The sequence below is a fragment of the Akebia trifoliata genome, chromosome 16 (assembly GCF_017979445.1).
Source record: "Akebia trifoliata isolate Shusen 1 chromosome 16, ASM1797944v1, whole genome shotgun sequence".
NCBI classification, from domain to species: domain Eukaryota; kingdom Viridiplantae; phylum Streptophyta; class Magnoliopsida; order Ranunculales; family Lardizabalaceae; genus Akebia; species Akebia trifoliata.
This window is the reverse complement of record NC_141390.1, coordinates 19,563,389-19,635,477: the sequence shown is the minus strand read 5'-3', so window position 1 is coordinate 19,635,477 and position 72,089 is coordinate 19,563,389. Positions and strand designations below refer to the sequence as shown.

General features: G+C 36.6%; 1 protein-coding gene, 1 long non-coding RNA gene and 2 pseudogenes across 5 annotated transcripts; all 4 read left to right on the top strand.

Annotated features, from left to right (window-relative positions):
• Positions 1-22,178: 22,178 nt before the first annotated feature.
• Positions 22,179-23,766, top strand: LOC147382745 (protein EMSY-LIKE 3-like). Its single transcript, XM_086428877.1, has 4 exons — positions 22,179-22,376; positions 22,467-22,576; positions 22,697-22,943; positions 23,435-23,766. Exons 1-4 carry the CDS (start codon positions 22,212-22,214, stop codon positions 23,531-23,533), a joined length of 621 nt encoding a protein of 206 aa, XP_086285003.1. The 5' UTR covers positions 22,179-22,211; the 3' UTR covers positions 23,534-23,766.
• Positions 23,767-25,337: 1,571 nt separating this feature from the next.
• LOC147382744 (dynamin-related protein 4C pseudogene) lies at positions 25,338-27,673 on the top strand (annotated as a pseudogene).
• A 6,608-nt stretch (positions 27,674-34,281) lies between these two features.
• LOC147382743 (uncharacterized) lies at positions 34,282-48,085 on the top strand. Of its 4 annotated transcripts, XR_015173643.1 has the most exons (8): positions 34,282-34,680; positions 34,855-35,539; positions 44,229-44,548; positions 44,635-44,910; positions 45,122-45,229; positions 45,311-45,496; positions 46,647-46,814; positions 47,053-48,085. It is a non-coding gene; the product is annotated as an uncharacterized LOC147382743 (long non-coding RNA). The 4 variants fall into 4 exon arrangements; XR_015173645.1 differs by lacking the exon at positions 34,855-35,539 and having other exon boundaries at positions 34,306-34,680; XR_015173642.1 differs by lacking the exon at positions 34,282-34,680 and having other exon boundaries at positions 34,776-35,539; positions 47,053-47,515.
• A 9,826-nt stretch (positions 48,086-57,911) lies between these two features.
• On the top strand, positions 57,912-60,328 carry LOC147382742 (dynamin-related protein 4C pseudogene; annotated as a pseudogene).
• The last annotated feature ends 11,761 nt before the right edge of the window (positions 60,329-72,089 follow it).

Below are 72,089 nucleotides of genomic sequence, written 5' to 3'. Positions count from 1 at the left end.
CAATTTTCTTTGAAGTCTGATAGTTAAATCCTTGACTTGTAAATGATGAGCTTTGACCTTTTTGTCAAATGCACGGGTGACTCTTCTTAGATAAGCTTGCACATGATACAGGGCTTTAACTCGTTTTCTTCGATTAAGTTTAATTCTTCATACTGCTGTCGAACCCAATCTGTTTCTAACAAATGATTTTCCAACAAGACCCTGAGAGACGAAATTTTCATTTCAACTGGCAAGACTACTTCCATGCCATGCACTAAGGAGTAGGGAGTAGCTCCAGTAAAGGATCGAATTGAAGTTCGATATGTCCATAGCGTAAATGATAATTTTTCTGACCAATCTCGATGTGATTGACATATTTTCCTGATGATAGTCTTGAGACTCTTACTAACTGCTTCAACCGTTCCATTGATCTGAGGACGGTAGGGGGATGATTTGTGCTTCCGGATCTTCAACTTTAAAAATGATTTATGCTTTGAAGTACGACCCATTATCAGAGATCAGTTCAAAAGGTACCCCCATATCGACTGATAATATGTGATTTGAAACTCAAGATGTAGTAAGGATAGTGCTGATATATTTTATAACATCTTCTTTGATTCCATCGATATAGACAAGTATCTATTCCGTGTTGAACAATACCCAAGCTTGTACCTAACAAACCCTCATATGATCACACGAACAAGTCTTTTGAAATTTCTGAGTAAATTCATTATCCCCTGGTGTTCCTTTAAGGATAAGATGGTTTCTATTTGAATCTCTTTAAGAATTATTTTTTGTTTCAAGGTCAAAGACCTTTGCTTTCTCAATTAAAGGTTGACCCGACTCTTATCTTCTTGTTCAGAAACGAAATCTATCAAATTATTAGTTAATTCGTTAATGCGCTCGAGGTATTCAAAAATTTCCTTTATCCAATCAATTTTAGATGGGACAACAGACACTTCTATAGACTCGATGAACTAACTTGACTCAATAGGAAAGAGTAGACTCAATCTAAGGAAGACATGACCTTGCTGGAAAAAGGGACTCGAGCTAACCCAAATGACTCATGAAAACTCAAGATAAGTACTCACACGAGTTTGATTAGGACTGAGGACTGAGATATTGCTTATAATCGATAGGATTGAAGCACTATGATCTTTAAAGAACAACTGGACGATGTTGAGAAATTTTGAGGTCATTTCTAACTGTTGACTTGATATTGACGTTTACTCTAACTGACCGGATTTACAGCCCTAGCTAGACGATGGACGATTGAGCTTACATACAATGATAACCCTTAAAACCTCTTTGAAGGTGAAATTAACCAATTTCAGTGTCACCCCCTTGATAACATTTTAAATGAATCCTGAGATTTTATAGAATTTTGTACACCAATCCGTTAAACAATTCATCCATTCAATGATTATTCAGAAGAAAAATAATTTTATTGCACTCTTGAAAATAATGTTTTTATTGAATAACAATTTTCACAATACTGATTATTTTTTGCAATCATTTTCTTTTTAGAAAAACATATTTTGATAATTTTATAAGGTCCATGCAAAAACATATTTCAAAAAAATTTCATGCAAACATAGATCTTTTGTAAATCATTTTCTTTTCTTCTGGAAAATATTTTCTTCTGAAAAATAGTTTTTTATTTGGAAATCATTTTCTCTTGGAAAATCTTGTTCTTATGAAAAATATTTTTTGGAAAACGTTTTTTCTTAAAAATATTTTTTCTAGAGAATAACACTTTTTCTGGAAAACACTTCTTTTGGAAAATATTTTTTTTTCTGGAAAATATTTTGCCTTTGTAAACTATTTTTCTTCTTTGAAAATTTGATTTCTATTTCGATTTAAATGGCCCGGTCCATCGGGACTGTTGGATCGAGATGGATTGGGTCATTATTATAAAAGAATGGATTCTTTATTAGGTCGGTGCAACCATTTTGATTTTCAAAAATAATATTTTTGATCCTTGAGGACAATCATACACTCTGATCTCACCATTCACATCACTCACATACATTCATCAATTAACGGACTCCATTCAATAAACAACCCGGGAACACCCACGATAAGTTCGAGTCGTGACCTACTGGGAAGGTTTCTAGACTCTAAGCTTACTACGTGCAATGCATTTTTATCTAGCCACCCTTGCCCAAGCACACCTATATACCTTTCGATACGTGGTGACTTGGTTTGATATACCTTATAGGTGATAATCTAAAACCTCAATTCACTTCTCTGAAGCAAAAAACAGCCAGTTTGATCTCCAATTGAGAGGTGGCGCACAATGCTAAGCAAGGGCCCACTTAAATACCTCTCGTCTAGAATAGACGTAGTCTATCCCCCTCGTACAGTAGGGTACAGCGGGGCAAGATCTGCTTAGGCACCGGTTTTGACCAAGAAGTGCAATTGATACACTTAGATTATCTTTTATACCTACGGGTACGAGTCAAGGGTTGTAGCTTTCATAAATAGTTTGGCATCCCACGAGGGGACCGACCACGTACTAGTACTACGTTGGCAATCAGGACATGTGACTGTGTGGCTCACAATAGGTCAAAGGCTCAGGTCGCTCCAGCCTGGGTGCATCAATATACCTCTCAGAATCACCTGATCAGACGGTATTGATGCCCCCAGTTTGATATACCCTAAGGTACGTGACTGGAGTTGTGGTTTTCATGAATGACGTCGCATCTCCGAAGAGACCGGGCCACGCACTAGTGCCACGTTGGCTATATGGGACGTGTAAGTGGGTAAAACAGTAAACGTGCTTGTGGTGTGTGCAAAACAGGGTGGGGTGTGCCCGGGGCCTTTTTCAAACACATGGGCCCATGAGCCAGATTATGTCATCACATATGGATATCAAATGAATATTGATCAAGAAAATAATACAAAACCCATTACATCGAAATTAAGATGAAAGCAAACACATCACAAATATATCTGTAGAGATCATGGCAAATCAATTAATGAGCATGGCATATGATAATTGATCAAACAAACATTGCAATAGGCATAATTTTTATAATTTTTAAGGTCCAATCAATGATCACTTTTGGGTGATCCAAAATAAATCGAGATTCCAATAGGTGTTACATTGATGATAGAATGACAATGGTTGAGATGAGCTCACTCTCAAGAACATTAATTGTGCCAACATTAGATAAATTCAGATTTTCTGTAAATTAGGAAAATACAATCTGAACTTGCATCGATGATATCTAAGGCTCCCGATAACGAAATCGAGTGACCTAAAGTTCTAAATTAATCTACTTGATGAGATCTACATTTTCTTAATAGGTACCCAGACTTAGTTCTCACCAGAATGTTCTGTAAAAACGTTTTAACGTTGCTGTCCCAACTTTCATTCAGAAATAATTCCAGATTTACAGATTGAACTTGCATCGATGATATCTAAGGCTTCCGATAACGAAAGTGAGTGAACTCAAGTTCTAAATTAATTTAATCGATGAGATCTACGTTTTATTAAGAGGTTCCCAGACTTAATTCTCACTAGAATGTTCTGTAAAAAAGTTTTAACATTGCTGTCCCAACTTTCATTCAGAAATAATTCCAGATTTACAGATTGAACTTGCATCGATGATATCTAAGGCTTCCGATAACGAAATTGAGTGAACTCAGATTCTAAATTAATCTACTCGACGAGATCTATGTTTTATTAAGAGGCTCCCAGACTTAATTCTCACTAGAATATTCTCTAAAAACGTTTTAATATTTCTGTCCAACCTTCATCATTCCATCATTTTCATAGGTCAATTTGAATCTTTCATTATTTAGGGGTCATCAAAAAGTGATCCTTAATTAGAAAAAAAAATGCAATACCCAAAATCATCTACAATCAAGACAAAAAATAAATAAACAGAAAAAATAAATAAAATAAATTTAACTAAATAATAAAAAAAAACTAGGTCATCTTGGCAATACTCCCATACTTGGGGTTTTTCAAGTTTGATCCTCAATAATCCCCAGCGGAGTCGCCACTGAAAGCTCCCTCGATCCACGGGGTGCGCGGATCCACTTTTGACCCTTGAGGTTTGGGAGTCGCCACCTAGTTATTGTGGTTTAGGAACCAAACTGACTCTAAAATGGATAAAAACTAATCTACTATAGAAATCTGAATCTGGGGATCATGTTACGGGGTTAGAAGGTGTTAGGCACCAATCCCGCTCGGCCAATGCCGGTCTCTACTTATCCCAAATAAATCTACATCGCTAATGACAAACCTAGATTAAAAAGTAATAAAAAAAAGCTTACCTTTGATCTGCAAAAGTGTTATTCCCTCAGATTTGGTGAAAATGACTCCTTGTATCGTATTCCTTACTTCGTACTATCTCCGGATCTGATTTCTGATCTCCGAGGTAAGGTCTCTCCTTCTTGGATCTGGGTGCTTCAAATTTATTGTGGATTTTTGGGATGTTTTTGAGAGGTTTTTGGGTGTTTTTTAGGCTAAAATCGGAGTAGGGGTGTTAGGAAAGGAGTTGGGACTCCAAAATTAGGGTTTTGGGGAGGTTATGGAGGCTTCTTCACCTACTTTTTCTAGGGTTTTTTCTTTGATACGAAAATAGGGTGTGGAGGCTCCTATTTATAAAGTTTTTAAAAGCATTAGGGTTTGATTAGGGTTTCTTTTAGGGTTTCAATTAGGGTTTTGACTTAGTCTTTAAGGTTTTAGGGTTTTGACTTTAGTCTTATGAGATTGACTTGATTAGTTTATATTAGGGTTTTGATTTAGGGTTTTGACCTTAGTCTTATGAGATTGACTTGATTAGTTTAGATTAGGGTTTTGATTTAGGATTTTGATTTAGGATTTTGACTTTAGTCTTATGAGATTGACTTTAATAATTGACTCTAGTCTTACTTAATTGACTTTAATTTTGACTTTAGTCTTATTTGATTGACTTTAATATCTTGACTTTAGTCTTGTTTGATTGACTTTAAATTTTTGGAGAACCCCCATCTATTATATCTTTGATTCTTTGGACCCCCAAATGGAGGGGTCATTAAAGAAATATCTTCCGAACCATCAACAATTTTTCTTGAAAACCTGATTGATCAATTTTTTGGTTTAAATTTTATAATTAATTTTATTAATGTTTCACTTTACATTATTTAATGATTTATTTATTAATTTCAAAATTTTTAATTATTAAGATTGTGAAATTACCATTTTGCCCTCGGAGAGGATTTTTTACGTTTTAAGTCGTTTTTCCATGTTCCAGGATGTTTTGGAATCAGTTTTTCGTAAGGAATTCAATGGGAATGTTGGTTTTTGTCATTTATGAAGTTTTTTTATATGAAATGGTCGTGAACTTTATGAGGGGTATTTTCGTAATTTTGTCGAATTCTGTTAAAATTGGTGAAATGATTTATTTGGTTCCGATTTGTTGTTTTATGTGTTTGAATGGATTTTCCTAAGCGTAATGTAGGCTCTAGGGTTGTTTTGATGTTAGGGGTATTTTGGTAATTTGGTCAATTTTTAGTGATTTTTATCGTGAAGCTTCTTTTTGATTTGCAAGATGATGATTTCTATGTTTCTAGAGTCGTATTTTCCTAGCGTAGCGTGATTTCTAAGATTTTGTCAGTTCGAGATACCTCATTCGGATTTCTAAAACACATCTAGTAACAAAATAAAGCAATGGAATACACATCCATCATTGGGAATCATTGCGATCGGGTTGACGAGTTGATTAATCAGGCGAGTGAAAAAATGGGGTGTCTACACCCCCTCTAAAATATCTTTAATTCTTTGGACCCCCAAATGGAGGGGTCCTTAAAGAAATATCCCACGAACCCTCAACAATTTTACCCGAAAGTCCGATTGATCGATTTTTTAGGTTTAAAATTTTAAATTAATTTCATTAATGTTTTACTTTAATTATTTAATGTTTTATTTATTAATTTCGAATTTTTTAATTATGAAAATTGTGAAATTACCGTTTTGCCCCCGGAGAGGACTTTTCACGTTTCAAATCGATTTTTAATGTTCTAGGATGTTTTAGAATCGATTTTTCGTAAGGAATTCAATGAGAATGTTGGTTTGTGTCATTTATGAAAATTTTTATGTGAAATGATTGTGAATTTATGAGGGGTATTTTCGTAATTTTGTCAAATTCTATTAAAATTGCTGAAATGATTTATTTGGTTCTGATTTGTTATTTTATGTGTTCGAGAGAGTTTTCCTAAGCGTAACGTAGGCTCTAGGGTTTTTTTGAGGTTAGGGGTATTTTGGTAATTTGGTAATTTTTTAGTGATTTTTATCGTGAAGCTTCTTTTTGGTCTGCAAGATGATGATTTCTATGTTTCTGGGGTCGTATTTTCCTAGTGTAGCGTGGTTTCTAAGGTTTTGTCAGTTCGAGATACCTCATCCGGATTTCTGAAACATATCTGGTAACAAAATAAAGCAATAGAATACACATCCATCATTGGGAATCATTGCAATCGGATTGACGAGTTGATTAATCAGGCGAGTGCAAAAATGGGGTGTCTACATTAGTAGATATCTTTCAGAAATTCAGGTGAAGTATCTCAAACTAACAAAACTGTAAAAATCACAATATACTTAGGAAAACTCTTTCAAACACATAAAAAATAAATTGAAACCAAATAAATAATTTGGCCAATTTTTACGAGATTCGACAAAATTATGAAAATACCCTTCATAGGTTTCGTTATCGTTTCACACCAAAAAATTTCATAAATAACACAAAACAATAATCCTATTGAATTCCTTACGAAAAATCAATTCCAAAACATCCCGAAACATCAAAAATCGACTTGAAACATAAAAGTCATCTTTGGGGGTAAAACAGTAATTTTTTAATTTTTAAAATTTTTAATTACGAAATTAATAAATAAAATATTAATTAACATAAAGTAAAATCTTAATAAAATTAATATAAACCAGATCAAAATCCTAATTAAAACCCTAATCTAAAGAGACCAAGTCAATCTCATAAGACTTAAGTCAAAACCCTAATTAAAACCCTAATCTAAAAAGACCAAGTCAATCTCATAAGACTTAAGTTAAAACTCTAATCTAAAAAGACTAAATCAATCTCATAAAACTAAAGTCAAAACCCTAATTAAAACCCTGAAGGAAACCTAATTAAACACTACCTCTACCCAAAAGTCTATAAATTGGAGCCTCCTCATCCTAATCTCATATCAAGAGAAAACCCTAGAAAAAGTAGGTCAAGGAGCCTCCCCAACCTTTCCAAAATCCTAATTTTGAAGCCCAAATCCCTTACCTATCATCCAAATCCCAACTTTTGTTCAAAAAATATTAAAAAAATCCTTCCAAAACATCCAGAAATCCATAAAAAAAAAAAACTAAAAAACTCACCGATCTAAGAAGAAGATACCTCAACTTGGAGATCAGAATCAGATCCGATGACGGGCGAATAGCAAAGAAATACATACGATGATACTCTCTGCCAGTGCTGAAGAAATCATTGTAATCTGCAAGGTAACTTTTTTTTTATTTTATTTTTTTATCATTATTTGTTGTTTTTGGTTTATTTTGCAATGTAATCATTTTTGAAAAGTAGTAGAAACCAGCACTTGCTGGACGGGCTTGGTGCCTAATACCTTCAAACCCCGTAACATGATCCCTGGATCTAGTTTCTTTTATAGATTAGTTTTTCTTATCTGTTTAGAGTCAATGTTCGATTCTTAGACCGTAATAACTAGGTGGCGACTCCCAAACCTCAAAGTCAAAAGTGGATTCGCACACCCCGCGTGTTGAGGGAGCTTTCACCTTAAGCCTAGAAATTAATGGAAAATGACACGAAATCTTTGCAACTATTTTATTCTCTTTTGAAGACGAATTAGAGTGGTCTTCAATTGATTGGCATTTAATAGTTTTTCACCTAGACTCACCACATACTACATATTCATTTGCATTCTCATGTTCTTTTTAAAATAACATGCAATCATTTGGCACACATCTATCTTGTTGTAATGTAAACCAAGTTCTCGTAAGATATTCTTCGATTCATAGTAATTCTTTGGCAACTTTTCTCCAACAAGAAATACATCTTTTAACAACTCAAGCAACATTTCAAATGATTTATTACTCCATCCGTTAAGACATTTCAAGTGTAACAACTTTACAGTAAAAGATAGTTTCAAAAATTTAGTGCAACCCGAGTAAAGCTCAGTCTCGGCATTTGTTAACATTTTATAAAAATTATTTGCATCATCGTTTGGCTCATTCGAACCATCATCATTTGACTCACTAACCTCTCCACAATCAAAATTAGGGATTCTAAATGCATCTTGTAACATCCCTTGCATATCATCACCCTCTTCAGACTCATCATTAGTATCTTCATCTTCAAACTTCTCTCCATGGTACGTCCAACGAGTATGATGTTTATTCATCCCATACCATAATAAGTCACCATGCACGTTATCTCAATCGTTTAAAATCGCATTAAGACATCTGATGCATGGGCACTTAATCATGTTACCAAACCTTGAACAACAAAATACAAAATCTAAGAACTTAATAACTCCTTCATCATACTCAGGGGTACTTCTAGACAACTGAATCCAACTTTTATCTATTGGCATATCCATTTTACGATGACGTCATATTTAAATCAATAATACATGGTCACATACACAAAAGAACATATCATAACAATATTAATTTGAAACAAAAAAAAAAAAGAATCCTTAGTGGTATATGGGATAAGAAAAATGTTGAAAATCCATATAGTACATTTTCTATATGAAAATGTAATTATAAACTAAGAAGAAGAAAAACAATACAAATCTTGGGATCCAATCCAATTATAGAGAACCCTCTTTATAGCCGGCCATCATGACCCCTACAATGGATTTGGAACAACAAACTTGTGAGAGTTTTCGACAACGAAGAGAATAACCGGGTTTCAACTTAAGAGAATGGGCTATGAAGGCTCACAATATTAGTAAAGAAAACATCAAATCAAGAAGGTTTTCAACATCAAATATTACAAGTTTTAGAGAAGAATATTCAAAGTCTTTTAAGTCAAATGTAACAATCTCTAGTACTTCTTCATCCCTTGGTTACAACTTAAAAGGTATTTCTTTCTAACTCTTTCAATCTATTTTGAAGAAAATTAATAACCCACATGGATGGTTTTTTATTCAAAATACAATTATATTTAAAAATACTAAGTGGAAGGTCTTCTATCCATTTTTTAACAAGTAGAATTACATGTACAATGCATGGTACATATGAGTCCCATCTTTTCTTCTAGGGAGTTGGCCACCTAGTAGCACTTCTAAGCGAAGCGTGAAACAGCTTGAGAACAATTGGAATTTCAAAAAAAAATTGGTTCTGAACAGATTTTAGCCCTTCCAAATACGTAAAGTTGAAAAAGTTTCAAACGGTTCCCAAATGTTTATGATATAGATCCAATCTAATCAAAAGCAGGTTGAAGAGAGAAATTTCTCTCTTATTATGAAGGGGGGGTCATACCAAATATTTTTTACTTACAAGTAGTTCAATTGTCATTTTAATGAAAGCTCAATGCATGCAAAGAGGTTCTTTTACAGAAGGCTAAAACCTTAGAAAATGACATATGCTTCACATCTGATTATGTGATTTTAAAGCCAAATAACTATGGGTCCGTCCTATTCAGCAACAATCATTTGGCAATGTTCTAAGGTGTAATGTGACCAAATTATATTTGTTCAAGCAATCCAAGCCCTACTTTAACACCATGGATCGCATTAGAGACTAATTTCTAATCAGACGAAATCAATGGCTAACATCATCATAGATCTAAGCATGTTGTGTACGTTGAAACATCATAAACAAATAATCTAGCAATTGTAGAAGCCATATAATAATGCTCAAATACGAAAATGTAGAAAAAAGTGAATATTTGGAGTTCATCGATTTATACTTGATACTCAAAATAGAAAACCCTCGCAGCAATAGCACCTGTTGAAGAAGCAAATCTCGATTAGCTTTTATGGAATCAACTAGGAAAATAAAATAAAATACAAATACAAATATAGATTTACCTTGATTTGATTGATGAGAAACCCTAGACCTCTAGTCGAAAATCTAAAATTGTTGAACGAATCGATCTCTTCGTCCCTAATCAGCACGATCTCTTTGGATCAAAGCTTCATCCCTAATCAGCTCTCTCTTCGGATCAAATCTCGTCCCTAATCAACTCGATTGCCTCAAGATTCAGTTCGATCTCTTCAGATCAAAAACAGAGATCGAGAGTATACATTGATGTCGAAATCGAGAGTTGAAGGGAAATAGAAACTGAAAAGGAAAATAGAGAGTTCGTTTGGAAGTTGAAGGGAAATAGAAACTGAGTTTGATCGTTTGCTTAAGGAAAATGAAAGGAGACGAAAAAAAATCGAGAAAATTAACTCTATACCGACGAAATCTTTTTTGATCTATCGCTATAGTCTTCTACACCGACGGATACAATTTGACCTTCGCTAAATCCCATCAGTATAAATCAATTTTCCTGTAGTGAAACAAAACCTCTTCAAGTTCTTCAACTCTACAATTATATCTTTTCCTTTTATAATAAAATCCTAACTCTAGTCTCACGGCCGTGTTCTTTTGAAGTGAGGTCGTGCAGTGCAAGGGGTGTTAATCCACAAGCAAACCTATAAAAATAATTATACACCACAATACGTAGCAAGCAAATAAGATAACGGGATAACACGAAGCAAAGCCTGAAGGCAACTTTGTTGATATAATATTGAGATTACACAGTATAACACGTTACAAAAGCAAATAGATGTGTTACTATGCAACTGATAATTTATGACACGCAGGACTTCCACGTAGCTTGGCGTAAGGGCTTAAGTCAACGTGGGTATATACCGAGGATTGGGAAGCACTAGACACCCTTCCTACCAAGAGTACTCTAAGTCTTTCCTAAGTTTCCAAAATGAGACATAAAAAATAGAGGCCGGTCATACTCCTTTATTACTAAAATGCCACTAACCAACATATATGCCCTGGCACAGGATTGATATGGCATCATATGTGGATCTTACATAGTGTTACATGAGTGCTCCCGAGTGACTTCAGGGCGAGCTACACCTAACTCTAGGTGATAGAATGTATGGCCGTCAAATCTAGGCATGTATAACTAGGGTTGCAACTTGGGCAGACTAGTTCAAATTCAACATGGGCTCAACTCAATTGATGGGCGAGCTTGGGCTGTGTTATGTAGAAAATGAATTGAGTCTGAGTTAGAATATCTCAACCCGACCTTAATTTGGGTTGAGCTAAGATTGAGGGATCGAGAGGAACCTAACTTAACCCGAACCCAATGCCTATATACTAATATACAAATAATTTAGTAATAATTATATATTTTTTTGTTTAACTTTTTTATTTCAACTTATTATTATGGATTGTTAACAATTGGATATTATTAATGTGGGCTTTGATTAAGTATGGTTTGTCTAAGTATTCTCTCAATGATTGATTTGGAGGTTGCATGTGATTTTATTTATTAGTGGTTTTGTTTTTAGTGTTGTATTTTTTTTAGATATAAAATTTATTTATTGATTACAATGAAATTAAGGATATTCTGCGAGCCAACCCGTCCAAGTTGCCCAAAATTACTGAACTTGGGCTAGCCCACTCTTAACCCAATTTTAGAATATGAAGTTGGGGTTGAGCTTAGGTTAGTGAGCTCAGGCCCTATGGTCGGGTTGAAGGTTCTACCACTTGGGTTGACCTGGGTTTACCCTCCATCCACCTAAGTTGCAACCCTATAACATTCGTCTTGAGAAAAAGCAACTATGATTTTAAACACATTACTTCAAGTGTTATTTTAAGTCATTTTAGGAATTTTCAGGTTTGCTCATACTAGTTTTTAAACTTAGGAGAGAAGTAAGAAGATTATGAGAAAAGAAAAGCAAAGAAAAAGAGAAAATAAAGAAACAGAAGAGAAGAAAAAAAAAGACAGAAAGAGAATTGAAGTTTTAAAAATGTTGCTTTTCTCAGCATGATAGCCTTCAATTCACATCATATAACTCTTTACATTGTTGCCACCACTTTTGACCCCTTATCTCCCCAATACAATTTTTTTTTTGTAATTAAAAGGTAAAACAGGATAAAGTAAACAAAATAGAGAACCACGTGAGGGAGCATAATTTTAATACTCTGAAGCTAAACCCGATTAGATTTGAATGTTCATGGAGTCAAGTCATATCGAAAACTCGTGATTCAACCTGAACACGTCTAATTAAAATTAAAAATAGACCTACCAACCTAAAATTAATGCCTTCATCATCATCACTAAAATCCTGTTGTGTATAAAAGGATTTTCTTTAAGAGGTTGAAGTCATAAATTGAAAATAAGTTTGAATAGATTTAAGAGTTTGAAAATGATCAAAATTTTGAAAGCGAAGTTCATCAGGTTTAAGAGTTTGAAGATTAATAGATTTTTGGATAGTCAAATCAAGAATTTTCTTTAAGAGGTTACAAGGTTGAACTGTTGAAAATGTTAAAGTGCTTGAAAGAGATGGATTTTGGAGAGAAAAATCAAGGATTTTAGTAATAGATTTTCTAACCTGATATGTTGATGTAGAACAGATTGCATGAAATTCGGTGGGTGATTTGGACTCAATATGTTGTCCAATACTCTTGTTGTTAGCCAGGATCTATGATGTTTTTCGAGCAAGTTCCTTCATTTTGCTATTTTTGGCAATAATGTGCTGCTTAATTTCGGAAGTTGTATTTGGAGTTGTCCTTTCCACTAGATTGCTGCTTAAGTTTAGGACTTTTGATTTATGCTTCTAATTAAAATTTTCCTATTTTTGGAACTGTTAGTATTTTTCTTTATTTTAGTTATTTCTTTCCTAAAGTTATAGTTCCAGTAGAAGTAGATTTTGCAACCTATATAAAGGTTGTTTCTTTTCATTGTAAGGTCAACTTTTCATTCAATAAAAAATCTTTTTTTTCTGAGATCTTATTCTCTAAGATCGTGGATTCGAGTGTGTTACTCTTTTGGTTCGTTGATTCGAACGATTTTCCAAGAAGCAGGTAGTGCCTACTTTTTCATAAGCTTCCACTACGTCAGTTGGTATCAGAGCAAAAATCCTGTTCATATGGCAAATGCACAGAACAATAGCGAAATTCTTAGCGACGGTAACCGTGAAAACAATATGGTTACAAGGGCTGAATTCAGAATTTTCCAGCGTGAGACCCAATAAGCTTTGCAAGAGGTCCAAGTGACTCTTACGGTAAGGAATAATCAACGGGGCGACGGTTCTACGGGTTGTCAACCTTACCGAGAGAGGGCTGAAGATGTTCCTGAATGCCATCCAGAGATTCCACGTAGGCAACTAGCCTAGGATGATAACTTGAGTGATGATGAGAAAGATGCTGAAGCCATACTTCAGAATAATCGGAGGGGTAACCAAGGGGAACATGACCGACAGACCTTTCGTATGAAGATGGACTTGTCCAGTTTTAATGGTCAACTTCGAATCGAGGGGTTTCTTGATTGGTTGGTATTAGTCGAGAGGTTTTTCGATTATATGGATATTCCTGAAGATAAAAAGGTGAAATTAGTCATGTACAGACTATTGGGGGGAGCATCTACTTGGTGGGAACAGTTCTAAATTACATGGATGCGACAAGGAAAGGGGATGGTTCGGACATGGGCTAAGATGAGACGATTGTTACGATCTAGGTATCTACCTCCAGATTATGAGCAGATTCTATTTCAACAATATCAAGATTGCAGGCAGGGAAGTAGAACAGTTGAGGCTTACCTAGAGGAATTCCACAGGCTGTCGTCATGTAATAACCTGCTTGAAACAGATGCGCAACAAGTTGCTAGGTTTGCTGGGGGACTACGTTGGGCTATACAGGATCGAGTCACGATGCAAACAGCCTACACCTTAACCGAAGCCGTTGCGTTGGCTATTAAGACGGAAACTCAATTGGACAAATCGAAGGCGAAAGTCATAGCAAGAAATTCCTTTGATTCTAATCGTGCTATAGTAAATAAAGGAAAAGACCCAATGACTCAGCCACCTTTGTCTAACACCACTCGCGAGACAGGTAACAATGGAGGTCCAACAAAGCCAATCAACACTGTTCCACCAGAAATGGCAACTCGTAACCCTTATGCTCGTCCGGGGTCTGACAAGTGCTATAGATGTGGACAACCAGGACACCGTTCCAACCAGTGTCCTAAAAGAGGTGTCGTTAACCTAGTGGAGCCAGAAGTAGATAGTAGATTTGAGACAGAGGAGGACAAGAATGAAGCGACTTATAATTATGAAGAGGAAGAGGTAACAGGTGGAGACAAAGGGGAGCTACTGTCACGCTCTTTGGTGGTTCAACGATTTCTGTTAGCACAAAAACGGGAAGAACTATCTCAACAGCATAACATATTCCGAACCAGATGTACTGTGAACAAAAGGGTTTGTGATGTCATTATTGATAGTGGCAGCAGTGAAAACATAGTATCAAAAACAATGGTTACCAAGTTGGGCTTGCAAACTGAGAAACACTCTTCACCGAATAAGATTGGTTGGATTAAACGGGGAGCTGAAGTGAAGGTAACTTAAATTTTGTCGCATTAATTTTTCAATTGGAAGGAATTATGTAGATGAAGTTGTGTGTGATGTGGTGGAAATGGATGACTGCCATATGATTTTGGGATGACCATGGCAGTTCGATGTGGATAATACATACAGGGGCCGTGCTAACGAATATGTTTTCATGAAGAGAGGCTTGGAGATCATTTTGGGGCTTATAAAAGAGGAATTTTCAATTGTTGAACCGAAGTCAAAGGGCAAGTTAGTATTTCTAGTGGATGGGAGCGAATTCATAAAGGAAACTAAGGAATCCGGAGAGATTTTTGCTGTGGTAGTTGGGGAAGAATTTGGCGGAGAATCTATGGAAATTCCCCCTGTGCTTAAACCTTTGCTAGAGGAATTTCAAGAAATTATACCGTTAGAACTACCAGATGGGTTACCTCCTATGCGGGACATACAACATCAGATTGATATCACGCCAGGAGCCAGTTTACCTAATCTTTCACATTACTAGATGTGTCCCAAGGAAAGTCAGATTCTACAAGAGCAAGTAAAAGAGTTGATTAAAAAGGGATTGGTGCAGGAGAGCATGAGTCCTTGTGTTGTACCAGCCTTGTTAGTCCCAAAGAAAGATGGCACTTGGCGCATGTGCATCGACAGCCGGGCAATCAACAAGATCACTATTAAATATAGGTTCCTTATTCCTCAATTGGAAGATATGCTAGACATGCTGGCCAGATCCAAAGTCTTTTCGAAAATTGACTTGCGAAGTGGGTACCATCAGATTTGGATCAGGCATGGAAACGAATGGAAGACTACTTTTAAGACCAAGGAGGGGTTGTACGAATGGTTAGTGATGCCGTTTGGACTCACCAATGCGCCTAGTACTTTCATGCGGCTCATGAACCAAGCATTAAAACCATTCACTGGAAAAGTTGTGGTGGTGTACTTTGATGATATATTAATAAATAGCCAAAACAAATCTGACCATTTTGCGCACTTGAGGGAAGTACTTATAGTTTTGTAGCAAAATAAGTTGTATGTCAATTTAAAGAAGTGCAGTTTTATGACCAGCAGTTTGTTGTTTTTGGGATTTGTGGTAAGTGCTGAAGGGATTAAAGTTGATGAAGAAAAAATTCGTGCCATTCGGGAGTGGCCAACTCCACAAACAGTGGGCGAGGTTCATAGTTTTCATGGTTTGGCCGCATTTTACAGGCGGTTTGTCAGAGATTTTAGCCGAATAGTTGCACCAATTATTGAATGCATGAAGAAGGGGAAATTCCATTAGGGAGAGGAAGCAGAACGGAGTTTCACGCTGATCAAGGAGAAATTATCATTTGCCCCAGTTTTAGCACTGTCAGATTTTGACAAGTTGTTTCAAGTAGAGTGTGATGCCTCTATTGTTGGCATTGGTGCTGTACTTTCTCAAGAAGGCAGACCGGTTGCGTTTTACAGTGAAAAGCTCAGTGAAGCTCGCCAAAAGTGGTCCGCTTATGAGCTAGAATTGTATATTGTTTTTCGCGCCTTGAAGGTTTGGGAACACTATCTGGTGCAGAGGGAGTTTGTCTTATTTAACGATCACCAAGCGCTGAAATTTATCAATAGCCAGAATAGTGTCAACCGGATGCATGCCCGGTGGATGTCTTTTATACAACTCTTCACTTTCATTTTGAAGCATAAGGCAGGTCAATTAAATCGAGTAGTTGATGCTCTAAGTAGGAGGGCATTGTTGCTTGTCACAATGCGGACTGAAGTGATTGGGTTTGACTGTCTCAAGAAGCTGTATGCAAACGATAAGATTTTCAGGATATTTGAGCAAAATGTTAATTGGGACCTTCCGTTGACGGAATGCATATTCAAGAGGGTTATTTGTTTCGAGGCAACCAATTGTGCATCCCAAGGAGTTCACTACGAGATCAGATAATTCATGAATTACATGGTGGAGGCTTGGGTGGACATTTGGGTCGTGACAAAACAGTAGCTCTTGCTGAGGAGAGGTATTATTGGCCCCAACTAAAACGAGACATTGGCAGTCATGTTAAAAGATGCCCCATTTGTCAGGCTGCCAAAGGCCAATCTCAAAATACGGGTCTGTACATGCCTTTGCCCATTCCAGCAGCACCTTGGGAGGATCTTTCCATGGACTTTGTCTTGGGCCTTCCTTGAACCCAACGCGGATTTGATTTTGTATTTGTGGTGGTTGATAAGTATTCCAAAATGACTCACTTTATTGCTTGCAAAATGACCTCAGATGCAGTACACGAGGCAAATTTGTTTTCCAAAGAGGTTGTTCATTTGCATGGGGTTCTCAAATCCATCACTTCAGATAGGGATACCAAATTCTTGAGTCATTTTTGGCATACTTTATGGAGACGGTTTAACACATCCCTGAATTTCAATAGCACTAGTCATCCTCAGTCCGATGGTCAAACGGAAGTGGTGAACCGCACTCTTGGGAATTTAATTCGCTGTATTTCTAGAGATAAGCCAAAACAGTGGGATCTTGCTCTTGCACAGGCTGAATTTGCTTATAAGAATATGCTAAATCGGTCTACTGGGAGGACCCCATTCCAAATTGTTTATTGTTGTCCTCCATGCCATGCTTTAGACTTGGTTCCTTTGCCAAAACTTCCTGGTTTGAGTACTACAGCAGAAAATATGGTGGATCGTATCAAGGCTATTCACACTACAAAAAAAATGTAAAATTAGAACACAAGGGTAAAACGGAATTAAGCCGTTTTTATTAAAAAACGGTATTAAACCGTTTTATTTTTAAAAACCGTTTTATCCGACCCATATTCGTTTATTTAGATCGAACGAAAGTTCGATCCATCTCTCTCAGCCGTCTCTCTCACACTCTCTCTCGTCTCTCTCTCGCACTCTCTTGTCTCTGATCTCAGTGGCTCTCTCATCTCTCTCGATCGTCTGTTGATCTCGCCTCTCTCTCAATCGATCGTCTGTTGATCTCGTCTCTCTCTCAATCGATCATCTCTCTGATCTCAGTCTCAATCGATCGTCTCTCTGATCTCAGTCTCAATCGATCGTCTCTCTATTTCAACTTTCAAGCGAAGACGCCATGAGAGGACCTCCGAAAGGCTCTATCGCTCACAAGAAGCTTAATCCAGCGTAAGATCTGCTTCCTGTTCTTCTAATGTTTGGATTTTTCGGATTTTTCTGATTTTTCTTCTCTCTCTTTCGTTTCGATTTCATGTTCTTCGTTTTCTAATTTTCTGATTTTACTCGATATCGTTTCTCTGATCTTAGTCGCTCTCTCTCACTCAATCGTCTCTCTCGATCTCAGTCGCTCTCCCTCGATCTCATCTCTCTCTTGCTCAGTCGCTAGCTCGGTCCTCTCTCTCGCTCAGTCGCTCGGTTGATCTCAGTCGTTCTCGCTCGATCTCATCTCTCTCTTGCTCAGTCGCTCGCTCAATCGATCTCTCGGGCGAGGTACTATCTCTAATATCTCTTTTCTTTATATAGATTATATTAGGGATTTGGATTGAAGATTTTGGTTTTTAGATGTGATTAAACATAGTTTTGTTTGTTATATTATCTCACAGTTCTGATTTACATTGGAATTTCAACATAATTATTTATCTGATATTCTTTGTATTCTGGATGAATGACAGATTTTATTTTTATTTTTTTTGCTTTAAGTAATCTATTCTTAATCTCAGACTTCCATTTAGTTAACCATCATGGTCCAACATCACATACCCAATAAATTAATTTTTTCTTTAAAATTGTGTTAGACATCAATCACCCCTTTGGGCCTAGACTTGTCTTGAAACCTTAATTTCATTGAGAATAAGAGCCAATAGCGCGGCCTAAATAGGGTATGCCACACCCGAGAGTGGAAGAAAATATACACTCAACAGAGAGGACATCATGAAATGGAACTTACCTTGTGATCAGTTGGATGGGCACCTGATGCATCAAGCCTGTTCATTGAGAAGTTGGGAGATCCTACAACTTGTCCTGAATTATGTGTTGGTGTTTCTGTCATTAAAAAGTTGAGAGTACTAAATGACAGCAAAATTAAATAGCTAGGGGCAAGTGAGGATACTGAAAAATAACATGCCTTTCATTAGTCAGTAAATATATATAGTTGAATATTATGTACGAACACTGGAGAAAGGACAGTCAGCCGGAACAATATAGTGATAGCTAAACTTAGGGATGAAATTAGGATTATGTCTGCACATTGGAAATTAAAAACAAAAGAGTTAGAATCACAGGTATGTCCATGTTCAGTGTACTTTGTACAATTTATGCCTTCAGGAAGCTTGCTCACAGACAAGGAAGCTGCAAAGGGTATTATATTTATCCTTTCTCAATTTATACCTTTTAGCTGAATTTGAGCTAGATGTTCACTGCCCATCATTCATGTTGCAATTGAATGATAAACTTGGATCCATGTCCATTTGTAATCCGACTTATATCTTTTTTTATATCCTAGACAATATGATAGATTAGATAGATGGTTAAACTCATTATCAGGGTTGTCAAATTTTAACCAAGAATTTGACAGATGGAATGTCAAGGTCATTTTCGGTTTTGTTTTTCCCCATAAATGGGTAGATTGGACTTATGGAACGTTGAGTCCGACCTCTTGTTCCCATGAGATGTGCCATTGATTGCCCTTATGCCAACCCATCCTTAAATATCCCATATGCATGTCTTAGTTCCTTAAGATTGTTGTTTTTATTTATTTTTTCAATGGCAGATGGGAGAAAGAAGAGACAAAGCTTTAAAAGAATTAAGAGATCAGTTGGCCACAAAGAAACAGAGATTGGGAGGTGTTGGTGGTGATGGCTTCAAGTTCATGGTTTCCATGTCTATGTTGATCCTGGTGGTATTTTCCAAACGATAAATTTATCCGATTTATTTAGCTATTAGTGTAAAGAAGATCAAGACAAGAGAAGGTTGGTTTAATGTTTCATGTTTTATACTGAATTCTGTATTAGGATAGGTTATCTTTAATGGTGATTTAGATATTATAGCAAGGGAAACAAACAGGGCCTTAATCTTTGTTGTTTTATGTTTGAACAACTATTTTAAACTTTATATGCATTGTTTGTTGTTGTCCTGCATTCCTGTTGTTATGATGCTATCCATTATGGGTACTAATTTTTCCCTTTGGGAACCCTTCACTTTCTTACTGTATAGTGGATGATCTCTTTAACATATTCTGTCAATGTGCTGAGCTAAATCCCGACCCTCATGAAGGTAAGATCTATTTTCCTGTTATGGTATGCTATGCGCTCTTCTTGTCATTCTCACCATTTATTTTCCTTCTGGCTATGATTTTTCCAGAACAAGAAGAGGAACACAATTGGATTTTTAGTGCTGATCAGTGGGTAGTTAATGGTAATTTCACAGGTTAATCCTACTAATTCTTATCTCTCTTGAATATTAATCTTTTTGCAGCTTGTCATGAATGGGGAAATTTGAGTAATTTATATATTTGTTGGCCTTTTCCAGAGGAAGGGGGTTTGGAATGGCAGCTTTCTGAAAATCCTGGAAACCCCATTGGTTATTCAAATGGAGATCATGACCTAGCTCGTTCAGTGCTTGAGGTGTGCATTCTATGACCGCCTCATAATTTTTTTAATTTTTTTTGACATCCATGTTTTTAAGTCACGGGGACAGATGGGAGAATTGTTGGTTGGGGTGATACAGTTCTTCACATATTGTTTGATTGATTCTAAGCTTTTGATTTAGTTGCTCTTTCATTACATTACAACATTGCTTCATTGCGATTTTAGTTGAAATACTATATGTTCTTTTAATGTTTCTATTGGGGTCCATATTGACGAGTCCCTTTGTCATTAGAGGATAATGCACATTAATTGGTTTTTGAGGGTTCATCTTGTTCAAGAATTTCTCTCATCATTCTTTGCAGTTTTCATAATAGCCAACTACTGTTTCAAACTTTCAAATAATCAAAGTGGTTGGCATTTCTATTGGGAAGCGATTTTTTCCGGTAATTGTATTGTTCTTCTTAGTACTCTTCTTGAATAAGATTTTTAATCATAAAAATAAATAAATAAATAACTGTAAGCACTCATGCCATATGTTCATAAAAAAGTTCTTTGTTATACTTGACTTGGTGACTATGGTATACCTAGTGCATGGGCTATGGAGAAGATCTACATTATTACCAAAATTATAGGTGCATATTATTTATAAAATTACTTGACCTCCAACAATGATATCTTGGAGTTATGCCAGATTGGATCTTGAATGGTCTGCCTATGAGCAAACTTGTTTGGGATTTGGGGTTGTGCTATTTGGTTACTTGATATTATTTTTGGTTTGCAGACTTTAGTCTGTGAGGTGTTTCTTTTACTATTCAATTTGCTAGTGCCAAAAAAGAGGAGCATTAAACATCTTCTAGAGTAGATCTTGAATCTTGATTTCATTTAGTTGATGCTAGGGTGTCTCCTGGAGTAGGCGTGTTATAGTGAAGCCTGGTTGAAATAGCTAGGAAATAGGCGAAGGTTGGACAAAGCATCCTCTAGAAACATTACGCTCCAATGGTGTCCAATTGCAGTAAAAAGTAGGCTAGGGTTCTCACACTAGGCTGTACTAGTGCTCATAAAGAAGTTCTTCCAAGAATGTAAAATTTGTCTGTCTCTTTAGGGTGGTTGTTTTATCGGTTTGAGGTGGATGTTGCTTTCAAAAGGGGTTTCTTTGAGGAATTTGTGTTTAAATGTGAGTCCCTTGGTTCCTTGTAAGGTTTATTTTGCCTTTGTACTTGTGGTTGGTCACCTTGACCACCTTCTTTTAATATAATTGTTTTAGTCAATTATTTTGGTCATCTTATAAATGAAAATATTTTGATTGTGTGAAAATATTTAAAATTTCAGAAAAAAATAGCTGGGTAACTAGAACTGGGAACCATCATATCTTCTCGGTTTCGACATCTGTCGATTATGATTATAAAATAATTAAGTGGAACAAGAATCAGAATTGGAAACAACAAAGAACTGTGGATGCCTGTCGGTTTTGGTTCTGTAATTTTGTCCTGCCTTTCAAGAAATATGTGCATTCACCTCTAAGCTCAAATGATGTTTGAGTCACAGAGAGAGAGAGAGAGAGAGATGCAAAAATGCATTGATTTGAATTACAACAGTTGAATGTCAAAAATGCATTCTTTCACGGTTGTCATATACATTCCTTTATGCATTTTATATTTCTTTTCATCTTTGTTTAAACCAATCTTTAGTGTCACTGGTTTTTGCTTGGCAAACGCTTCAGCAAGCATCTCTATCAGACGTGAAATGTTGGAACAATGAAAGATTAAACATCCACTAAGCTGAAGATAAGAGTTGTGTTGTGCCTCAACTGTGGGGGAATTGTGTGCAACTCATAGGCTGCCCAGGCAACTTTGTTGGGTTTTTTCTTTCTGCAATATTAGCAATTTGCCTGAATTCTGCACCCAATTTTTTTAATAAACGCGAACCTTGTCCCTACTTCACTTGGATGGATCCACTATTTTGATTTTTAATCTTCAAGCATGAAAATAAAGACTTCTTCTTTTATCTCAACATTTAGATTAAGCTGCTACTGGTATCCCATTATTTTATTTACTTCTCAGTTCTTTCTTAAACATATGCAGGCACAGATGTGATCTTCCTCCTTCACATCAAAATAGAGTTCAAATGTGTGGCCGTCTAGCTGGGAATGGAAGATCTGCTGTTGTTGGTTCTGTCCCATACCTTAGATCGACGCATAATGATATGGAGGCCCAGTTCCACCATATTGAGCAAGAAGCACACAATTCAGTCCTACGGGCCTTTAAAGCCCAATCTGATGCCATTACTTGGGTATTTATCGTTACATCATTTCACCACTAATGCATTTATATTTTCTTCACCATGCTTAGATAACTACCTCATGAAATGGAAATTCTTCAGGAGAAGGAAAGTTTAATAATAGAACTTAGAAAAGAGCTTAGACTATTAGATGAGGAACACAGAGAGCTTCTAGGCAGAGTTAATGCAGATGACATCATTCGGAGGATAAGGTCTGATAATGTCATGAAGTGAACTATGTTCTTTTTTCCGAGATATATCAATCAGATTTGCAACAAGTTTTGATCAGTTCTACCTTTTTAACTGGAAGTGTTATTTCATGATTACTTCAGGGAGTGGCGACAGTCAGGCGGACTCCAATCTGGCTTGCATAGTACTGCTCAACCTGTTCATAATCCAGTACCCAGTCCTACTGTCTCAGCATCTCGCAAGAAACAAAAGACAGCACAAGCACTGGCCTCTATGTCCTTAAGTGCACCATTCCCTGCTTTGCACCCACAAACAGTAGTTGTTTCTATGCAGCCATCATCATCGGTTGCTAAACGAGGAGCTCCCACCAAGGGCAAGAAGCCTAAATCAGTAAGTTCAATATTTTGAAGTATGAATTTTACTTAAAGATTCTTCATAAACTGCCCGCTCCCCCTCCCCCCTGGGTGCCCCCCAATAAATAAATAAATAAATGAATGACACACAGACACAACAACAACAATAACCAAAAAAACATAAAGAAGAAGCCTAAATTAGTAAGTTCAAATATTTTGAAGTAGGGGTTTTATGTAAAGATTCTTAATTTACATGTACCTATCTCACCTCACCCTCAAATATTTTTAATTTGACTATTACATCCGAGTTCAAGTATCAAATCACTTTTTTACTATAATCCCTTGGTGCATTAGCTTTCGAATTATTGTTTTAGCGTGCTTAGGAGAAACACTTGGTGAATAGGAAGAATACATAGCGAAGGGAGTGAGGGAGATGAAGCAGAGGCACACGTCTTCTTTTCTTAGTGTCATAGAAAAAGGAATGGGCAAAAAGTTGTGAAAAACAACCTCAAGCAGACCATTGCACAGGGTGCTGACCAAGCGAAGAAAGACTGTGGGGACAGCGAAGTTAACGACGTGGCCTCTTATATTGACCCGAACAACCATCTGAGCATCATCCCAAGTTGATCTAGGAATCCCGACAAGAGGGAAGATGGCTTGCAGAGCATGCAAGCGTAAGGAGGTTTCAATCCTTTTGCTTCCTTGTAGGCAGTTGTGTTTGTGTAATGATTGCGAAGGCTTTATCGATGCATTGCAATTTTGGATTTGTAAATTATGACTCATTGCAACTCTTTTTGTGTATAAATTTATGTGATAAAGAATCTCGATATTCTTTATTTAGGTCTATTTTGATTGTGGGTAATAGCTGCGTAGAAAAAAAAAATTAAGAATTAATATTTTTTTTTTTGAAGTTTAGATATCAGTTTATGACTACTTTAGATATCGGTTTGTATCGATGTCTAAAGTCTGACTTAGGACATCAGTCTTATAGACATCGGATTTTAAATTGATGTCTAAGAGGTATATTCGTGCCAGTGTGTATTGATGTTAAGTTCCATATTTGGAACGGTTTTCATCCGTTCCAAATTCTGAGTTCTGGAACGGTTTTTAACCGTTCCAATTCCTGAGATCTAGAACCGTTTAGCCTCATCTACGACGCCTCGATTAGAGACGGCCTATAAACCGTTTTGGACTGCATTAGGAACGGTAATAAACCGTTCCTAATTTACATTTTTGTTGTAGTGTCAAGAAGAGGTGAAATTTTTTTTTAGAGGATTCTAATGCCAAATACAAGACTGATGCTGATAAAAAGATAAGGGCTTAAGTATTTCAAGAGGGGGATCTAGTGATGGTTTATTTGCGCAAAGGGCCGCCAGTGGGCACGTACAACAAGCTGCAAGACAAGAAATATGGTCCTTTCCAGATTCTGCAGAAAATTAATGCCTATGTCGTGGACCTTCCTACAGATATGGCCATCTCTCCTACTTTCAATGTTGCTGATTTGTTTGAATATCATCCTCCTGATGTGTCGTCTTCTCAATCAATTAACTTGAGGTCGAGTTCTTTTCAAGTCGGGGAGACTGATGTAAAACAGATTGCATGAAATTCGGTGGGTGATTTGGACTCAATGTGTTGTCCAATACTCTTGCTGTTAACCAAGATCTATGATGCTTTTCGAGCAAGTTCCTTCATTTTGCTATTTTTGGCAATAATGTGCTGCTTAATTTCGGAAGTTGTCGTTTGGAGTTATCCTTTTCACTAGATTGCTGCTTAAGTTTAGGACTTTTGATTTATGCTTCTAATTAGAATTTTCCTATTTTTGGAACTGTTAGTATTTTTCCTTATTTTAGTTATTTCTTTCCTAAAGTTATAGTTCCAGTAGAAGTAGATTTTGCAACCTATATAAAGACTGTTTCTTTTCATTGTAAGGTCAACTTTTCATTCAATAAAAAATCTTTTTTTTCTAAGATCTTATTCTCTAAGCTCGTGGATTCGAGTGTGTTACTCTTTTGGTTCGTTGATTCGAACGATTTTCCAAGAAGCAGGCAATGCCTACTTCTTCATAAGCTTCCACTACGTCATATGCATTTTCAACCTGATTTAGCTGTGTGTGAGTCAACTCAAAATCCAACATTGGACCAGTTCTATACTCTTTGTGGAAGAAAGGAATAAGGAACCTAAGTAAGATAATGGTAAATTATTCTAAGATAAAGGTAAGTGGGAAACCTACGTACAAAAGAAGAAAGAGAAGTGGAACCTTAGAAAGTAAGAAAGAAGAAAAGAGAAAATAAAGGAAAAAAGAAGAATGAAAGAATATATAAAGGAAAGAAAAGAAAATAAAAAGAATAATAACAGAAAATTTAGATTCTCTATTGTTTCCTAAGACGTGGCCCCCAAATTCCCTATAGAGGGACAACTATTATAAAATCCTCCAAGGATGATGTATGAACCATGAAGTTAGCAACCTCTTCCCCTCACCATCCTTACTCTTACTCACTCCTTTCTCAGATGATGAAACCTGACTCTCTACATTGTGCATCCTCTTCTTTACAAGATAAAATGGGAATATTCGGTCTAAACAGACTCAGTGATGAAGAAACACAGCCTACAGTACTTACTACTCCACTTGTATCAAACTACAACGACAGAATTCGACCTCTTCTCGACACTATCGATAACCTTCGCCACCTAAAAGTCATGCAAGAAAGCATAGAGTTACCCACCATAGTCGTCATAGGCGATCAGTCATCTGGAAAGTCGAGTGTGCTTGAGTCCCTGGCCGGCATAAGTCTCCCTCGTGGTCAAGGCATCTGCACTCGCGTCCCACTCATAATGCGCCTTCAAAATCACCCAACACCCGAACCAGAGCTACAATTGGAATTTCATGACAAGGTGGTGCCCACAGACGAAACTCACATTGCCGAAGCCATTTCAACTGCTACTGATGAGATAGCTGGTGGTGGAAAGTGCATCTCCCACACCCCTCTTACTCTCGTTGTAAAAAAAAATGGCGTTCCGGATCTTACCATGGTTGATTTGCCTGGTATTACTAGAGTACCTGTTCATGGCCAACCCGAAGACATATATGAGCAGATTTCTAGTATTATTATGGAATATATAAGTCCCCAAGAGAGCATAATTCTCAATGTTTTATCGGCTACTGTTGATTTCCCGACTTGTGAGTCAATTAGGATGTCTCAAAGAGTCGATAAAACTGGTCTGAGGACTTTGGCTGTTGTTACTAAATCTGATAAAGCCCCTGAAGGTCTGCAGGAGAAAGTCACTTCTGATGATGTTGGTATTGGGCTTGGCTATGTTTGTGTGAGGAATCGTATCGGCGATGAGACCTATGAAGAAGCAAGGATTGAAGAGGCGAAATTATTCAAATCACACCCACTTTTGTCTAAGATTGATAAATCTATAGTGGGTATCCCAGTTTTGGCTAAAAAACTGGTGCAAATCCAAGCACGTAGCATAGCCAAATGCTTGCCTGATATTGTGAAGAAGATCAAAGAGAAGTTGAATCAGAATGTATCTGATCTAAAAAGAATGCCTCATAATTTGTCTTCCGTTGCTGATGCTATGACAGCTTTTATGCAGATTCTTGGATCTTCAAAAGAGACTCTGAAGAAAATCTTGATAAGAGGAGAATTCGAAGAATACCCGGATGAAAAAAAGATGCACTGCACTGCTCGAATGGCAGAAATGCTCAATAAGTACTCGGAAGAGCTTCAGTTGAAGTCCAACAAAAAGCTCTCAATGGAGAAATTTTTAATGGAGGAAATTAGAATTTTAGAGGAAACTAAAGGGATTGGACTTCCAAATTTCCTTCCTCGTACTGCATTCCTCACTATCTTACAGAGAAAGGTGGAGGAAGTCTCGGACACTCCTGTTGAATTTGCTAATAGTGCTTGGAATTACATAGAAGACATTGTTGTACGTGTGCTGACGTTTCACTCGCAATCTTACCCTCAACTTCAATTTTCTACCATAAGAGCAGCACGTAATCTGATTACAAAGATGAGAGATCGGTCCATCGATCGTGTGAACGAGATTGTAGAGATGGAGAAGCTCGCAGATTATACATGTAATCCCGAGTACATGTTGACATGGAATCAACTAATGGCACAACAAGAGACCCTCAGGAAAGCCATTAACAAACCCAATGGACACTTCGGATTGGATAAACTTTATGGGCCCTTCAGACTCAAAATGTTAAAGCTTGAAGGATTGGGAGAAGTTGAGATTGGTCATCTGTGGGAGTATTGCACAGTGTTAGATCAAGCGTTCGACATGAAAATGAGAGTAACCGCTTATTGGAAGATTGTTTTGAGGAGGTTGGTTGATAATTTGGGACTCCATCTTTTGTTCAGTATTCAGAATCTGGTGAACAAAGAGATGGAGAAGGAGATTGTGAAGGAGTTAATGGAGCCAAGTAATGGAGGTATCGAAAGGATGCTGGAGGAATCGATTTCTATCAGTGCCAAGCGTGCAGAATTGAACCAGAGTATTAAGAAACTTCAGGAATTTAAAGAGGTGGTGTCGAAGGTCATGGATCGCATTGCTGCCAATGGCGATTGTGCCTTTTAGTGCTTTTGGTTTTTCTTTTTTTTGATTATTCTGCTTTGTTTGTTTTAGTTTTTCTTTAGTTGTTCTCTATACTCTATAGAGCCCTTCCCATTACTAGTAGTATAACTATAAATGGTTGTGAATGTTTTGTAATTAATCTCTTTAAACTATAGGACTTGTTAATTTGTTTTCTTTCTCTATTATGATGTGTGCGGATACAGAGTTCAAAGGATGACCCATCTTTCTTACTGATTAAGAACAGCAGGTTAAAAGAATATAGCGTTGCTGAAAGTGTATCAAAAGAAACAGAAGAAGATTAAAAGAAAAGAATAATTAATTTAAATATTTTTAGCTTACAAACTAATAATTGAAACTTACCCTATTTAGAAATATTATTTTATACTACTAATTCTACCAAATCTGTTTGTTTTTTTTTTTTTTGGTATAAGAAAATGTATATGCCATCTCCCCCTCTTTACATGCAATTGGACACTAAGGCAGTTGACATTAACACAACATTTTCAAGAGGACCAAGAAAAAATTTGGAATCATCAATTTAGAAATATCCAAGGGGTACAGTTAGAAATTTATTTTCACAACTGGATGGCCTCTATGCCAATGCTTAGTTCAAGAATGAAGATTTATATTTTTAATTTCTTGATTGGAAGGCTGGGGTTCATGACGTAGGACATCTACAGTTCTAAGTAGCTTTCTAATTCTATTAGATTTCTATTTCTATTTCTGTTTCTAGTAGGATTTCTATTTCATATTTATGTTAAGAGTATAATTTCTTGTTAGTTTCTAATTTGTTTTAAATTCATTTTTATTATTTAAATTATAATTAAAAGTACTTAGGAACCTCCAATTTGAGTTCTAATAGGTTTAGAAAGTTAATATTATGTTATAGATAGGTTAGGAATATTAATTTTTAGTATTTTAATAGGATTACAAGTTGTTATGATAGAATTATCTATATAAAGAGCTCCAAATCCAAAAATTAATAATCAATCAATAAACAATTCAATTATCTTCTCTTTTAATTACTTTTTTAGTTTTATACTTCATTTTCTTTCAAGCTTTTGTTTGTTTATCAATTAAATCTATTGATTCAAATTGATTTTGAGTGTTCCATTGAACATAATCTATCGAATCTATTGATTCACATGCTTCTGTTACGTCAAGTGGTATCAGAGCTCTTGCTACGATCTACATTCATTGTTGGTGATGGAGAATTCATCACTAAAACTGAATTGGAAGCCCAATTCGAGAAGTTTGAAGAAGGTGAACATCTTAGTTGTATTATCCGTAACTTATTGCCAGTATAACATATTGATCATTCAACTCGACATAGTCTTTTCCAGACTACATGTAAGATTCAAAGTAAGTTGTGCAAATTAATTATAGATAGTAGAAGTTTGAAAAATATAATTTCAAGCTACATGGTTGATGCACTCAAACTACCCACTACGCAACACCCTACACCTTATTCTATAGGTTGGGTGGACGATGAATGCAAGATAAATGTGACAAGCCAATGCTCTCTTTCTTTTAACATTAGATTATATAAAGATGATATTATTTGTGATATCGTCCCAATGAAAGCATGTCACATCCTCTTAGGAAGGCCTTGGCTTCATGGTAATGATGTCACCTATCAAGACAAAGTCAATTCCTATTCTTTCATGTATAATGGTGTCAAAGTGATATTACACCCTTTTCCATTCAAAATCCAAGGCTACCCAACCAGCCAAGGAGAATGAAACATGCTTTGTTTCTACCAAAATCAACGAGGACTTAAAGGAAACAAGTCAAGAGTTCCCGATGGTAATTCCACCTTCCAACCGAGACCCTCCTACTCAAGTTTTTTATCAAGTGCAGCCCCTCCTTAAAAAAATTTCTTATGTTCTTCTTTTAGAATTATCGAATTTATTGCCTCCAACAAAAAATATCCAACACCACATTGATTTGGTGCCTGGTGCAACTCTCCCAAATTTGCCCTATTATATGATGAGTTTGAAAGAGCATGACACATTGAAGAAACAAGTAAAAAGGAATTTTGAAACCTTTACTAACAAGTACAAAATCGGTATCGATAAAAGATTCAAGAAGTATGAAAAAGGGGACTTGGTCATGGTTTATCCTAGTAAATATCGTTTTCCCGTCAGAATTTACAAGAAGACCAAGTTGAAGAAAATTGAACCTCTTCATCTCTTGAAGAAGATAAACAATAATGTTTATGTAAAGATTTTGCCTGATCATAAGTTATGGTCAATTATATTCTCTAATCTAAGTCTGAAGAACGGATATTATGGAAGTGGATTAAAGCGAAGGACGAATAGAAAAACAGAAAGAAAAAAAAAATGGCCTTCAAGATCAACTCGAGGACGAGTTTTTCAAAGAAATGGGTCCTGATGTAGGACATCTACAGTTCTAAGTAGTTTTCTAATTCTATTAGATTTCTATTTCTATTTCTATTTCTATTTCTATTTCTAGTAGGATTTCTATTTCTACTTCTAGTAGAATTTCTATTTCATAATTATGTTAGGAGTATAATTCCTTGTTAGTTTCTAATTTTTTTTAAATTCGTTTTTATTATTTAGACTATAACTAAAAGTACTTAGAAACCTCCAATTTGAGTTCTAATAGAATTAGAAAGTTAGTATTATGTTATAGATAGGTTAGGAATATTAATTTTTAGTATTTTAGTAGGATTACAAGTTGTTATGATGGAATTACCTATATAAGGAGCTCCAAATCCGAAAATTAATAATCAATCAATAAACAATTCAATTATCTTCTCTTTTAATTACTTTTTTAGTTTTATACTTTATTTTCTTTCAAGCTTTTGCTTATTTATCAATTGAATCTATTGATTCAAATTGATTTTGAGTGTTCTATTGAACATAATCTATCGAATCTATTGATTCACACACTTCCGCTATGCCAGTTCACTACTTGAAAAGAAGGTAAATTCGACGGATTTTAGTGTCAAAATGAACAGCAATCAGACCTCGAATGGTAAGAAGAAAAAAATTCATTGGAAGATGGTGAAGGGAGGACCTATGATGATCAAGAGTGTCCTCGGTCATGACAAAATTGTTGTCTCTATCCCTAAGCAATAGTAAATCTTCAATAACACGTCTTCAAGAAAAGGGTGCGATCAATTGAAAATTGTTATATGATTAACAATGGGAATCAATGAGAATATGGTTACCTAGACCACGATCCACAATTTAAACTTAAAAATAGAAAATGCCTTTCTTTGTACACAATTGAGTAATTATTGTGAGTTGGTTGAAGTTTGTGAGTGTTGATACCATAGCTTGGGTTTCAAACCTGTCCTCACATACTAACTAATTACCAACCACTAATCTCACTCGCCAAAAATGTATTTGAAAGATATTAAAGTCTATTTTCTATTAGAAAATATTATAAGGAAGAGGACAAGGACAATATTCATATTTTTGTAAATAAAGGTATGAAAATGGATAGCCAACCCATTGTAGAATAGAAAAATACAATTAGAGGAAATAATAGGAAAAAAAAGTGTGCTTTAGCAATAAGTCAAACCCATCTATGGAAAATCTTCTATCGAGATTGCGTATGATGATCGTGTTCCAACACACATTCATGGGCGGGGCCAGGGTTTTTTCTCATGGAGTGGCTAAGCATTAACAATGGTTGACCGATAATCTTGATTTTCTTTTATGCCAATGTTGAACTATTTATTGCGAACAATGGTTTTCATTCTCAACTACTTATTATATGATATTCAAGCACCACCAAGACCATAATTTAAGTCCAAGGCAATCCTATATGAGGCAAGTTATAATAGTAATGCCTTAGAATAAATTTACTTAGTACGTATTTATAAGAATTTATTCTAGTTAAAATGATTTGACTCATCCAATAAAAGATGACTATAACAAGTCAACTCAATCTCTATTCTTGTCTAATCAAAATTGAATTAAAAATATTCACTGCATTTTAGTAGATGTTTATCCCTAAATCTAATGCCTTTTTAATTGTTACTACTTTAGACACTTTCCTCTAATGTACAATTGTTTGAAAAAAGATTATTTCATTGATGTGAGGGTACATGTTGATGCGCGTTTGTTGCGTATAAAGAAAGTATTTTAGTAACTTTAAAAAAAGAGGGTAATTTAATCTTTTTATTGATGTCCTGGAAGATGGAAAGTCATCCATAATTAAGTTAGACACATACAAGGTTATTTTAGTAACTTCAAAAAAATGATGTTTGCCTTTTTCTTTTTGGAAGGAGTCCTCATTAGGGCTTAAAATGGGGTGTATTTTATCCAAATCCTAGTGATCCGAATCCAACTTTTAACGGGTTTGGTTTCTTCTAGTATATCCAAGTTAAAATATGGGTTAGATATAGGTTGATGTCCCTTGGCTCGAGTCCGATACGGGTCGGATACGGATCTATCCCTATATCCACCTATATTCAAATGATAAACTATTTTGTATATTGTATGCTATATTTGTATATCTTTTAGTCTATTATTCATCAACAAAATAGTATTAAGTGTAGTGGTCAATAGTTCTTTTAAAAAAAGGATAGGTCTTGAGTTCAAGTCACATTTAAACCACAATTTTTAATAAATTACTTTGAAATGATTTAAAATTATCTAACTGACCCGAATTAATTAATTTGATCAGATCCGGATATGGATATGGGTAGACACATTTCCAACCCAAACCCGACCCGTTTTAAGCCCTAGTTCGCATATTGCACACTACTCCCTCTTACTCTTAGTAAAAGACCATCAAATGCGACATACCATTAAACAAAGGGGTATTTCTAATATTTGCAAAAATGTGGAGGCATATATAAAAAAATTTCTTTTTCCAAAACTTCAATGAGGGCAATCACCCCTACATAGCTCCGCCCCAACACATATTGGATTGTATGTCATTCTTGAAGCCAATGAATAATGCTACAATGATTTTCTTCTTCTTCATGCATGTGTCGAAAATAAATTTCACGAATCTACCTTGTGATTCGTAGAACAAGATCGCAAATAATTTTATTGATTTTGATAAAAATGAGAGTATAAATCTTAGTATTATCCTTTGATTAACAATCAAGTATAAAAGATAGTAGTGGTGACACACGTCACGTGTGTGTAGATTTCTTCTTTCCGGGTTTCGTGCGTGATTGACTGAGAAGACAACTTTTAATGTTTAGATGGTCGCTTTTAATGCTTGATCTTCTACAGAGGTTTATATAGATTTTCTTCTTTCTAGACTTCACACTCTATCTGTTGAGAATGCTCTTTATGCTTTTGGGGAAAGAGTTTTTGGACTTGTTCTTCACTTGAATCAGAATTCAAGTGTTTCTTGAAGAACTTTGCATCGTTTCTAGAGGAGGACTTGATAGCTTCTTCTCTTCTAAAAGGAGAACTTTTCTCTTCTGAGAGAAAGTGATTATAGATTCTCTTTTCTGAACGCTTAGGCTTTGGTAATAATAGATTTAGGTAAGAGTGATTTTCCAATTATACTCACAACTTAAAGAATTTGGGTAAACTAATTTAAAGGTCGAAATGATTTTTTTCCCAAGTCAGTAGTTATAAAACTCTTAGTGGGTTTGGCCCATGATCAAGTTACTTAATGATTTGACCAACTCATTTGGTGAGTTTTGATCTAATCCGATTTATGGGTGTGTGGGCCCACAACATGATATCTAACACTTGGTCAAAGACGGAATATAAGTCCATGCCATAAAAGGCAATTTTAACAAACAGTCTAATTTAGGTGTAGAGCCATTAATCATTTTATAGGAACCCTTATTTTTATATTTTATAAAAATAAAATTAATTATTTGTAATTTTAAAGGAATTTAAAGATTAATGTAAATTTTTTGTATTTACAAATGCTCACTCAATGACATGTCATCAAATGTAAGTGGTGATTACGTGTCATTGATCACATTGACTGAGGAAAGATATGAAAACACATTTTTTATTTGAATTTTTAGAAAAATCTTTTCTCGAAGGTTTTTTTTTTTTATTTGAATTTTTTTTAATACCACTTGGATGAAGAGGACGAAATTATGTTAACTTTAGAGAAATGGTTTTTTATTTTTATTTAAAAAAAAAAAAAAAATTAATTTTCTAAATGAAATGAGGAGTTTGGTAACCGTCCATTTGGAGAAGTCCAAAAAGATTTTGTTAAGCCTTTTTTGAATCTGGGCTTTTTATGAAATCTAAAGGACTGTGGAGTTGGATTGCATATATGGTGGTCCATAAGAAGACCTTTTTTTGAATATGGGCTTTTTATGAAATCTAAGGACTGTGGGAGTTCGATTACATATGTGGTAATCCATAAGGAGCCAACAACCCAGTCCTCGCGGAAGCAGAGAGAGAGAGAGAGAGAGAGAGTCTACCAGCCGTTGAAGACCCAGTCCTCTGTTTAGATTTCACGATAAAATCGAACATTCCATGTAGAAGATCACGGCCGAAATTGAACTATTAATCTCCTACCCATCCTCACTTTTGTTCTTTGCTTCTCTTCTTCTCCTTTGCTCTTCTCTTTTTAATTTTTTTGTACTGTAACAGGGCTTCACTCCAAACCCGCACGCACACACAATCACACGCACACGCATCGCACAGTAACAGATGTTTTTTTTTTTAAAGAAAGGCTGCCCTCAAACACACAGACGCGCACACAACCACATACGGACACCTCTCTCTCTCTTTTCGCTCTCTTTGTTTTCTCTGTTTTTGTTTTAAATCAAACAAGGAATTTGCCCACACCTTCACACACACACACACACACACACACACAGCCACTCTCTAACTCCCTTTTTAATCATTATTTTTCTTTCTTTTTTACAAAAGAGAAAGAGAACCCCTTGCTTTCTAGAACGTGCATGCATGGCATGCACAGGTGCACGCACACGTTCGCACATCCCACACACGTGCACACACACTCACAAACTCTCTTACCTTTATTTAGGAGTGCAAGAGGGGTGATAGAGGCACGATGCGGCGAATTGCAACTTGCAAACATTGGTAATAGCTCTTCATTAAGGATGTTTTGTGTTGACGAAGATGTTCGATGGTGGTGGCGCCATCGCAGAATGAAGTGACTTCAGAACATCCAACAAACAATAATGGACAAATCGAACAGAAATCCATCATTAATGGTGGTTGTAGCAGCGACAACTACGTACAGAAGCCATGGTAGTGTTCGCTTTGTTTTTTTTTTTTTGTGTAGAACTTCAATAATCTCACTTTTTTTTCGCTCATTTTTTTAGACATTTCATCTGGGTCAACTTCTAAAATGATGAACCACTCCCTAAATTGCAGCAATATGAACACATACATTACTTCTCAATATACATTGTTATGTGCTAGGGTACCGTTATCCTATTCGATGACATTCGAGGAGTTTGTTTTCACCAAAAAGTGATGATGGTAGAGAGGTTAATATCTTGCACCATCAAGATGGACGTGGTATTGCTGGTTGGCATCAACGGGCTACTCATATTTATGCGTGACAACAAGATGGCCGTCACTACGTCAAAATAGAAATATTTGGGTGTCACTGTAGCGGTAAATTCGGCGGCTCTAAGCCGTCATTTATATTTCGTCAGTCCAAAGCCCACATTTAGGCCCACAAAACAACTCGACATACTTGGCCCATCGAATTTATTCTATCGTTTTAACGGCCCATGATACTCTCCCTCTCTCATTCTGATTTTCTATTTTTCATCAACTCTTTCTCTCCTTCGAACTCTCCCTGTAATCTCTCTCGCTCGATCTCTCGAACTCTCGTCTCTCGTCTCTCTATCTCTCTCGAACTCTCGTCTCTCGTCTCTCTGTCTCTCTCGATCTCTCCTCTTTAAGTCTCTTTCGATCTCTCCTCTCTGTCTCTCGATCTCTCGAACTCTCCTTTTTTACGTCTTTCTCGATCTCTCGAACTCTCAATCGATCAATTTATAAAGTTGCTGATTATCTTCTTCGACTTAAGCTCAAATCCAAGAACTTAAGCTCAAATCTTTGATCTTCTTTTCTCAGTCATTTGATTGGTTCAGATTCAGTAAGTATTGTTTTACATTTCTAAACATTTTCTGTAGAAATTATTAAATCTTCATCAAATTTTAAATTATTCTGATTCTTCATCAATTTTCCCTTGTTTTTAAATTTTTTTTTTTACAGTTTGATTGATTTTATTTAATTTTTCTCAATATTTGCTGTAGAAATTGTTAAATTCTCTCCATTTTACATGATTAGTCTGTCGTCTAGCTTTTTTTGAATTTTGATTTTGATTTTTCTTACTTTTGATGTAATCCATTGTTGAAAATTGTGATTCTAATTGTGAACTTGAATGCATTCTTAGTTGAAATGTGTGATGACTATTTCTATTAATTCTTGTTGCAGCTTTGAGATCTTAATTATAACTTATTTTCTTAATACTTGTAAAAATGCTCCTGTAATTAGTTGTACAAATTTTAATTTTTAGCTATATATCTCTTAGCTTTCCTAAAAAAAAGAAACACCTCCAAAAGTCTGTGCAATGGCTTTATGGTGTAGATTTTTTTTTTTAATCGGTAGAAAAAAAAATGTATTGATAAAAGGCCAAAAGACTAGAGTAGAAGGAGAGAGAGATCAATTGAAAGGGAACCTCACAAAGTCCTAACATAGTGAGAAGAACAATTGTTAATTGAGGCTTCCCATATAGTCACAAAATCAAAAACGTGAACCGTTGAATTTGTACTAGATCAAAATCCACTTATATAATAAGCCTTGTTTCTTTAGGACAGTCATTTTAAGATTACTTGGTTTTATGCCATAGAGTATTAGCCTATTATGGAATGAATGAAACAAACAGGAGGATGTTGAAATGGAAAGACTAAGGAGGATGTGGGGGAACCCATGAACCACATACACGACGTGAGGGTGACTTTGGATTGTTGGCGCCTCCCTAATTGGAGCTTATCCTTCATGAGTGAGATTTTGGGGAGCATTTTAGAGTCCTCATGAAACCACATATTTCCATTGGTCCACATGTATGTGTAGTGAAAGGAATCGAGAATTATGAGTGCTAAAGGATATCTCCATTCACAATACAATCGAGAATTTTCACTATGAAAATTTAGCAAATATAATTAAGACCAATATTTTAAGCCCCCCCCCCCCCCCCCCCCCCACCCACACACACACACCCCAAATTCCAATCAATTATTTAAGTTAGTATCTGTTGATCTCGGTCTCAGATCGAGTTCAAATAGTCTTTGGGAGCGGGAGCGGGGAGCAGTGTTAGCGAGGAGTGTGGTCCCATCATATGCATGGGAAATTGTAGCGAAGAGAAAACAATAAAGAGTCCAAATTCAACTACCATGTTTTGCTCTATTTAAAAATTCTCACCTCAAGGAATTGAGGTTTAGAGGTGAAAAGGTAGGGTCCTAGCTCAAGGCTTAAGCCTCTTTTGGTTATTCATAAGAGACTTAGGCCTTACCTAACTGAGGCTTAAGCCTCAAAGCTTGGGTGCAAATTAGACTTAGAGTCATTCCTTGATAGGCTCATTTACAATCAATAAATTATAAAAGGTATATTTTTAGGTATATTTTTTTTTCCCCATTTTTCTATTTCTTTCCCTTGAAAATACCCCTTTTATTATTTTATCTTTTTTCCTTCAATATATTTCATCTTCTGCCTTTCATTTATACTATGAAATCTGACAAGTATAATTCAGGTAAGTTCATCAAGAGGCAGGGCTAGTTGGGCCTCAAAATCCCAGTCCAACCCTGGCCCACCCAATAGCCAGATTACGCCAAAGAAAAATTCACCTATGTACAAACCCAGCCCAATAAGGCTTAATAACACTACGCAAACCCTGTCCACAATGAGTTGACTGGGCCAAACCCTGGCCCATTTGCAGCATTATCTAGAGGTGTTTTGAAGTGACTAAAAATGCTAGAGCACCAAGTGAGCATGAGAGATAGAGAGAGAACTTCATCTATGGGCTATGGGAACCTAACCAAATCTAGGCACACAATAAAGCCTAAACTAAGCCCACTTTTTTAGCCATTTAAAGGCATATAAGAAACCATCTCTTATACTAGCAGCATAGTATTGCTTATGAGAAGCATTGGTTGAACTATGAAGTAAGCTTCACTTAGATCAATCAGCTGGCATTCTGGTCCACAGCCATGAGTTTGCATGTTTCTTTCCTTGCTATTACAATTGGACTGAAACCCAACCTTTCTAAGCTAATGGGTGCTGGATCAATTTCATCTCCTACGTCTTGAATTTTTCTTGGAACTAGACTATTAACATGCCAAAGCCTAGCTGATGCTACTGTTGTTTGAATCATGAGAGAAACATTACTCTCAATGTTGGATCTAAGTTTTTTCCTTGTAAAAAGAGTTTAAGGACCTATTTAGCTGCAGCTTTTAATGCTTTGTAATCCGTTTTAATGTGTAAAATGTGTTTTAATGATAATAATGGAGATGCTTCAAGTTGGTAAAGTCTATGAATGGTAATAACACGAACCTGCGTTCAAGGTCACCCATTGCCTACCAAAAAAATTAGAATGGGCCTGACCAAACTCACAATTCTTCCCATCTTATCCAAAAGCCTTTCAACTAACAATGATGATGATGATGTCAAAGAGACGAGTGGGACTCTCTATTTTCATTATATTAAGGTGTACAAAATGTGCTTAGTTTAAATTAAAGATAACCTAGAGGTGCTGAATGTGACAGGATTTCCTAGGGATTTTGTTTATCATGAGTCATTCAAGTACCCAAATGAACATGGTGGAACAATACAACCCACGATGAACTACCAACAACAATTCGGGTCTCATTAGGCACTTTATCTATCATTTAGCCTCAGTAGAATGCATAACATATTCGCAACATAATTCTTATACAATATTTTTCCCCCCGTCAATCGCTGCTTTTTGTTGGTAGTCTTACTTGCAATAATTGCGATTTTGGAATCTGATGTTACAGTTGTCTGTAATTAAACTTTATTTTTTAGTTTTTTAGTATTTTTTTGAAGCACAGTTTCAGAGCTGTGATACCCATTAAATTTGTTGATAAACACGATGATATTGACAAGTTTTTCAGGTACTTCCTATGGTTCAAATCTTTGTTCTATTTTGGGATCTTTGATCGGGCTTTATCCGAAATATAAAATGCAAGTGATAAGAATCTGATTTTAGTAGATTTGGTTCTTCAAGTATGTCTAAATTAAAAAATAGTTCTGATATGGGTTGATGTCCATCTGAGTTGGATATAGATCCATTCCTATATTTGCTTAGATCAGAATGATATATCATTATGTAGTTAAAAATATGTTATTTTTTCTTCTTACTTATCAGTTGTATGTTTGATGGAGAGGCTCGAAGTTCCAAGCAAAAAGTGGATGTCGAAACTTAGGTTATCAATGGAATACATTAATGGTGTAGTTTCATTTATTAAATACTTAAAAACGAGTAAATAGAATTTTGATTATGATGATCATTATTTTTATCCTTGTGTCAAATGTCGTAATACCTTATCGGGGAGGAAAGATATAGAAACAATCGTAGAACACTTAGTCTGTGATGGTATAGATACTTCTTACACGAGATGGATATTCTATAGAGAACATTAGAGGGGCAGGGATCATGTAACAGTCGGGGTTAATACATCTGCTTGTCAGTGTGATGGAGATATGGTCCCAAGAATGATAGACATGTTGAATGATGCGCTTGAACGTTTTTCCAATGAAGAAAATGGAGTTACTTGCATAGATGAGTGTTTTGATAGAAATGATAACCAAGTTCATGATGATTCAATAAATGATATTCAATATCACCAAATGATCAAAGAAGCGATGCAACCCTTATATCATTCATGTCAAAAAGAGGACACAAAATTGTCAATTATAGTTGAGTTGTTGAGTAAGAAGACTAGACATCAATGGTCTCAGAAGAGTTTTGATAAATTGTTGCAAAGATTAAAAGGATATTGCCACATGATAACTTTTTACCAGAGAGCACCTATTCCGCAAAGAAAATGATCAAGACTTTACGGATGAAATGCGAGATTATTCATGCATGTCCTAATAATTGTATATTGTATTGGAGAAAGAATAAAGGTAGAAATAGTTGTCCAAAATGTGACAAGAGTAGATGGAAATCGGTTAATAAAAAGAAGTCGAGAAAAAAAAATTTACCAGTGAAAATATTGAGGTATTTCCCACAAACGCAAAGGTTGAAACGAATGTATAGTGTGTCATGGATTATAGAGAACATGAAATGGCATTCTAAAGAAAGTTAACAACGAAAAGAGTTTATGTGTCATCCAGTGGATTCATCTTGTTGGAGAGGAGTAGATAGTAAACGAAAAGATTTTGCTGTTGAGCCACGCAATGTTCGATTGGAACTTGCAATAGATAGATTTAATCTATTTGGGATGGAAAACAACTCATACAGTTGTTGGCCTATTATAGTTGTTCTGTATAATTTCCCACCATCTTTATGTATGCGGAAGGAGTTTACGATGTTGACACTTTTGATTCTTGGGAGAAATGGTCCAAGACATGATATTGACGTGTACTTGCAGTCACTAATTGTAGAGCTAAATGAGTTGTAGTCTACAAGAATTGAAACATATGATGCTAGCACTAAACATATGTTTACAATGAGAGCAATTTTGTTATGTGTTATACATGATTTTTCAGCGTACGGTCATTTATCGAGTTGTAAAACAACGGGAACATTTGCATGTCCTGTTTGTAGTGAAAGAACATATTCAATGTGATTAAAACATGGTGAAAAATTTGCTTATATGGGGCACAGAAAAAATTTTAACTAGTCTCAACCATCCTTTCAAAAGTTAGAAATCTCAATTTAATGGGTATGAAGAAAAAGAGAGACAGAATCGTTGTTTGAGCGGAGTTGATCTATTAACCAAGTTGGAAACAATTCATATAGAGTTTGAAAAATTACCAGGTAAGAAAAGAAAAAAAATCTATGAATGATGAGACTCCATGATCGAAGAGATCAATATTTTTTAACTTGCCTTATTAGAAGTGTGGACATGGGATTTTCAATATTTTGAAGCATCCTTCCACTTTGGGGTATTTTGGAGTCGCCACCATTCATTTTTGAAAATGGGTGTGAATGGTCACCCGAATTTGTATTTTTGAAGAAAACATGTCATTTTGACATTTTTGATGACTCTCGTAGGATAAGGTGCATAGTCCAACCTTTGATTCAAGGTAAGGGGGTCCATTTATGGAGTAGGGAAGGTGTTAGGCACTCTACTCCATCCACGTAATGTGGTAACCTCGGATTCGATTTTTTTTTAAATAAAAAAAAAAAGAAAAATAAAATCGAAAAGAAAACTCGATGCGTGCCCTCAAGCATGAGGGACTTTGATGTTGATTTAATCCATTGAGGGCACCCTTATTGAAAAAAGGGGCCCTTGAAGGACTCAAATCATTGTGGTGTGTGTGAAAGTGTAGAGAAAGAGGTGAGTAGAGAAAGGGAGTTGAGAGGGGTGTTCCTTTTGTCAAACCCACCTTGACCTTTCCTTGACTTCTTTTAACTTTCCTTGACTTCTTTTTCCTTGCTTGATTTGTTTGAGAGAAGTTTGAGAGTTGAGAGATGTAAGGTGAGTTAAGAGTTGAGAGTAGTGAGAAGAGAGTTATCTTTTTAGAGGATTTTTTGTCAAATTTTCATTAGTTGTTGTAAGGGGAGAATGGATGGGTTTTTATAGAAGTTGAGGAGTTATTTTAAGGGTAAAGTTGGGTGAAATGATGAGAAGTGGTAGAATGGTGTGGGGTTTAAGAGAAGGGTATGTGTAAATTGATGGGGTTTGAGGGGTATTTGTGTAAGAAGGTTAAATGGGTGAGTTTTGACCCAAATGGTTTGGATCCTACCCAACCCATTTGGGTGGAGTGTTTGGTGAGGTGAGTTTAAGATGGTGGTTGTGATTAAATGGTATTTGATTTTAAGAGAATTGAGGATTTAAGGGGGTGATTGATGATATTTTGGGAGGGTGAGGGAGATGATGACATGTGTCAAAGTGGATGGAAATGAAGGGTTGAGATGAGTTGATGGGAAAGGATGAGTGTTTGATTTAAGAGGATGGGTGTAGGTTTAGGTTGTAGATATGGGTTTTGTAGGGAATGATGGGGGTAGATTAGGAGGAGGTGTAGGTTATAAGTGTTTGACTTGAGAGAATGGATAGAATAGGTTAGGGGAGAGGTGTAGGTTGGAGGTGTGGGTAGATGATATTTAGAGAGAAGTTAATGGAAGATTTAATTATTTAGAGAAAGGTGAGGGGAGTTGGTGGTTGGATGAGGGAGGTGAGGTGGGGAGATGACATGTGTCACACCTTGATGATTGTGGTGATTGGTTGTGATGTTAGATTGGGTTGAGTTGGGTTTGGGTTGAATGATTTGGGCTTGGGTAAAGTGTTTGGTTGGGCTTAGGTTGTTGGTTGAATAGGAATGGATTTGGGTTGGGTTGAATAGGAATGGATTTGGGTTGAGTTGAATAGGCTTGGATAATGGGTTTGGGCTTATGTTGGATTGAGTTGAGTTGGGTTTAGAAGGATGGTAAGGGATTTGGTCCGTGGGCCACGTGAGAAGCCTTGGGCCGTTTATTGAAAATACGTTGTATTTTTGTAGGTTTGGGCCTCGGAGCCCATTTCAATTTTTGCGATTTTTGGGGCATTTTACGTCGAGGGCTCGATCAAATTTGGGTGTCTAGAGGAAGGATTTGCCACTTCGTCACAATCTTGATGTGATGCACATTGAGAAAAATGTGACTGAAAATCTCTTCGCAACAATTATGAAAACGAAGGATAAGACCAAGGATGGTCGTAAAGCTCGATTAGACTTGAAAGAAATGAAGATAAAAAAGAATTTGTGATCGATGAACATTAATGGCAATGAGGTTTTACCAAAAGCTTTTTACGAACTGTCTAATGAGGAAAAAAAAATTAATTTGTAAAAACTTGTGGGATTTGAAAGTTTCTGTCGGATTCAGTTCAAATTGAAAACAAAATGTGAGTTTACAAGAATTTCAATTGAAAATTTTGAAATCACATGATTATCACATACTTATGCAATATTTATTATCGGTGTTGCTAATGCACGCATTGAAGATGAAGAATCAAAATTCGTTGCTTGCTGCTATTCAACAACTCTCGATATTTTTCAATGTCTTATGCTAAAAAAAATCAATCGTATGGAGTTACAAAGTTTTAAAGGACGTATTGTAGAAACAGTGTGTGTATTCGAAAAATATTTTTCACCTTCTTTTTTTGTTTCTATGATACATCTCCTTATGCACTTGGTGGAGGAAACGCTTATGTGCAGACCAGTTAGATATCGATAGATATATCCTTTTGAACGGTATGCGGAGATCAATGAACAATGAATATTTTTATTTGTCTTATCGTTGTCTAATTTATAAAACATTATTAGGATGATGAAGAGTTATAAATGATATGTGGTGAACCAAACATTCACAAAAGGTTCTATCACAGAATGTTATCTTATGGAAGAAGTAATGATGTATGCTATGTATTACATACCCGATGATTTACGTAGAATAGGAAGTTATCAACGAGGCCAATATATGATTATGAATGATGACTGTGAACCTGCCTACCCTATTGATAAGAATGGGAAACGTTATGTTCTGAACAATGTGGAGTACGAGCAAAGTTCGCAAATGGGTACTTCGTTAGCCTGTTGAGAATTCTCAATGGGAAAAGTATGTGGCAACAACTCAAATTTATTTCTATATTATATGAATTTAAATCTCATTAATTCATACTATATTTTATAGGAAATATAATAAATACCTTGAAAGTTTTGCGTCAAGGGCTAATAGTCGAAAGACCAGTTCACAAGTAGAGAAGGAAATGTCATACGCTCATTGGGTTAGAGAACAACTACATGACGATTTCAGCCCCTCAATCACAAAAAGACTTGCTACCGGTCCAAATGCTTCTGCAATTTTATATAACGCATATGCAGTAAATGGGTATGTTTTCTATACAACGAAATATGAAATGAATTTATCAACACAAAACTCTGGGGTGTCAACGAAAACTGTAACTAGTTTTTAGGCAAATGTTAGAGATACAAATTATGTAGATGAAAAAGTTACCTATTATGGTATTGTAAAGAAAATACTTAAGTTGGACTACCTAGATTTTAAAGAGATAGTATTTCATTGTGATTAGGTGTGCATAGAAGATTCAAATGGGTATATGGTTGATTGAGACACAAATTTAAGATATGTTAACATAAAGAGATTGATGAGAAATATAAAAGTAGACGATGAACCGTTTATGTTTGCCTCACAAGCAACTCAAGTTTTTTATTGTAAGGATCAAAGTCGGCCTACGGAAGCTTGGCACATGGTTTTAGAAGCTCCAAAGAGATTGAACAAAGATGTAGACGCTTTTGAAGATCCTCTAGCATTTGCAACAAGTAACGTGAATACTTTATCATTTGTTCTTAAAGAAGATATCATTGAAAATGATGATGAAAACTAACTATATTGATACGTTATGTATATTTTTATGAAAAATAGTGTGTTATTATAGTAATGATATACTTTTATTTCTTTCAAATACAAATTCGTTGTTGATATTGTATAATATTTCTATTTTGGTTGCTATTTAACTCACTATTTGATTTATTGCTTTCATTTTTAATCCTATTGCTTTTAAATATCTATACTATTTTTTTAATGTTATTCTATACAGGCATTATGTCATTGATAGAAGATTTTGATAGCTCGTTGATGGAGAATTCTGACAGCTCGTCGACATCAGATTCTGATAGCTCGACACCCTCAATTTCTACACGAAATAGTCATTAGAGCTTGTCGACATCAGATCCACATTCATCATCTGATTCACGCCTCCATCTGGAATTCAATTCTATGGGACAATGCATTGGGGATAACTCAACAGACTTATCGACCAATATAGGTCGCTATGTGATGGCACACGTGCCACCTTTCTATTCTTATTGGATGAAGGTATCGACGGAGTTGCTTGAACTTATTTGGCATCTTCTCTAGGTAGTTTAAATATTATATTAATTAATTGTAATAATAATAAATATTTTCATTATATAGAATTGATTTATTTGTTCATATTTTGACAGTTCCATTACGATATTTCTGAGGACTACAAGAAGTTCTGCCTACAGAAAGTCGGTCATGCATAGAGAGATTGAAAATATCAATTGGGGAAGGAATATTACAGAGTTGGTAGTACTGATGCAGAGCGAAAGTTGAATAAACCCAAAAATAGATGGATCAAGCAGGATGATTGGGAGAAGTTTGTCGATTTAAAATTGACATCGGTTGACTAAGAAAAGTGTGAAAAAATGAAAAAGCTTCGTAAGAAAAATAAAACTCCACACACAACAGGTAGAAAGGTATAACAAAAAAGACAGAAGAAATGATAAATATTAATCTAATTATTGATGTATTTTTGTTTTCCTTACAAGCAATGGAAATAAGTTAAGATTGTATGGATTTGGGTTGGCCTTAATTTCTTCTTGTTTGTGGGTTGTTTTTTTATGAGAATGTATATATAAAAATAATTTTGATAATGATCAATATTTTGCACATTTTTTGTCTAAACAGAAAAAATATATGACGGATGGTTGGAAGCTCACAAGAACAGAGCTTTTCATCGATAGTCATACAAGGAGTGATGGTAGTGCTATCACTCCTGAGTTGGCCAAATCTCTTGTAAGTGATGTCATTTTTTTGGTCAAATTTTTTATTTATATTATAGGTCCATTATTGAGTTCTTATAAATCTGCTGGCCAGGCATAAAAAGGCAAAGAGAAGTTGGGAAAAAGAAGAGTTGGTCCATGAGAAGCCAGCAACTACTCAAAATCATGATACCTGTGGTAGTCGTAACTCGTAAGACTCTAGGATGGATGGTGTGTCTTGTCAGCATTGTTCATCTTCATGACTGCAGTTCCTTCTTTGAGTTCAGAAGTTCAATCTTTGGTATGTAAATATGTTTCAACTTTATCTTGTTTGATTGTCCTGCAGCTAGTCTCATACACCATTAGATATTTGAAAGAAAATAATTCAATATAGATTGCAAAGATTTTTACTATATTGATATAATCTTTTCTTTTGAATCCAATAACTACTTTCAATTATATTATTGTTTTTATGAAGCTTTGCTTACTATCATTGGCTATTGAACCATCAGGAATGTGGTGGTGGTCGAGACTTGTACTTGTAGACTGGATGTGGTGGTGACTTAGGAGGTGGTGGTGGTAACTTGTACTTGTAGGGTTCCTTAGGTGGTGGTGGTGGTGGAGGAGACTTGTGGACTGGTGGGGGTGGTGGTGGTGGTGATTTGTAATGGTAGGGAGGAGATGGAGGAGGAGGATATTTCTTGGGTAGTGGAGGTGGTGGTGAAGGGTAATGGTAGTTTGCTGTGGTCTCTAATGGAAGACTTAGAGAAATCATTACCAGTCTTTGTCTCTAATCATAATAGACTGCCACTGTCCAGCTGGATTGTATCACTGGTTGGCTGTGAGGGTTCTGTTTATAATTACACATGCTTGAGCTTATCTCATCTGATCATGCAAATCAATCTAATAACTAAACCACCATCAAAACAATTGGCATGGCATATAGTTGGTCCATGTACATGTGAATAGTGATGAAAATCGGACAACTATTGTCCCGTTGAGTTGGGCACACTAACTCACTTTCTTTTGGTCCACCCTTCGGTTGGCCTACACACACCTGTTGAATCAGTCAGCCTAATTGTTGATTTTTAACCATTGGATTTGAGTAATATATATATATTTTAAACCCTTGACAACCATGGGTAAATGATGGCAGTATAACTGATCTGCCTCAACAGTATAGAGAGAGAGTTCCCATTATCTACACCTTACTACAATGTTTCATAATCTACTAATAACAGTCTTAAGCACCATAGCATTGTTTCAGATATCTTTACTTCCTTGATTTGATTAGGCGGCATTTGTTGGGCACAACTTGTAACATTTAACTTTTTAAATTAAATGATCAGCTAGAATGCAGATACTTGGCATTTGTTGGGGATTTCTTTTTAACTTCTTGCTATTCTCAACTTAGAAGTTGTTACCTATTTGTTTTTAATCTTGTATCGCAGGCATGTATTTGGCTGGACACACATTCCCCGATTGGAAGACTGTCCTGTCATGCCAATGGAGCCCATTGGTTTCATTGGATTTTCCACTGATGGGTTCTTGTTCTTGGGTCTGCTGTCAAAAACTTGTTTTCTATTGGAGTTGTTGTCTCTCTCATGGGCTGTGTGTGTGTAAGTTATATTGCAAGACTGTATATTTTAAGTTATAAACACCTAAAATGTTGCTATTTATGATTACATTGTGTCGTGTTTTATATGGTTGTTTTGTATTTGTATGGGGAAAACAGTTGTTTACACAAAACCGTATTCTTGGGTTTCTCTCTTGTTAATTGTTTGTTTCTGCTGTTTTTTTTAGACTTCATTACATTGATGTATGTGAACATGATCTTCATTACATTGTTTTCTCCAGTTTGATGTAGTTCCACCCGATGCAAGAATGTCCATAAGTTCGTGGTGAGGCAGGACTATAAAGAGACACGAAGGCTCACAGCTCTTTCGGATTCTGGTGCTCAAAAGGGAATGCAAATTGATGTATATTGGAATCTAAATTCAACGGAGAAAAAACTCATTGTATATGATTGAACTTGGTTGTTTTAGGTCCATGCCATCAAGAATAACCATAATTTTTTTTTTAGACTTCATTACATTGAACTTGGTTGTTTTAGATTCCTACAGGAATTCTTTCAACATGTGACATTAAAATTTTGGCTTGTAACTTTGACTTATATAAGTATTTTTTTTTTTAAAGTCTTATTATTCTTTGATAATATAAATTGAATGCAAATTGGTGTGGATGGGATGTGAATGGATGGGGATGAGAGTGGATGGGATGTGAATGTCGATGTGGATGGGATATGGATATGAATGTGTGATTTTTTTCGCAGATATAGGTTGAAGACAAGCATTTGGACACGAAAAAAAGAATTTTGATTGGTGTTTAAGATAATTCGACAGTCTTCTTCTATCGAAAATATGATAAGATACCAGATTTGACGGCCTCTAACCATCGAAAATATTCTATTCGACAGCTTATAGCCGTTGAATATATGTTTAACTCCCAGATTCGACAGCTCAAAACCGTCGAATTTATTCAAATTCTATGATTTTCAGCCACCGAATATTTTTTCAACAAGCCTCAACTCGATGGTCCCATTCGACGGTTGAGACTGTCGAATGGATCCATAATTCGACGGTTTTGGGCCGTCGATATTCAAGTATTTTTCACGTAGTGCATTAGGAAGCATCAAATGTCTCAATTGACCAAAGACACTAGTTTGATGGTGGAAAGCCTAAATTTTCTCAAGAGCCAAGTCTACATTCTTTTGAAGTTGTCTCTAAAGATTGAGATTTTACAATCCAAGAGAACCATGTCATTTTGTCTTTGATGGTGTCGCATCTACAATAGCAACTCAAGTGACATCAATTTCAAATTTCTCAGATCCCTCAAGTATTATTTATATTTTCAATTTTGGCAAGGAAGTATAACAAATGCAACTACCAAGAATGTCCTTGTAAGCATCAATGACCATGTGAGGTGCAAACGTCGAGTTGGATAGGCAATAGCTTAGCACTTGAATCACCACCAACAAGCTTTTCGATCAGCTTCTTTATGAGATGAACCACTATCATTTGTTCTACGAGCTGCACGTACACGCCTGTGGATAATGATTATAGTAATAATTTAAGATCATGACATGTGGTAGGGACACAAATCCCAAGAATATTAAAAGATACGCTTGAATCCGAGTCCGAGAGATAACCTTATGAGTCCAATAGATATCGAACGGACACGCAAATCCGAGTCTGAGAGATGTCGAAGGTTCACGTGGATCCGAGTCAGAGAGATATCGAATTAAAGAAGTGGATCTAAAATCAAACCCCGAAATACACGGAGTCAACATGGCGAAAATCTAGGGATTCACCTAGATTTGAGGAGGATGTTACTAAAATACAGTTCTACGAATCTAAACTGAAAAAGGAAGAAAAACATTCTAAGTGATACAATGGATTTGAAGGAAAATAATATTAAGGGAAATCATGCTCAAATCATGGAGGGAATCTCTATAAATAAGAGGGGAGCAGCACACAAAAGGTACACTCTGATTCTGGGAAAAAGGGGAAACTCTACTCATTTTTATAGTAGATAGCCCTTTCTCTAAGACTATCTTTATCATACTGTGTTGGCATATGTCCCATAGCTATCTCTAAGATTGATAAGTTGTAGACACCCCATTTTTGCATCCGCCTGATTAATCAAGGCGTCAACCCGATCGCAAAGGTTCCCAATGATGGATGTCTATTCCAATGCTTTATTTTGTTACCAGATATGTTTCAGAAATCCGGATGAGGTATCTCGAACTGACAAAACTTAGAAACCACGTTACGCTAGGAAAATACTATCCGAGAAACATATAAATCATCATCCTACAAACCAAAAAGAAGCTTCACGATAAAAATCACTAAAAATGACCAAATTACCAAAATACCCCTAACATCAAAACAACCTTAGAGCCTACATTACGCTTAGGAAAATCCGTTCAAATACATAAAACGACAAATCGAAACCAAATAAATCATTTCGCCAATTTTCACAAAATTTGACAAAATTACGAAAGTACCCCTCATAAAATTCACGACCATTTCACACAAAAAATTTCATAAATGACAAAAACCAACATTCCCATTGAATTCCTTACGAAAAACTGATTTCAAAACATCCTGGAACATTGAAAAACGACTTAAAACGTAAAAAATCCTCTCCGAGGGCAAAATGGTAATTTCATAATTTTAATAATTAAAATTTTCGAAATTAATAAATAAATCATTAAATAATGTAAAGTGAAACATTAATAAAATTAATTATAAAATTTAAACAAAAAATTGATCAATCAGGCTTTCAAGAAAAATTCTTGATGGTTCGCAAGATATTTCTTTAATGACCCCTCCATTTGGGGGTCCAAAGAATCAAAGATATAATAGAGGGGGGTTCTCCAAAAATTTAAAGCCAATCAAACAAGACTAAAGTCAAGATATTAAAGTCAATCAAATAAAACTAAAGTCAAAATTAAAGTCAATTAAGTAAGACTAGAGTCAAGTATTAAAGTCAATCTCATAAGACTAAGGTCAAAACCCTAAATCAAAACCCTAATCTAAACTAATCAAGTCAATCTCATAAGACTAAGGTCAAAACCCTAAATCAAAACCCTAATCTAAACTAATCAAGTCAATCTCATAAGACTAAAGTCAAAACCCTAAGTCAAAGTCCTAAAGACTACGTCCATCTCATGAGACCAAAGTTAAAACCCTAATTAAAACTCTAAAAGAAACACTAATCAAACCCTAATGCTTCTAAAAACTTTATAAATAGGAGCCTCCACACCCTATTTTCGTATCAAAGAAAAAACCTTAGAAAAAGTAGGTGAAGAAGCCTCCACAACCTCCCCAAAACCCTAATTTTGGAGTCCCAACTCCTTCCCTAACACCTCTACTCCAATTTTAGCCTAAAAAACACCCAAAAACCTCTCAAAAACATCCCAAAAATCCACAACAAATTTGAAGCACCCAGATCCAAGAAGGAGATACCTTACCTCGGAGATCAGGAATCAGATCCGGAGATAGAACGAAGTTAGGAATACGGTACAAGGAGCCGTTTTCACTAGATCTGAGGGAATAGCACTTTTGCAGATCGAAGGTAAGATTTTTCATTATTATTTTAATCTAGGTTTGTCATTAGCAATGTAGATTTATTTGGGATAAGTAGAGACCGGCAATGGCCAGGCGGGGTTGGTGCCTAACACCTTCCAACCCCGTAACATGATCCCCGGATTCAGATTTTCTGTAGTAGATTAGTTCATTATCCGTTTTAGAGGCAGTTTGGTTCCTAGACCATAATAACTAGGTGGCGACTCCCAAACCTCAAGGGTCAAAAGCGGATCCACGCACCCCGCGGATTGAGGGCACTTTCATAAGTACACAAGAAATGACTCACCTAGCGTAGACGAAATCAAAATCGATGGGATTGCAAAGTGTTCTTTGACTCAGTCAAAAGCCTTTTGACAACGTTCATTCCATACCGTTGGCTCATCCTTCTTGAAAAATTTGAAGATGGATTCACAAACATTAGTAAGTGAGTTGGGCAATAAATCTGCTATCATATTGAATTATATTCAAGAAACTTTGGATCTATTTCTCATTCTTGTGAGGTGTCATTTATTGGATAGCCTTGATCTTGTTTGGATTTACTTTGATTCCTCTGTGACTGAAGTCAAACCCAAGTAACTTCCCTAAGGTAACTCTAAACACTTACATTTGCGGATTAAGTCACAGTTGGTATTTATGAAACTTTTTGAAGAATTTTGTTAAGGCAGTTGCGTGGTTGGTCCGATCTTTAGACTCGATAATCATATTGTCTACGTACACCTCAGCTTCTTTGTGTACAAATCATGTAGTAAGGTTGTTGTTGCCCTTTGATAAGTACTTCAACATTCTTTAATTCGAAAGGCATCACCTTATAATAGAAGGTACCCCATTACATGATAAATAAAGTTTTCTGCATATCTCGAGGGTTCCATCTTTATCTGATTGTCTTTTCATCAAAATTCATCTATAAATGACAACAGAACATGTTCGGCCGTGTTATCAACCTGAATGTTGATATGTGAAAGTGGAAAACTATTTTTTGGACTTACTTTGTTCAAATCCCTAAAATCCATGCACTTCTTTACTTTTCCACCCTTCTTGAAAATGGGGATCACATTAGTAATCCATTCAGGATATTCTACTACTTCGAGAAACCCAATGTGGATCTACTTAGTAATCTCTTCTTTGATTTGAAGAGTCCATTCTGACTTTATTCGTTGAAGTTTCTGTTTAACTAGACAAACATCTAGGTATAGTAGAATTCAATACCACTACGTGGGCTGCCACTTATTCACCTTCCCCAACCAGTGATTTGGTTTGTACAGCATGGGAAAAAATGATACTAAAATTACATGATCAAACTAAAAATTATTTAAAGTGCAAAGGCACTCGGTACAAGAAGGCAATCATTGACAATAAGCAAACGGTGGGTTACTGAAAACCTACTGTCGCCTCAATGCCTATTGGGGTCCCAAAAAGGGGAGTCCTCTATTGCAAGGGTGGGGAACAGTTGAGGTCATCACACAAATGTCGAGAATTCTTGAGCATTAAGAAAGAGAAATTTTTATAAGGGTAGGTTTTTGTTTTTTATTGAAGTTGATTTCTCATATTAAGGGGAGATTAGTGAAAATAATATTTCATATATCAGTATTTTTTTTTCTTCTATAGGGTGAGTGTGAGCCATACAAGGGTGAAGGTCGAAGACTTGGAGCTCAATTTTTTTCCTAGAATAGCAAATGAATTAAATATATCTAAATGGAAAATGTTAACTAATTGCACTCGACTCTGTGCTAACGTGGCACCATATCTAGAACAATAGATTTTCTCCTTGTATCTCAAGGAAAAATTCTAAGGTTCAGGGGATACTACCATGTTAGGGCAGTGCCAAGCACAATTGATTAGTCGGATTTGGGTGTCAATGGGTATCCAATTACTCTATCATAATGGACCCAATCATTTTTGGGTCCGATTCTAGGTAGTTATTTTGAGGATCCAATAAAAATTGTGTCTCATTTGGGTAACCAATGGATACTTGACTAGTAATTTTATTTTATTTATAATAACATTATTAATTTAATTAAATACTAATAAAGAGATACTTGAAGTAAATGTACTTGAAATAAAATTAAATATAAAGAAAATATGAAGTATTTAATTTTCTTACTTTTTCTCTACCTTAACGTCTATTCATTTTCCATAAATTATACAATTTAAACAACTAAATTGCCTGTACCATGATTATTTACAATTTTATTTTCGACAGTTTGATTTTCTTAAAGAATTCATTGTTGGTTTGACATTCAATTGAGGGATTGCATGTTCAACTATTACATTTTTTCTATTTTATCAAATACTTACTTTTTTCTTCTCATTTAAAAAATAATTATCTATCCTAATGGGTACCTGACCGATGCCCAATGGAATTAGGTATTTGTAGGGTTGGTTATGGTTCTAAATTTTTAAGGCACAGAAACAAAAATATTATTTAAGTTCTGGTTTTGGGTATATGTGTAACCAACCCATTGACACCTTTGGTTCTAGATACCCAGCCACATCATTCCAGTGTTGAGCTTAATGTCCCTACTTTTATATCTAATATGACTAAGGTCGTTTTAGTTGAAAGCTCAAAAAATAGAACCCACCCCTTTAGAATCACTTTGCTTAATTTTTCAAATTACAAAAATATCACTTTAAACCCTCTAACTAATCTAAAAACCCCTTTAATCAATATTTTAAATTGAATAATGATAAAAGTGACTTGAAAAAAGACACTCAAAATTCACTAAGCTGCCTAGAATCATAGATACTTTTCCTTGTTTATCATGAATAAAAAAATCTATGATTTTATGCACATGTCACGTCAATTAAGGTTTAGTTTCCAAACCAATTTATCATGTCTCTTTTAAATTACAAACAAGCAGCCTTTTATGCACGGTTGTTTGCACATGCTCCATCTAGTCAAAGTCCAGATCCTATGCACTTAAGTTAAAGGATTGAAACCCTCCTCCCACACCTCATTACATGCTATTCCACAATCTTAGAGATTAAAATCTAAAATATTTGTTTTTCATAATTTTCTTATATAGCATATATTGAGGTGTGGGAGGAGGTTTCAATCCTCCACCCTAAGTGTAATCTGGACTCCATCTAGTCACCTTAAAAATCACAAAGGGCTCCCTGAAAATCTCAAACAATTAAAAAAAAAATTGAATAATGTTGAAGAGACATCACACTTTTAAAATGTGAAAGTGTGTAGGAATCTTATATCCTTTTCATGGGGATAAAAATGAGGTCACTTATGACAATGACTCGCTTAATAAATTAAAGATGTTCTTTTTTTTGCTTAACAAGCAAGAGATCAATGGCTAATAGAGATGAAAGTGGGTTCAACAGGATTTGAACCTAGGTCATGGGATCGATTATCCTTATGTCTTTACCACTTACCTATATACCACGTTTGGGAAAAAGGGGGGTGGGGGCTTTTTTTTAGAGAGATTTAATCAGTAGACCTAACTGTTGCACTGTTATTACAAAAACTCCCTTGGAGTTCTAACAACTCCAAGGGAACCTTGCTTTATGAAGTTCATTACATATCAAACCTCACTCTATCAAGTTCGTTACCTAGCAAACCCTAGAACGGGATCCACATCATAAATTTCTATTTTTTTGCACTTAATTTGTTACTTAACATACCCTAGATTGGATTCTAACCACATTAATTTGTATTATTCAAAAATGTGATCTGACTTACAAGATTATAAAGGATAAAATTCTAATAACTTTTAAAAATAAATTGAAAAAAAATAATAAGTTTCACTACTGAATATTTATTTTAAATTTGAGAGTTCGATATCCATCCATTTTCAACATCTACTATTGGGAATATGCCATTATCAACATCGACAGTTGTTGCTGCAAGTAGTATCCCCTTGAATTCTACTTTCAAAAATGTCCCATCAATAAATAAAATGGGACGACAACTAGACTAAAAACCAAGGAGGTATGCGTGGAATGTAACAAATAATTGGTGAAAATGTGAATCCTCTATCACTGTCTGAATTGCTATGGACCCAGGGTTAGACTCCATTATCCTATTACAATACCATGGTAATCACATATATGAGTCTTTTGCTGCATCATGAATTTCGTTATTTGCAAATTCTTTTCCTCTCCATGCTTACTTATATGGTAAGTTAACGATATACCCTCAAAAAAAAAACCTTTCATTATTTCTATAAGTGCATAAGCTGGTGTATCCTTAATTTTGTTACTCACAACACCGGCAACCAACTTCTTTAAGATCTTTAGCTCTGTAGTGACATTATCTTTTGCATTGTGTGTGTGCACACTCGTATACTTGTAATTTGTAAAACTATTTGTCATATTAATTTTACTAGTGAATACCTTCAATCACACTCCTTAACAGAGTATTTTACCTTAATACGTTCTTTATTGTTCTTGATGAAAGAGTAGACAAATCGATAAGCAATAAAAAATTTCTTCAATGTCAATCGAAAATCTTCGCCCCTTTCAAATATTTGTCCTACACATTTAATTCCTTATTCCCATAGTGTGGACAACAATAGTTCTGTTCTCTCGATGATTTGATTTGAGCTAGTTGCTATATTCATAGACATTTAATATAATATATGCAAGAAATAAAATGATATTTAATAAATGAAATCACCAATTGAAATGCAGTTGTTATGCAATGAAATATGCAATTTGAAATCTCAATGACGCAATAATAATATTTTTATCAAAAAATAAATAAATAGTGAGAGTTCCATGCCTTCATCCAATATATAAAATCTTCAAGAAAATATAATAGAAGAAAAACATTGAATAAAAAATCAAAGAAAACCTGAAAATGAGGTCTTCCATGGAATTTCTTTTTTCTTTATGGGAGAAGAAAATATTGGATTAATAATCAAATAAAAAACCTGAAAATTAAAGTCTTCGTTTGAATTTATTTTTCTTATTGAAGATTAACTTATACAATCAATCAATAATATAGAATTCAGTTTTCTAATAGAAAAGATTCATGTAATCTTATATAATTTTATCAAGAAAAGAAGAAAAGTAGATATTGGATCATGAACACAATAATGCTCAAGAGTGGAAAAAAGAAGAATTCCTAATGTTGATAAAATTCATCTGAACTTGAAAAGAAAAAAATTTAATAAAAATTGATCTGATTCAATAATCAAGAAAACATGCAAATGCAAGGTCAAAAGATAAAGTTGATCGTCTTGGGTATTCTCATCTAGTTTTGTCTACTTGTAGTGGCTTCAAATGTAGTCAGAACATCATTTTTTTCCTACACCTTCACCCAACAACCATTGCACTTAATTAGGAATGTCATAGTAGATTTTATAATATAATTTTCATGTCATAGTTGCTTACTAAGTTAGTAAGACAGGGTTTAACTCTTTAATATTGTAATATGAGTTGAACCCACTCTCAGTGTGAAACACACTCTAACACCACTTTATTTTTTAAATAATAAGAATGCAATAATTGATCCACCCATAAAGCTCTCTTTGTTTGAAGTTCAGTGGGCAGGATTTGAGAACATGAGGCGGCGTCAACAAAAATCTAAGTATGAATCACTAACTTTTAATTACTTTTTTTTTTCTTTCAATAAGTTCAGTTGTCCCTACTAATTAGCTCTGCCCATGTTACACAAAGGAGGATATATATATGGGAAATGTTCAGCACCCCTAGTTTTACCACACACTTTAACAAACGTTTTTTGTCCTACATGGGTTAGAGGTTTTGGAATGGGCTGATTTTTGGTGAGGATGATCTCTATGATTAGAAGATCATCCTCCCCAAAAATCAGCCCATTCCGAAATGTTTAGCCCCATGTTTACACGTTGAAAAATCGTGGACCGTCCATTTTTTGTAAACCATTTTTGATGGGGTTAGAAGTTTTGGAATGAGCTGATTTTTGGTGAGGATGATCTCCTCACCATAGAGATCATCCATCACCAAAAATCAGCCCATTCCGAAACTTCTAACCCATGTAGGACAAAAAACGTTTGTTAAAGTGTGTGGTAAAACTTAGGGTGCTGAACGGGACCCTATATATATATATATATAGGGTCCCGTTCGGCACCCTAAGTTTTACCACACACTTTAACAAACGCGTTTTGTCCTACATGGGTTAGAAGTTTCGGAATGAGCTGATTTTTGGTGAGGATGATCTCTATGGTGAGGAGATCATCCTCACCAAAAATCAGCTCATTCCAAAACTTCTAACCCCATCAAAATTGATTTACAAAAAATGGACGGTCCACAATTTTTCAACGTATAAACATGGGACTAAACATTTCGGAATGGGCTGATTTTTGGGGAGGATGATCTTCTAATCATAGAGATCATCCTCACCAAAAATCAGCTCATTCCAAAACTTCTAACCCATGTAGGACAAAAAACGTTTGTTAAAGTGTGTGGTAAAACTTAGGGTGCTGAACATTTCCCATATATATATATATATATATGGGTCCCGTTCAACAACAAACATTTGACAAACATTTTGGCAAAACATTTTTCAAAACATGATTTAGAGGTGTTGGAATGGGTCGATTTTTGGTGAGGTTGATCTCTACGGTGAGGAGATCATCCTCACCAAAAATCAGCCCATTCCAAAACTTCTAGCCCTAGTTTACAAGTTGAAAAATCGTGGACTGCCCATTTTTTGTAAACCATTTTTGATGGGGTTAGAATTTTTGGAACGGGCTGATTTTTGGTGATGATGATCTCCTCACCGTAGAGATCATCCTCACCAAAAATCAGCCCATTTCAAAACCTCTAACCCATGTTTTGAAAAATGTTTTGCCAAAATGTTTGTCAAAATGTTTGTTGCTGAACATTTCCCTATATATATATATATATACCAAGATTAATGAAGTTTTGAGTTTTGTTGTTTTAATTTCAATGGAGATTGGAGAAGACATCTAGGGATCCATTTAGGTATTTTAGATTTTTAAAATACTAATTTAAGTGTTCTAATTAAAAGATGGTATTTTATGTATATTTTAACGATAATAAGATGAAAATTTCAAAAGACCTTCCAAAGGATGACGTTTTAAAAATAGGGTCTTTAAAAGTCTATATTCTGTAATGAGGAATCGTTTGGTTCGTATTTTGAAAAATGGGGTTACAAGAGTAATTTTCCCAATTCCTTACACGTGCCTTAAAACTAGACAGTAATTCGAATAGCTAACTTCTTAACCATCACGAAAACAAAACTCAAAAGTATTCTGATCACTAAAAGACATTCGAAAAGACTGAAACGTACTGCAGTGAAAACCAATCTCTACAAAACCTCGGTAAACGTAAGATTTGAGATAGCTAGCGACAAAGAAGTGGAGTTAACTAAGCATCAAAAAGAGATTTTCAAGTACTAGAATCCCATCACGTGAATTCTCAAACTATCATATCAGGACGCGTGGAAAATTCTTTAAAAGTTTCGAAATTGAAACCCACTACTTTAAGTATTATAAGAGTGATGTATGGTCGACCTCATCGTCTATCCTCTAGTTTTTCCAAGTCCAATTCCAAGATAGATTTCTTCAATCTCTTCAGGGAATAAGAAACTCATCAGTAACTGCCTCATCAACAATGAAGAAACTCGGTTCCCAGAACTTTCAGCACCACATATCAAATTACAACGACCGTATCAGCTGTCGACAAGCTTCGCCATCTCAAGATCACGCAAGAAGGTATACAGCTCCCAACAATTGTAGTTGTTGGTGACCAATCTTCTGGAAAATCAAGTGTTCTCGAGTCTTTGGCAGGCATAAGTCTCCCTAGAGGCCAAGGCATCTGCACTCGAGTTCCCCTCATAATGCGTCTTCAACACCACCAAACACAATAACCAGAACTTCACTTGGAATATAATGGCAAAGTGGTCCCCACTGATGAAACCCATATATGTGAAGCAATTTCTTCAGCTACTGATGAGATAGCAGGTTACGGTAAGTGTATCTCTAACACCCCTTTAACTCTTGTTGTTAAAAAGAGTGGAGTCCCTGATCTCACCATGGTTGATTTGCCTGGTATTACTAGAGTACCTGTTCATGGCCAACCTGAAGACATATATGAACAGATTTCTAGTATTATTATGGAGTATATAAGCCCTAAGGAGAGTATAATTCTCAATGTTTTATCAGCTACTGTTGATTTTCCAACTTGTGAGTCTATTAGGATGTCTCAGAAAGTTGATAAAACTGGTGAGAGGACCCTGGCTGTTGTTACTAAAGTTGATTAGTCTCCTGAAGAGTTACTTGATAAAGTTACTGCTGATGATGTTGGTATTGGACTTGGTTATGTCTGTGTGAGGAATCGTATTGGTGATGAGACATATGAAGAAGCAAGGGATGAGGAGGCAAAGCTGTTTGAATGTCACCCACTTTTGTCTCAAATTGATAAATCTATAGTGGGTATCTCTACTATGGCTCAAAAACTGGTGCAAATACAAGCAATTAGTATATCCAAATGCTTGCCAGATATTGTGATGAAGATTAACGAGAAGTTGGATCGGTATACGTCTGATCTAAACAAAATGCCTGAGAATTTGTCTTCCACTGCTGATGCTACTGCTGCTTTTATGAGGATTCTTAGATCTGAAATGGAGTCTCTGAAAAGAATCTTGATCAGAGGAGACTTTGAAGAGTATCCGGATGAAGAAAAAATGCACTGCACTGCTCGAATGGCAGAAATGCTCATTGATTACTCTCAAGATCTTCAGAAGTCCAACAAGGTCTCTAGTGACAACTTTTTAATGGAGGAAATTAAAGTCTTGGAGGAAACCAAATGTATTGGACTTCCAAATTTTCTTTCTCATGCAGCTTTTCTCACTCTCTTTAAAAGAAAAGTGAAAGAAATACAAGATACTCCTGTTCACTTTATTCAGAAGGTTTGGGGTTATATAGAAGATGTGGTTGTACGTGTGTTCGTGTCTCACTCTCAAAGCTATCCAGCACTTCAATCTTCTACCAGAAGGGCAGCAAATAATCTAATAGCAAAGATGAGGGGCCATTCGATTGATCGAGTTAAGGAGATGGTCACCATGGAAAAACTTGCAGATTATTCTTGTAATCCGGAGTACACATCGACATGGAGTAATCTTATGGCATGCCGGGGATCCTTCTTTCAACGCCTCAATGATGCTAGAAAACCAAGTAAGATAGAACTTGAAGAGTTTGGAGAAGTTGAAGTTGGTCATCTTAGAGATCATCCTATGTTGTTAGAGCAAGCTTTCGACATGAAGATGAGACTAACTGCTTACTGGAAGATTGTTCTGAAAAGGTTGGTTGATTGTATGGCACTTCATATTCTGTTTAGTATTCAAAATCTGGTGAACAACGATATGGAGAGGGAGATCATCAATGAGTTGATGGGACCTTGCAATGGAGGTATTGAAAAGATGTTGGAGGAATCACCTTCTACTGCTACTAAGCGAGAGAAATTGAACAAGAGTATTTTGTTACTTAAGAACTCAAAGGAGGTGGTGTCCCAGATCATGGATCGAATTGCTGCTATCTAGGGGTTTTTATTTTCTGATTAACGCTTTTAGGTGATTCTTCTTGGTGTACTGATTAGGTTAGTGGTTGAACTAGTTAGGGTTCCGGTTGTTTAACTTTCTGTGTCATGTAGGTTGGTTTTTTAGTGTTATGGACTTCGTTGTTAAAGTGTGCGGCTGGGGCTCTTATACTTTATAGGTTTGCTCTATTTGCACACACCGAGACGACTCTTATATTTTATGGGATTCATTTAGGGCTGTCAACGGATAGGTATTTGATCGGAAAGTGTTATATCCGAATTCAAATCCGAAAAAAATAATATTATTCGAATTCGAATTCGAATCCGATCGGATATTCCTAACAAACATTCGAATTCGAATCCGAAAAACATATCGGATATCCAATCCGATAAAAAATCCTACAAAATACCGTCATCCTCAATCTGTCGGAGTTCGCACAGTCGAAATTCACAAATTTCTTCTGAAAAATCACTCCAATTGGTTCAGATCGGAGAGAGAGAGAGAATGTACCTAGATGCTCGCTGGTTGGAGAAGACGTGTTGGAATTCACACAGTCGAAACTCACATTTTTTTCAAAAAATCATTCCGACTGGTTCAGATCGAATACTTACTTTTTTCTTCTCATTTAAAAAATAATTATCTATCCTAATGGGTACCCGACCGATGCCCAATGGAATTAGGTATTTGTAGGGTTGGTTATGGTTCTAAAATTTTAAGGAACAGAAACAAAAATATTATTTAAGTTCTGGTTTTGGGTATATGTGTAACCAACCCATTGACACCTTTGGTTCTAGATGCCCAGCCACATCATTCCAGTGTTGAGCTTAATGTCCCTACTTTTATATCTAATATAACTAAGGTCGTTTTAGTTGAAAGCTCAAAAAATAGAACCCACCCCTTTAGAATCACTTTGCTTAATTTTTCAAATTACAAAAATATCACTTTAAACCCTCTAACTAATCTAAAAACCCCTTTAATCAATATTTTAAATTGAATAATGATAAAAGTGACTTGAAAAAAGACACTCAAAATTCACTAAGCTGCCTACAATCATAGATACTTTTCCTTGTATATCATGAATAAAAAAATCTATGATTTTATGCACATGTCACGTCAATTGAGTGAATTTTTAGTTTCTAAACCAATTTATCATGTCTCTTTTAAATTACAAACAAGCAGCCTTTTATGCACGGTTGTTTGCACATGCTCCATCTAGTCAAGTCCAGATCCTATGCACTTAAGTTAGAGGATTGAAACCCTCCTCCCACACCTCATTATATGCTATGCCACAATCTTAGAGATTAAAACCTAAAATATTTGTTTTTCATAATTTTCTTATATAGCATATATTGAGGTGTGGGAGGAGGTTTCAATCCTCCACCCTAAGTGTAATCTGGACTCCATCTAGTTACCTTAAAAATCACAAAGGGCTCCCTGAAAATCTCAAACAATTAAAAAAAAAATTGAATAATGTTGAAGAGACATCACACTTTTAAAATGTGAAAGTGTGTAGAAATCTTATATCCTTTTCATGGGGATAAAAATGAGGTCACTTATGACAATGACTCGCTTAATAAATTAAAGATGTTCTTTCTTTTGCTTAACAAGCAAGAGATCAATGGCTAATAGAGATGAAAGTGGGTTCAACAGGATTTTGAACCTAAGTCATGGGATCGATTATCCTTACGTCTTTACCACTTACCTATATACCACGTGTAGGCGCGGGATTTCGCCATTACGACGACCACATCTACAATGGTTTGGAGTCGTCACCATTCATTTTGTAAGTGGGTGTGAATGATCACCCGATGTGCATTTTTTTAGAAAATGTGATATTTTGGCGTTTAGTGACTCACGATGGATAAAGGGGTAGTCAAACCTCGAGATTTGGGTAAGCGGCTCGGTTGAAGAAAAGGGAAGGTGTTAGGCACCCTTTCCTCCCCGCCACGTGGCGGTAACCTCAAATAATTCGATCATTTTATTTTTTAAAAGAAGGTGAAAAATGTGCCACGTGGGTGCATTTGTTCCCTAAGTAGGGATTCATTTTCGGCTTGATCATAGGGTCATTTCATTAATGAAAATGACCCATATGACCTTAGCCTTGGGGCCCAACCATCAAAAAGGGTAAAATAAAATAGAAGAAGGGGGTGTTAGAAGAGGGAAAGAGTAGAAGGTTAGAGAAAGAGAGGGGGGTGTGCTTCAAACCCACCTTGTATCTTGTTTCTTCTTTTCTTCTTCTTGCTTGAGTCTTCTTGAGTCCTTAGTATAATATGAGAGTATGAGGATGGGAAGAGGTGATTAGAGAGAGTAGGGATTTCTTTTGTTTTAGTGAGACTTGTAGAGGATTTGTGAGAGAGAGTTGGTAAACTTGGTGAGAATTGGTGATGGTTGTTAGTAGAGAGAGTGTTGGGAAGAAGTTTTGTAATGAGAAGTTGGGGCCATTTTTGGGAAGAGGATGAGGGTATTTATAGATGTTTAGGAGTTATTTTAGGGATATAATGGGGTGAAGTGAAGAAAATGGGTAAAATGGTTATGAGTTTGAGAGAGAAGTGGGTGTAATTTAGAGGAGATTGGAGGGTATTTAGGGAAGGGGGTTAAATGGGTGAGTTTTGACCCAAATGGTTTGGATCCTACCCAACCCATTTGGGTGGAGTGTTTGGTGAGGTAAGTTTAAGATGGTGGTTGAGATTAAATGGTGTTTGGTTTAAGAGAATGGAGGATTTAAAGAGGTGGTTGATGATATTTTGGGAGGATGAAGGAGATGATGCCATGTGTTAAAGTGGGTGAAAATGAAGGGTTGGGATAGGTTGATGGGAGAGGTTGAGTGTTTGACTTGAGAGGATGGTGTAGGTTTAGGTTGTAGATGTAGGTTTTGTAGGGAATGATGAGGGTAGATTAGGGGAGGTATAGGTTAGGGGTGTGGGTAGATGTGTTTGATTTGAGAGAAAAGGTGATGGGTTGATGTGTGGGTAGATGGGATTTAAAGCAAATTAATGGGGTAGGTAGTTGGGTGAGGGAGGTGAGATGGGGTGATGACATGTGTCATCTTTTGATGATAAAAGAGTGATTGGTTGATGTGGGTTGTGGTTTATGGGTTAGGGTTGTGGGTTGGATAATGAATTGGATATGGTTAATGATTTGTGGGCTTTGTAGTGTTGGGCTTGGGTTTTAGAAATGGTTTTTACGAATACGGAGGCGGAGCGGTGATAGTAGAAGAGGGGTAGGCATCTCAAGTCTCACCTTTTTAATTTTAAAATTTTTTTAGATTTTTGCAATCATTAATTTGATCAAAAATGCCACGTGTTGGCGAATCGGGCTTTTTAGGCCCGTTGGTGAAATTTATCGAAAATTTGACGTTTTTTATTTTGGAAGCGGAGCGGTGAATGTTGGGAAGTCGTAAGGTAGGCCGAGTCCTTTTGGTGGCCTCCTAAACCATTGAGAGGTCTTAGGGGCCTCGGTTTGGTAAAAATGTCCCTTTTCAATGAGTTGGGCCCTTAAGGCCCGTTGGCCCATTTATTTGGAAAATCGATATTTTTGGGCCCTTTCGAGAAGTGGCCCGTTCAAATTGAGGTGTCTACAGCTGCCCTTCTTTGCAGGAATTGCGTGCAAAGAACCGCAAAGAATAGACTAAACCCCTATTTGTACGGGCCAGAAAAATTCTGTAAAAACACGATCTTGAATTATCGATTGTATTGAAGATTTTTGTGGAAAATGGTTACTCAAGCACGGGGTCTAACAGAGTTTTGTTTTATTAATTCATTGATCTCGATGGCGCGGAGCTCGTGTGAGATCTTTGATTTGATGAAAATTTGATGAGTTTTGAAATCCGAATATTTCTTCGATCGTGTTTTGACAAATCGGAGTTGAGTGCAACTCGAAAGGTTTTTGAAATTCTTTTGATTTTTTTTTTTTTTTTTTTTTTGTTACCTTCTTTTGTTGATCTTGCTCTGTTTCTATCATAAGCTACCCCTTCAATTCATGCATTGTCATTTGATCCTTTCAATGGTGCAAGCACTGAGGTTGTTAGCAGTCGCCACAAATCCAAGAGAGAGTTTTGCTGTTTAGAGTACTCGCAATATAGTTGTTAACAGCTGTCACAGATCCAAGAGAGAGTTTTGCAGTTGGAACCGAATCGACCAAGACCATTAGCAATATGTGCCATTTCTTGAACAGCACCGCCATTAGAAAGAATGTCCCACTCACTTTTAAAGTTCTCATCGCGAAGGAAATTGAAAACTCCCTTTGGTGGGACTGGAAGCCAGAAAGAAGTAGCTGCACTTAGCACAATACCAGGAGGCCTACCGGGATCATCTATGCGTTTTCCAATCATGGCCCTTACATCTTCAGCGCCACTTCCCGATAATGTTGTCCATGTGTGAACAGTAGAAGCACTTACACCAGAACAAAAACTCATCACCATTCTTTCAGCTAACTTCAACATACTCTTTCGCCCTTCTTGACTTGTGATCACACCAACATCTCCAGCGGGTATGTTACTAGCCATAACACTTGCAAGGCGTTCACATTGTTGATCTAGGGTAGCAACCCAACGCTTTGCGCCAAACCCAAGGCTGGAGTTAACCAGTGTTTTATATATACTATGAACTGCTTTATTATCCACTTTTACGTGTTCGACCTATATAACCTTGGAGTAACCATTTGACATTTCTTGGATTTAAACAACCTGATGGCTTTCTTCGACATCTCGATATCAGGCTAGGACGCAAATGATCCAAGGAAACATCGACCACCGTCCAAATTCCCTCAGCATGTTGTTTACAATACCTTACAAAGAAACTCTCTCGAGTCAGAACAATAGGTGAAGGGACTTGAAATTCTGTTGTCATCACTTGGAGGGCTCCATTGTAGTTTTCTGCTACGCCTATTGATACGACTTCAAGAGTTGTTGCTTTTGAAACAATGTTAGAAAACACGGTGGACCACTGATTCACATCCATAAGGATCTCAACAAGGTTAATGTGATTCATGATAACAACGACAGTTTCTCGAGAAGCTTCTGATTTCAATCCAAATAGTTTTGGTCCAATTCCCCTCGGGAATGTTTGTATGTACTCATCTTCACTTAGAATCTCATAAGCATCGTTAAGGTCACGCATCCCCAAGGGTTTTTCCTAGTTAGGTCATTCTTATAAACTCTTCCATTGCTGCAACTGTAAGTTCGATGATCAATGGTTTATCTACCTCAGTAGGCCCGGAGAGTGATCTTAGGAGGGGCTTGCTTTGCGGTCCCTTCTTCGATGCCTTCGCGTCTTGTCTAGTGAGTCGTGATGATGAGTCAGGTTGAAAATTTGATGATGAGTCGGGCTGCCCGGATCCGTGTTTTGTAGGAACGCCTTGACTCATTTTTTCATGATGTTTGATTGATTTCTTTTTATTACAAAATGTTGAAAGAATAATGTAAAGAAAATAGGTTTTGTACTTACTTGGCCTCAGGTGTATCTAATGCTTTGAAAACTTGAAGTTTGAATAAGTCCTAGAATCTTCATCATCGGCCAAAATAGTAGTTTTTTTCTTTTTTTAAAAAATTTTATGAAATATCTTTATCAAATGAGTACGATAAATTCAAAGTTTGTAAAACCTTTGGTTGCGACGATCTTGGTATTTTTGCCAATCACAGAGGATATAAACGTCAATTACTCTTTTGATTCCTTTAGAGTCATTCCCAGTGCCATGGTGTTGGAAGACTATTTTGGGTCTCGGGATTTTGGAAAGATTTTGCCGTTCACAGTTTATACTCTTGCGGGCCAGGAGTTGTTTTTTTTTTTTTTTTTTTTTTTTTTTTTTTTTTTTTTTTTTAACCTTTATTGCCCCTGATGCCAATTACGGTTTTCATCAGACCCGGTTTCCACATTTTTACGCATCGACGTCCTTTTTGGGATTTTCATCGTGCTGGTGGCTTTGATCTTGCCATAGTCTGATTCTTTTACTCATAGCGCCCTTTCAGGTTTTCACTATGCCCTTTCAGACCATGCTTGTATTTTTCTAGATTTTTCATTACAATTCTGCTCGGAGTCTCTGTGTCTTTGTGGCTTGGTGACTTAAGTTGAGCTGCAAGATCGACGACTCTACTCTTGTAGGGGTACTCTTTTTTTTTTTTTTTTTTTTTCGAATATCCGATCTGGATTCCCTTCTCGAGTCTTCCAACGACTGATAAGACTTTGAGGTCCGGACCAAGTTGCAAGATCATTGGTGTTGTCACTGTCGTTATGTTGCCCTAGAACATTTCCTGATCAAAAAGGACTTTAAGTAGGACGAAACGTTGGCTTAGGCTTATGGTAGTGGAAGGTTACAAAAAGGTTAAGGTCTGGATCTAAAGTGGAATAAACATGGGGTTCGTCTATTTTTGTTTCGGAAAAGTGATCTATGTCTCCTCCCAGCGTCTCTCGAACTTGTTTAGGCTGGAGATTTGGGTCGAGCCAAGATCAAGTGTTCGAGTTTTTGACTTTCTTGATTTTTTTTTGTATTTTTAGCCGTTCACAGTTTATCCTCATGCGGGCCAGGAGTACTTTTGATGCTTTTGATTTTTCTATTTCTTTCTGATCTTTTTTTTTTTTTTTTTTTTTGTAGTTGTTGACTTACCCCAGTCTTAGGTTAAGAAATGAACGTGATGGCTCAAAAGGGTTGACTAGGGTGTGATGGTTTGTTTGGGATAACAAAAATGGCCTTTCGTCATCTCAGGGTCAGGTCTTAGGCGTAATATTTCTTAACAGTGTCAGCATTGATCGGTTGCGGGAAGACTTGTCCGTCCATTTCTGTGAGAATCAGAGCTCCTCCCGTCATTACCTTCTGTACGATGAATGGTCCCTCATAGTTTGGTCTAAACTTTCCTCTGGCGTCTTCTTGGATTGGTAAAATCTTCTTTAAGACCAGGTCTCCTGGCGAGAAATCCCTAGGCTTAACTTTCTTGTTATAGGCACGAGCTATTCGTCGTTGATAGATCTGTCCATGGCAAATGGCTGCAAGGCGTTTCTCTTCAATCAGATTCAACTGATCAAACCGAGCTTGAATCCATTCAGTTTCATCTAACTCTGCTTCTTTTAAGATTCGGAGGGAAGGAATCTCAACCTCTACGGGCAAGACTGCTTCCATTCCGTAGACCAATGAATACGGAGTTGCCCCAGTCGAAGTTCTGAACGAGGTTCGGTAGGCGTGTAGCGCAAATGGCAACATGTCGTGCCAATCTTTGTATGTAACTGCCATCTTCTCGATTATTTTCTTGATGTTCTTGTTGGCTGCCTCGACTGCTCCATTCATCTTAGGTCTGTAGGGTACAGAGTTGTGATGAGTGATCTGGAAGTCTTCGCACATTTTGATCATATCTTTGTTCTTGAAGTTCTTAGCATTATCAGTTACCAATCCGCTTGGAAGTCCATACCGACAAATGATGTTGTTCTTGACAAACTTCATGACGTTGCTCTTGGTAACATTGGCGTAGGATGCAGCTTCTACCCATTTTGTGAAGTAATCGATAGCAACAAGGATGAAACGATGCCCATTTGCAGCTTTCGGCGAGATCTGCCCAATGACGTCCATGCCCCAGAGTGAGAAGGGCCAAGGAGTAGTCATATTATGTAGTTCTGAAGGTGGGGCATTGATCTTGTTGGCATATATTTGGCATAGATGGCATTTGCGGACATGCTGATAGCAGTCACTTTCCATTGTCGACCAATAATATCCCATCCTCATGATCTTCTTAGCAAGCATATGACCATTCATGTGAGGTCCGCAGACTCCTCCATGTACAGTCTCAATTAGTCGTTTCGCTTCTGTTTCTGCCACACACCTAAGTAAGATCTCATGGTGCGACTTCTTGTACAGAATACCGTTGCTCAAGAAAAATTGTCCTGCTAGCCTCTGAATGGTCCTTCTATCATTTGGCGTTGCGTCTGAGGGAAGTGTTCGATCTTCAAGATATGCCTTGATGTCAAAATACCATGGCTTTTCTTCAGATTCTTCTACTTCAACGGGTAAGCAATAGGCTGGCTCATCTTGAATTCCAATCTCAATAGGGTCGATGATTAGGTCTTCCGAGATGTTGATCATAGAGGCAAGTGTAGCTAGTGCATCTGCAAACTGATTCTTAGCTCTCGGCATGTACGTGAATGAAATCCTATCAAAGCGCGAGCTTAGTTCTTCCAGATACTCGTGGTAAGGGACCAGTCTCTGCTCTCGGGTCTTCCATTCTCCAGTCGTCTGATAGACTACTAAGCTTGAATCTCCGAAAACATCGATTTCATCTACCTCGAGATCCAGTGCAGCCTTCAACCCTGCTATGCATGCTTCGTATTCAGCCTCATTGTTGGAACATTGAAAATTTAGTCTGATTGCGATTGGCACGTGGGATCCATCTGGCTTGATCAGAACTGCCCCTATTCCGTTTCCTTTCTGATTGGCCGCTCCGTCGAAATACATTTTCCAACCTGGTTCATCATTATCGTCTTCAACCTCAGTGATCAGTATGGCTTCATCAGGAAAGTTCGTTTTTAATGGCTCGTAATCAGGCAACGGGTGCTCGGCTAGGTGGTCGGCGATTGCTTGCCCTTGATGGCTTTTTGAGTGACATAGGTGATGTCAAACTCAGATAACAATAGTTGCCATTTTGCAGTGCGACCTGTTAATGCTGGTTTCTCGAAAAGGTACTTTAGGGGGTCCATCCTTGCTATTAGCATAGTCGAGTAACTCAGCAAATAGTGGCGTAGTCGTTGAGATGCCCAGACTAATGCGCAGCAAGTCTTCTCAAGTGTTGAATATTTTGCTTCATACTCGGTAAATTTCTTGCTGAGATAGTAAATGGCTTGTTCTTTCCGTCCTGATTCATCGTGTTGCCCTAGCACACACCCCATTGACGTTTCTTGTACCGAGATGTACATCAGCAAAGGTCGCCCTAGAGTAGGAGGGACTAGGACTGGTGGATTGAGCAGATATTGCTTAATCTTGTCGAACGCTTCCTGACAGTCCTTGTTCCATTTCTTCGGTGTGTCTTTCCTGAGTAGTTTGAAGACTGGCTCACAGATAGGCGTAAGCTGTGCAATGAAACGACTAATATACTGTATTCTTCCCAAGAATGCTCGAACATCTCTCTCTGAAACGGGTGCTTTCATCTCGAGGATATACTTGGTTTTTGCCGGATCTATCTCGATGCCTCTTCTGCTGACGATGAAACCCAGTAGTTTGCCCGATGTTGCCCCAAATACACACTTTGCTGGATTGAGCCTCAAACTGTACTTTTTGAGCCTGTCGAACAACTTCTTGAGATTCACCAGATGATCTTCTTCAATGCTGGATTTAGCAATCATGTCGTCTACGTAGACCTCCATTTCCTTGTGGATCATATCGTGGAATAGTGCGGTCATTGCCCGTTGGTAAGTCGCCCCTGCGTTTTTCAGCCCGAATGGCATGACTTTGTAGTGGAAAGTACCCCATGGCGTGATAAATGCAGTCTTTTCCTGGTCTTCTTCCGCCATTTTTATCTGGTTATAGCCTGAAAAGCCGTCCATGAACGAGAACATGCCATGCCCAGCCGTACTATCGACTAGAGTGTCGATGTGTGGAAGTGGGAAATCATCCTTAGGACTGGCCTTGTTTAGGTCCCGATAGTCAACACACATGCGTACCTTCCCATCTTTCTTGGGTACTGGGACGACATTAGCCAACCACTCAGGGTACGTAGAGACTGCAAGAAATCCGGCTTCGAACTGTTTCATGACTTCGTCCTTGACCTTGAGAGTCCATTCTGGCTTTAATCTTCTCAACTTCTGCTTAATCGGCTTACTTCCGGAGGCAATTGGTAGCTTGTGCACGACAAGATCTGTGTCCAATCCCGGCATATCCCTGTACGACCATGCAAAGACATCTTGATAATCTTGTAAGAGTTTGATCATTTCTTCCTTTTGTCGTGACGTTAATAAGGTTCCGATCTTGACAATTCGTGGGTCCTCTTCGGTACCAAGATTGATTGAATCTGTATCCTCAATGTTTGGCTGAACACCTTTCTCGTGACGTTCTACCAAGTCTTTGATTTCTTTAGGCGGGTACTCCATTTCGTCCTCAGACTCTTCTTCGATCCCCATGAGGTCAAAGTCGAGTTCAAGATCGAAATCATACTCATCCCTTTCAAATTTTGTTTTATCTGGGTACTCATTTGATTGAGACATATCCCTTGAAAACTCTTTTTTTGATTTTTGGAAAATATCTATTTTTTTGCAACTTTGAAAGCTTTTTGATTTTTTTGACTTTTGATAAATTTTTGATTTTTTTGCTTTTTGAGGAATATTTGTTTTTTTGTTGCTTTTCGAATACCTGAAATAAGAAGAACAATCATGCGAATTCGTTAATAAAGATAGGGAGCCCTCAAAATAGTCTTTACCCGAGGACGAGGGCTCGTTATGATCCTCGGGCAAACTAGATTCGTTTAACGACGTTTTTTTTTTGAGGCCTCAACAGCCTCAAGGGTCAATGGGAATTCCTCCCAATTGTTCAGAACTTCCCCTTCTCTGAGGGGGCGGATGAGATGTGAAAGTGATGTGTTGGGTAATTTGGTTAGTGGTTCGGAGATAACCATGATCTCCGATTGGTTTTTGTCAGATGGGGGCATAGTCCCTCCCAAACTCGGTGGGGCGACGACTGATGCCCAGTCAATGCCCGTTGAAAAGGGTGAGTCTTCCTTTTGGTCGGTAGTGATTTCCACGTTGGTGGATTTTAAAACGGTCTCGGATAGACTTTCGTTGGAATCCCCATTGAATAGAACATCAATGCCTTCTACGAAGGATGGTTGGGACTCAACAACTGAGTCTTCTTGAAAGTGCAGTGGTGCGATTTTTACCGTTTTTGCCCTTTTTGCCAATGGTGGTTCCGATAGGTTGTCGGGTCTGATATGAGACTTTGAGAAGCTAACGCTAATGTGAGGGACTCGGCCGAGGTTCCAGACATTCGATTCCCGATTTTGCTTTCTTGCTAGTCGAAGTTCTTTCTTCTTTTCTTTCATTTCTGCTATATCCTTCTTTGTGGGCCTAAACCCCAGACCAAAATAATGAGTATCCTTTCTTGCTTCGACCGGTGTAGCTCTTCCTCTTCCTCCTGGTCCCAACCCATGCTTGGGTCGATAACCTGCCCTCTTCATGATCCGACCAATCATAAGGTTTGCTCTTGATAGCTTTGCTCTTACCTTCTCCTTCCCCTTTTCGATGTGATTGACAGCCGCGAATTGGTACGAATGGTAGAGTGCCTTGTCCTTCGTCATTTCTATATCAATAAATGGCACGTCCGGAGCTCTGCCGGTCGGGATCAAGTTTTCTGCCAACACTGATATCATTCTCTGCCCCATAATGAACTTGACTCTTTGGTGTAGAGAGGACGGTACTGCCCCGGCGATATGGATCCATGGCCTGCCTAGTAGTAAGTTGAAGGTTGTTGGTATTTTCATGACTTCAAACGTTACTTCGAACGTACATGGGCCTATAGTGACAGGTAGGTTCACTTCTCCTAGAGAATCCATTCTCGAACTGTCAAAGCCTCGGACAACTTTGTTGTTTGGCTTGACATGTGACCAATCAGCGTTGAGTTTCCGGAAGGTCTCAAGCGGACAAACATTAAGCGCTGAGCCGTTATCAATAGCACCCTAGCAACCATCATGCCCTTGCATATGACCATGATGTTTAGTGGCTCGACGTGCCCCGTTCCTCTAGGCATAAATTCATCTTCAGTGAAAATAATGGGATTGGGGGCCATTATCTGGCCAATCGTTTGTTCTAGTTGCGTAGGTGAGGTAGTTGCAGGTACATGCGATTTTTCCAAAACTCTCAGTAATGCCTCTTGGTATTCTTCTGACTTTTGCATTAGACCTAGGATACTGATTTGAGCTGGCTGTTTGTTCAATCTGTCCACTATATTATGCTCTCTCTTGAGGACGAGCTTAATAAAGTCTGTGGCTTCTTCGTCTGTCACTTTCACTTTTTCTTCCGTCTTCTCCTCCTTATACAGCTTACCCTTTCCCTTTGCTTCTCTTTTCTCTTCGTCGGTCACCCCTTTGCCTTATTCCTTTATTTTCACCCCATTTTTCGATATTTTTTTGTATCGCCCTGCCCTTGTCATATGCCCAATGTCGGCCACCATTGCTTTCTTCATGGCTTCAACCCCGGAGGTTGTGGTGATGGTTGTCTCGTAACTCCAGGGAACTGCCTGGATAGAGTTATAAGGGAATGGTTTGGGTGAGTGTATGGTCATGGGAAGTGGAT

Coding starts and splice junctions, on each gene's coding strand:
- LOC147382745 (XM_086428877.1), top strand. CDS start 22,212: ATGTGTGGCCGTCTAGCTGGGAATGGAAGATCTGCTGTTGTTGGTTCT. Junction 22,577..22,696: donor GACATCATTCGGAGGATAAG/GTCTGATAATGT, acceptor TGATTACTTCAG/GGAGTGGCGACAGTCAGGCG. Junction 22,944..23,434: donor AGGGCAAGAAGCCTAAATCA/GTAAGTTCAATA, acceptor ACCATTGCACAG/GGTGCTGACCAAGCGAAGAA.